Genomic DNA, 68,726 nt, shown 5'->3' with positions numbered 1-68,726 from the left:
GGCACCCGCAGGCCGGTCGGATGACGTCTCCTGCTAGAAGGGCAGAAAGAGAAGGGCAGCTTAGGCGGCCTCCGAAGCTTCACACCCCTGGGGGGCACAGCCAGCCAGCTGCCTCCCCCTTCCTGGAGAAACCTGGCCAAAGACCATTTCCCTGACCGGGCCGGGCCGCCCTGCTCACTGCTGGCTTCAAGCAGGCATGGGACATTTCTAACCCCTCCAGATCCTGGGATTGGAGCCGGGTTGACCATTGACTTCCCCTGAAAGCTCTCCCCACCGTGACCTTTCGGAGGAGGGCCGAGACCCAAAAACAAACAAGCTGGTGAAACTGAACAGGGACTTTGTGGTTTCCTCTTTATTCCCTCCCCCCCCTGCCCCCGTCAAACCTTGCATTGCAAAAAGAATCAGGAGAGCAGGCTCCTCTGCTAGACCAGGGAGTCCCACCCCACCCCGCAGGTCCTAGGAGGGGAGCTCGGCTGGGGCCACCAGTCCCGCAGAAAAAGAGAGTGGGGAGGCCAGAAATTGCGGGGTGGTGGTGGTGGTCTGGAAGCAGGAAGGAACCCTGAAGAAACTGGACAGACTGGGGGCCTGCTCCTCCCCCCCCCCGCCAATGCTGAACCCCTTCCCCTGGGGCTGCCCAGGACTGCTCCCCCCCCAACGCTGGCTGCAGGCATAATGCTGACCACCACTCCCCCCCCCCCGAGCTTCCTTGGCAGGCCGGCTGGGTTTGGCCGGTGCCAAAGGGTGGCTGAGGAGTGTCCTTTGGGCAGGTTCCATAGCTGCAGAGATTGGAATTTTGATAACAAGGAGCTTAATAAAGAGAGTGGAGGGGGGGGGAGGGCCCTGGAATTTGATCAGGGGCTTGATGAACAGAGCAGAGGAGGAGGAGGAGAAGAAGTCCTTCTTCTCTGAGCCCAGCCAAAGGCGCTCCCTCCTTTGGGCAAGCGAGTGAGCGGGTGGGGCAGGCAGGTGGCTGGGGTGGCCACACCAGGCTCTGGGATTTGGACTCCTGCTACGGAAAGGGATGGAGCCGGCCCACGAGGCTCCCCCCCCACCCTGGGTTCAGCGCTGAAACCTCTCTTCCGCAGAGAGGGCCTTTCGGACTCTCTAGACCAGACTGGGGGTTTTGGTTTAGGATGTGAGATGCACCCCCCCCCACTCGCTGAAGTGAAGCAGGTCTCAGTCAAGCCAATGCCCAATGGGAAACTTCTCAGGACACCAGGCCCCCCACCCCCCAACAGGGCACCTGGAGTCCCAAGATGGGACATCAGCAGGAAACATAAGAACATCAGAGAAGCCCTGTTGGATCAGGCCAATGGCCCCTCCAGTCCAACACTCTGCGTCACATAAGAGAAGCCCTGTTGGATCAGGCCAATGGCTCATCCAGTCCAACACTCTGCGTCACACAGGGGCCAAAAGCCCAGGTGCCATCAGGAGGTCCACCAGTGGGGCTAGAAGCCCTCCCACTGTTGCCACCCCCCAAGCACCCAGAATACAGAGCATCTCTGCCTCAGACATAAGAACATCAGAAAAGCCATGTTGGATCAGGCCAATGGCCCCTCCAGCCCAACACTCTGCGTCACACAGTGGCCAAAGGTCCAGGTGCCATCAGGAGGTCCACCAGTGGGGCCAGGACATTAGAAGCCCTCCCACTGTGCCCCCTCAAGCACCAAGAAACCAGAGTATCGCTGCCTCAGACATAAGAGAAGCCATGTTGGATCAGGCCAATGGTCCATCCAGTCCAACACTCTGTGTCACTCAGTGGTCCAGGTGCCATCAGGAGGTCCATCAGTGGGGCCAGGACACTAGAAGCCCTCCCACTGTGCCCCCCCCCCCAAAGCACTAAGAGCATCACTGCCCCAGACAGAGAATTCCATTAGTACACTGTGGCTAATAGCCTCTGATGCATCTCTGCTCCAGATGCTTATCCAATCCCCTCTTGAAGCTGTCTTGACCCCCATATCAGAGGGGGCGGGAAGCCTGCTGCAGCCCACATGGCCAGAGGAAGCAGCTCCAAGGGCCCTTCTGCACGAGATGTTTGCAGCCTCCCCATGACCAAGAGCAGCAGGTATTTGGGCAGCCCCTCTCCAGCTAATGGGGAGGGGAGGGGTCGGCAGCTGCAGTGGGGGGGGGGGGCGCTCACCAGCCCTCCTTCGGCCCTTCTCCCCCAGGGTGGGCTTCCGAGAGAGAGAGGTCCACGCCGGGCCCTCTGGCCCCAGGTCGCCCGGCCAGCTCCACAGCAGCAGAGCGCGGATTGGAGCCCGGCGCACCGGCAGCGCTTCCTCGCCCAGCTAACCTCACGCCAGTCCTCGGGAGCAGCAAAGCCCGAGGAGGGGAGCAGCCGAGGAAGGGGGGTCGCGCTGCAGCGGGGACCGTCTCAGTCTTCCGGGGCCCTGCCTGCCCTGCCCAGCCCCGCAGCCTCCTCTCCCCCCGCCCCTCCCGGCAGCCTCACCTGCGGGCGGCTCTCGGCGGCGCGGCGCGGCTCGGTCTCCGACGGGGCGGGCTGGCTGGCGGGGGCGCGGCGTCTGGGGCGCCTTGCCGAGGGGCGGGCCCGCTGCCACCTGCTTGCGGGGGAGGGAGAGGAGGCGCGGCGGCTGCTCCCCGGAGGAAGGCCCCTCCCCTCGGCGGCCGGTGGCAAGGAGTTCCGCAGGCTGCCGGGGAGCTCTCTGGCGCCGCCGCGCCGGGGACTGGGGCCCTGCTGCCAGCTGCTGGCCTCCTTCCTCCGCCGCCCTCGGAGGAGAGCTCCGGCCTGGGCCTCAGTTCCCCGACTGGAAAGAGCTGGCAAGACGTGCGCGCGGCCCCCTCCCCTCCCGCCTTGCCAACTCTCGGCTAGGACCTTCCTGAAGATTTTGTGGGTGTGGAGCCTGGGGAGGGCGGGGCTGGGGAGGGGAGGGGCCTCCGCCGCCGGGGACCAGGCCGGAGAGCCCGCCCTCCAAAGCTGCCATTTTCTCCCGGGCAACTGGTCTCCGTCGCCTGGAGAATAGCCGTAATTCCAGCCAGGAGATCTCCAGGCCCCCCCGGGAGGCTGGCAACTGCCGCGTGCTCGCCGTGGTCGGGGGCGCCTGACGGGGCCTCCTTCTGGAGGAGCTGGTGGCTCAGCTGGGGCGGGCTGGGTTGGGGGGCTGGAACCTCTGCTCCTCCTCCGGTCCCGGCAGCAGCGCTGTCCCGGGGGTTTGTTTCCCCCGCCGGAGGGGGAGGTAGAGAAGAGGCCCCGGGAGTGGGAAGGGCTTGGGCGGAGAGAGTCCGGGGGGAGCTGCGTTCGAGTCCGGGAGCAGCTGAGAGACGAGGAAGCTTGAGAGAGCCAGCGTTCCCTTGGCCAGTGGATGGAGAGGAAGGGACGAGGGGCAGGGTGGTCTCCCCAAAGGGCAGCGTGGGAGGGGGGAATCACCCCAAGTAGCACAAGCCCTTCCCCCCCCGGAGCTCTGGGCGGGGTCCTCACAACAGCGGCTGATTTGTGTTCAGTCCTTTCGCCTGGAGTTTGCTGTTTGTTGTAACCAGAGACTGCTTCAGCTGAGCCCTCCTTCCAGGCAGCCATGGGGTCCAGATGCCGCTTGGGTCATCACAGGCTCAGCTGGGCTCAACATTAGGAAGAACTTCCTGCCCCTTAGAGCGGTTCCTCAGTGGAACAGGCTTCCTCCTCGGGAGGTGGTGGGCTCTCCTTCCTTGGAGGTTTTTCAACAGAGGCTAGTTGGCCATCTGACAGCAATGAGGATCCTGTGAATTTAGGGGGAGGTGTTTGTGAGTTTAGAGCAGCTCCTCACGGGGACAGGCTTCCTCCTGGGGAGGTGGTGGGCTCTCCTTCCTTGGAGGTTTTTCAACAGAGGCTAGATGGCCATCTGACAGCAATGAGGATCCTGTGAATTTAGGGGGAGGGGTTTGTGAGTTTAGAGTGGTTCCTCAGTGGAACAGGCTTCCTCCTCGGGAGGTGGTGGGCTCTCCTTCCTTGGAGGTTTTTCAACAGAGGCTAGATGGCCATCTGACAGCAATGAGGATCCTGTGAATTTAGGGGGAGGGGGTTGTGAGTTTAGAGCGGTTCCTCAGTGGGACAGGCTTCCTCCTTGGGAGGTGGTGGGCTCTCCTTCCTTGGAGGTTTTTCAACAGAGGCTAGATGGCCATCTGACAGCAATGAGGATCCTGTGAATTTAGGGGGAGGTGTTTGTGAGTTTAGACCAGTTCCTCAGTGGAAGAGGCTTCCTCCTGGGGAGGTGGTGGGCTCTCCTTCCTTGGAGGTTTTTCAACAGAGGCTAGATGGCCATCTGACAGCAATGAGGATCCTGTGAATTTAGGGGGAGGTGTTTGTGAGTTTAGAGCGGTTCCTCAGTGGAAGAGGCTTCCTCCTCGGGAGGTGGTGGGCTCTCCTTCCTTGGAGGTTTTGAAACAGAGGCTAGATGGCCATCTGACAGCAATGAGGATCCTGTGAATTTAGAGGGAGGGGCTTGTGAATTTAGAGCGGTTCCTCAGTGGAAGAGGCTTCCTCCTCGGGAGGTGGTGGGCTCTCCTTCCTTGGAGGTTTTTCAACAGAGGCTAGATGGCCATCTGACAGCAATGAGGATCCTGTGAATTTAGGGGGAGGTGTTTGTGAGTTTAGAGCGGTTCCTCAGTGGAAGAGGCTTCCTCCTCGGGAGGTGGTGGGCTCTCCTTCCTTGGAGGTTTTGAAACAGAGGCTAGATGGCCATCTGACAGCAATGAGGATCCTGTGAATTTAGAGGGAGGGGTTTGTGAGTTTAGAGCGGTTCCTCAGTGGAAGAGGCTTCCTCCTCAGGAGGTGGTGGGCTCTCCTTCCTTGGAGGTTTTGAAACAGAGGCTAGATGGCCATCTGACAGCAATGAGGATCCTGTGAATTTAGGGGGAGGTGTTTGTGAGTTTAGAGCGGTTCCTCAGTGGGACAGGCTTCCTCCTTGGGAGGTGGTGGGCTCTCCTTCCTTGGAGGTTTTTCAACAGAGGCTAGATGGCCATCTGACAGCAATGAGGATCCTGTGAATTTAGGGGGAGATGTTTGTGAGTTTCCTGCATTGTGCAGGGGGTTGGACTAGATGACCCTAGAGGTCCCTTCCAACTCCAGGATTCTATGGCATGTCCACCCAGGGTCCACCCCACCACAGTCCCAAGAGCTCTTTCACCTGCAGTCAGTTCAGGCCCCATCAGTGTCGATTTAAAGTGAGGGGATTTTTGTTCCTTCTCCCCTTGCATTAAGCTTCCACTGGCTGGGGGAAGTGTCTCTCTCTTGCCCTCAGAGTGGCTTCTGCGCGGCTCCAGCAGCCCCCCTTCCAGACAGTGATGGGCTCCAGTTGCTGTCTGGGTCACCATGGCCGTCCCACAAGGACAGGGAATGTGGCAGCAGCTGTAAGAAAACAGGGGAGGGCGTGACCCGGCCGGCTGCACCCACACCTTGGCCTACTTCTTCAGCTCCTGCCCTGCCAGCCTCTGAGGTCACCCTGCTGTGTCACCCCAAAAAGCACCTTGGCCTCAATCCCTGTTTCCCTAAACGGCTCCTCACCCTCTCAGCCAGTGCTTCAGCCAGGTGTGGCCCAGGAAGGAGCGGCCGGTTGTGTTTGTGTTTTCCACAAGGACACCAGGAGAATCAGAGTCATAGAGTCAGAAGGGACCTCTAGGGTCATCTAGTCCAACCCCCTGCACAATGCAGGAAACTCACAAACACCCCCCCCCCTAAATTCACAGGATCCTCATTGCTGTTAGATGGCCACCTAGCCTCTGTTTAAAAACCTCCAAGGAGGGAGCCCACCACCTCCCGAGGAAGCCTGTTCCACTGAGGAATCACTCTAATGTTGAGCTGGAAACTCTTTTGATTTAATTTCAACCCATTGGTTCTGGTCCTACCTTCCAGGGCCACAGAAAACAATTCCAACCCATCCTCTATAGGACAGGCCTTCAAGGACTTGAAGATGGTGATCCTATCACCTCTCAGCCGCCTCCTCTCCAGGCTAAACAGGCCCAGCTCCTTCAACCTTTCCTCATAGGACTCGGTCTCCAGACCCCTCACCATCTTCGTTGCCCTCCTCTGAACCCGTTCCAGCTTGTCTAGATCCTTCTTAAAATGTGGTGCCCAAATTGAACACAATACTCCAGGTGAGGTCTTACCAGAGCAAAGTAAAGCAATACCATCACTTCACGTGATCTGGACACTATACTTCTGTTGATACAGCCCAAAATTGCATTTGCCTTTTTAGCCACCACATCACACTGTTGACTCATGTTCAGCGTATGGTCCACTAAGACCCCTAGATCCTTTTCGCACAGACTACTGCTAAGACAAGTCTCCCCTATCCTATAACCATACATGGGATTTTTCCTACCTAAATGCAGAACTTTACATTTATCCTGTTAGAATTCATTTTATTGATTTTAGCCCAGTTTTCCAGCCTGTCAAGGTCATCCTGTATCCTGTTTCTGTTGTCTTCTGTGTTTGCAGCCCCTCCCAATTTAGTATCATCTGCAAATTTAATAAGCCTTCCCTCTGTTCCTGCATCCAAATCATTGATAAAGATGTTGAACAAAACAGGTCCCAGGACAGATCCCTGAAGAAGAAGATATTGGATTTATATCCCGCCCTCCACTCCCAAGAGTCTCAGAGCGGCTCAAAATCTCCTTTATCTTCCTCCCCCACAACAGACACCCTGTGAGGTGGGTGGGGCTGGAGAGGGCTCTCACAGCAGCTGCCCTTTCAAGGACAACCTCTGCCAGAGCTCTGGCTGACCCAAGGCCATTCCAGCAGGTGCAAGTGGAGGAGTGGGGAATTGAACCCGGTTCTCCCAGATAAGAGTCCGCGCACTTAACCACTACACCAAACTGGCTCTCCAAACTGGCCCTGCTGGATGAGGTGGCCAGGGGTCTGCTAGCCCAGCATCCTGCCTCACACAGTTGGCCAAACTGCTGCCCTGGGCTGCCCTCAAACGGCTTTCCCAGGAGGCTGCCCCTAGCACTGGCTTTCAAGGGAGGCTTCCTTTGAATCATAAAGTTGAATAATAAAATAATAGATAAAAACAGGCCTCTTGACTCTCAGCTGCGGCTGGGCCTCTCCTCTTCCGCCTCCTCCTCCTTCATGAATCTGTCTGATCAAAGCAGCCACTTCTGATGGGATGTGCCCACTGCCCCCCTGCATTGAGTTCCTTTCCCCTGACCTTCCTTTTCAAGGGTCTTCTGTCTGACCTCCAGGGACAGTGGAGGGTGTAGCCCCAAGAAACCTTGAGACGGCTGTGGTTTTCCACACCGGATATCCTGAAGCTATGATCGGTGGTTTTTTGTTTGTTGTGTTTTTACAATAGCCGCAAAACAGGTTTGGAAAACCTGGGATGACGGCAGGAGAAACAATGGAATGCAACAGGCCTCAGATGACGTCAGAGTAATCTGGATTCTCCACACTGCATCTGCTTGCGAGTGGGAAGATGCTGGATGGCCTCGCTAGAGTCGGCCTGCAGAAGTGGTCCCCCGTGGGCCTCTCTCCCAGCTCAAGACGCTTCTGGCTTCAGATCTTGTTGGGTTTGGACTTCCTTTAGTTGTGGATGAGACCTGGCAGTTGCATCTTCTCTCGCACCCAAAGCCTGGGCAAGAACTTCATTAGGAGCATTGCCGCATCTTCTGTTTAATTCTCACAAGATGCGTTTGTGAGTCAGTTCTTGCGACTGGAAGTTTCATGTAAAGCACAGGATGAGTTGGTGACACTTTGAACCCCAACAGAAACAACCTTGAGGCAGCTGTGACGTCGGCTTCCTCCTCTTCCTCACCAGGCGCCACACGGGAAAGGCCCAGGTGAAGAAAAGCCTTCTTCTGGGGAAAGGCGGGTGCCCATCACTCAGTCAGGCCTCTTGCCAAATGGAGGACTTTGCGCAATCGGTGATAGCAATCACGGAGGCCTGTTTCCACAACACAACCTTAACACTTTGCAGTGAACACAATTGTTTGGGGACAAGCAGGCAGCCCTGCAGCTGTGTTTGCAGCTGACCCGCCAGCCCCCTCCGGGAAATGGATGCACTGCAGGCTGCCCCTGTGGGGATTCCACTTGTGATGGGGGAGGGGGCTGCTTGGTCCCCCTGGAATTTCCTCTCATCCTGGAAAGGAATACCCCTCCCCTCCCCTCCCGCCCCCTGGCCTTGATCACCTGCAGCACCTCAGGCCAAGCCCAGATTCATTCCGGGACGCTGGTGATGTCCCTGAAGGGCTAGCCCGGGCCAGCAGGGCTGTAGACTCTGCAAGGGGAGGGAGGGAGGTGGGAGGATCTGGCCCCTTCTCCCCCCCCCCACCCCCTTATGTGGCAGCTCTAGGAGCCAAAGGCCGACTGGGTGATGTTATGTATGTAGAATTCTGTCAAGGATCTGGGTATTCCTATTTCGCTCATTGGAGCTGGAAGAAGGGAGCTTGGGGAACTAGGAACAATGGAACTGCACCAATCATAGGGCCCCGGCCAGCTTAAATGGACCAATAACCTGCTAGCGTGGGAACCCAGAGATGTATAGTTATGGCCCCATTGGCCGGTTAGCCAGTCTTGTTTGTGCCGCCACCTACCATGCTGCATCTAGTAAGGAGCTGTTATCACTCTTACCTTGTCTGCTCCATGCTTGGAACCCACTGCATTACAGTGAGCCACAAGGCTGGACTCAGAGGAGAGTCCCTGGAAAGAAAGCCCCGGGGGGGGGGGGAGCAGGGGGAAGAAATGGCTGCCCCCATGGGCTTACAGATGGCTGGAGGAGGAGGAGGAGGTGGTAGTGGTGGATCTATTCCCTGAATCCAAAGGCATCCAGCCTCTTTGGCTGCTTGGCGTGGCTGGGTGGGGGGCGCGTCTTTCTTCAGTGGCTGAATAAACCAGACATGACCCCAAAGAGGAGGCTGGGGGGGACAGCGGGGGACGCAGAGCCCAGGAAGGAGGGAGAACATAAGAGAAGCCATGTTGGATCAGGCCAGTGGCCCCTCCAGTCCAACACTCTGTGTCACATAAGAACATAAGAGAAGCCCTGTTGGATCAGGCCAATGGCCCCTGCAGTCCAGCACTCTGTGTCACTTAAGAACAGAAGAGAAACCCTGTTGGATCAGGCCAGTGGCCCCTCCAGTCCAACACTCTGTGTCACATAAGAACATAAGAGAAGCCCTGTTGGATCAGGCCAATGGCCCCTGCAGTCCAGCACTCTGTGTCACTTAAGAACAGAAGAGAAACCCTGTTGGATCAGGCCAGTGGCCCCTCCAGTCCAACACTCTGTGTCACTTAAGAACATAAGAGAAGCCCTGTTGGATCAGGCCAATGGCCCATCCAGTCCAACACTCTGTGTCACATAAGAACATAAGTGAAGCCCTGTTGGATCAGGCCAGTGGCCCCTCCAGTCCAACACTCTGTGTCACATAAGAGAAGCCATGTTGGGTCAGGCCAATGGCCTATCCAGTCCAACACTCTGTGTCACATAAGAACATAAGAGAATCCTTGTTGGATCAGGCCAATGGCCCCTCCAGTCCAACATTCTGTGTCACATAAGAACATAAGAGAAGCCATGTTGGATCAGGCCAATGGCCCCTCCAGTCCAGCACTCTGTGTCATATAAGAACATAAGAGAAGCCCTGTTGGATCAGGCCAGTGGCCCCTCCAGTCCAGCACTTGGTGTCACGTAAGAGAAGCCCTGCTGGATCAGGCCAGTGGCCCCTCCAGTCCAACACTCGGTGTCACACAGGGGCCAAAAACAACAAGGCACTATCAGGTGGTGAGCAGAGCTTGGACTACAGTACTGCAGCTGACCACTCTGCACCATGGGGCTTAAAACCAAAAGGGGGGTATTTATATCCTGGCCTCCTGGGCCAATGAGTAGTTCTTTGTGCTCTGGGGGTCTCTTAGCATGGAGCATCCCCCCCCCCAGCCCGAAGGCCTCTTTCCCCCTGTGATGGCAGCAGAGGGCACCTCTGCCTGGCATTCCTCTGCCCAGAGGGCCTTGCCAACCTGTTGCAAGGGCATCCCACCCCTGGGTGCCTGGGTCTGCTTCCTAGGTGCCAGCAGGGGGGTTCAGAAGGACCCCTGGGGGCTGGCCGGCCTGAGGGCTGATCTTTCTGTTGGGGGGTGGGGCTCCTGTGAGGCCAGAGAAGCTAAACAGAAGCCAGGGAATCTGCAGGTGGGTGGGCAGCCTCTCCAGAGGTCCCAGGAGCCTGCAGGAGCGTTCCAGGCAAGCGGAGAGTGAGTGCTGTCTCGTGTTCTGTCCTGGGCGGGCTCTGGGCTCTCCTTGGGCGAGCCTCGCCTCTGGGCCAGCAGCCGGGCTTTGCAGAGAGCCAGATTCATTCCAGCAAGGCTTCCCAGCTGTGTTCAGCTGCCTGGTTTCCCCACTTGTTCACAAAAGGCCTCTGGGAGGCTCTCGCCCTGGTCTCTCTCGCAGGGCTGCTGTGATGGGAAAAGAGAGGAGGGGGGAACGAGGCCCGCTCTCCCTGTGGGGGGCAGGCTCCATCCCAGCACCTGCCACCCCTGGCCACTGGGTGGGGCAGCCCTTGAAGCAGGTGCCCTGGCACGAGGACTTCCTTTGGCATGGGCGGGCAGGCTGTGCCTTGCTGTGGGCAAGAGGGAGGCTCTCGTCCCTGCTGGGACCCACACAAGAGGGGCTACTCGCGTCAAAGGAGGCAAGACGCAGAGAGAGGCCCGATGAGCAGGGGGGCTGGGGAGGCACCTCAAGGGGAGTTGCTTTTCTTTGTGTATTTCTAACCCCGTTCTCTCCCACCCCATTTGGGGGCTCAAGTTTGGGCTGCAGCACAGAACTCTGCTGAGTCCCTCACAGCCCGGGGCATGGGGGGGCGTGCTTCAGAATGGCTCCTTGCCTCCCTCCCCCCTTCCCCCGCAGAGGCCTGGCTGCCTTATGGCACGAGGCTGCATTTCAGGCCCCCCTCCCACAGGCAGGTCAGCCAGCCAGCCAGCCTTTGCATGCCTCAGGTGCTGAGAGCCCCCCTGCCACTGGGGAGGGCCTGAAGGCTGGAGGAACAGCTCTGGACTGGTTCCAGGAGGCCTTGCCTTTCTCATCTCCCTGCCTGCCCGGGACACACATTCCTCAGGCCAAGCTCAGTGGCAGGGAGAGAGATGCTTCTCTGCAATCATTAGAGGAGCAGAACACCCACCTTTTGCCAAGGGGGCACACCCCACCCTCCAGACAATGTTTTGGCTGCACAGCCACCTCCCTCACCAGGCACCTGGCGGGTGGTGAGGGAGGTCTTCCCCCCTGGGAGCAGAATTCAGGCTCTGCTGCCCCCCCCAGGGCTGCCGCCACCCCCCCCCAAAGCAAGCTGCAGTCTCTGCGTGTTTAGGGGGGGCAGGTGGACTTCTCCATCACTCGGTGGGGGTGGGCCTGTTGGGGCAGGGGGAGAGGGGGCAGGGCCTCCTCCAGCATCCTGCAGGGTCTCTGCCCCCCTTCCTCCTCCACCCCCACACCCAGGCTGCTTCTGGTGTGATTCCTGAGCCACTGGCACTCCTTGCCACCTCTTCCTGAGCAGCCTGGAGGCCTGGGCTGTCCATCATCGCTTGACTGTCCCTGGGTTGGTTTCCCCAGGATGACGCCACACGACTGACCGTCAGACCAGTCCTGGCCTTCAGGATGAGCAGGAGGCGGCTGCCAGCCTCCCTCCCTCCCTCCCTCGGGCCTGCACAACCTGTTGCTCTCCCTCTCCTGCAGAGGTTCTCCCTCTAAGCTGGGAGAGCAGGGCTGGATTCCCCACTCCGCAACATGCAGCTACTGGGGTGACCCCAGTTCAGTCACAAGTTCTCACAGAGCTGTTGTGCTCAAAAGCAGTTCTTTCTCAGCCCCGCCTGCCTCACAGGCAGCGTTCCCTCTGAGCTGAGTGAGCGTGAGCCTGCTCACAGGTTTTTAGCCTCCAGCTCACACATTTTCGTCTTAGCTCAGGAAAACTGGTCCCAGAGCATAATAATTTGTGCGGCAGCTCCCCACTTCCATGCCAGGAGCTCACAAAGTAGTTTTTGCTCACAAGACTTAGAGGGAGCCTTGCTCACAGGTTGTCTGTTGTGGGGATAAAGGAGGGGGATTGTAAGCCGCTCTGAGGCTCCACAAGTGAAGGGTGGGGGATAAATCCAATCTCTCCTCCCCTCCCCCCTGCCCTGCTCTCTGATGGAATCTCTCTTTCCATTTGGCTTCTCCCCTCCGTTGACTGGGGCAGAACCCCCCAAGCAAACCAAGCTGAAGCACAAAGCATCCTCCTGGCTGTCCCTGGACCGGAAGGGTGCAGGTTCTGGGGTTTGGCTAGAGGGAGGGAGCTGCGAGTCAGCCCCAGAGAAGGATCCTGGGCTGGCAAAGGCGGCTACGGAAAAGAACCCTGGCACTGCCAGCCACTGGCGAGGCATCCTTGGCTCCAGGGAGCCCAGCGTCTGCAGAGGACTGGGAAGGGAAACGCCAGCCCAGCCCCTCTTGTCCTGCAGCTGGCAGCAAGATGGGCAGGGCTGCCCTGAAGTGCCAGGGGCTGTGCTCTTTGCCATCCAGAGGGAGCCTTCTTGGAACATTCCCGGGGGGGGGAGGGGAGTCCCGGCCAGGCTGACACCCCCCTCCCAGACAGCCATTGATCAATCTTGCCAGGAGGCACTTCTGGGAAACACCCCCCTGGCGAGAAGGGCCCACACCCTGGGCAAAGCCCGCAGAACAATGCCTGGCACACAGCCCTCCCTGCAGTGGGAAGCAGAGGCCTTGAGAGGTGCCAGGAAGCCTCGGGAAGGGGCCCTCCCGCTGGCCCTGCTCTCCCCCCACCTGGGAACCCCAAAGGGCTTCCTGCATCCTTGGGGAGTCCAGTTGAGCAGGTGGGGGGCAGACAGCGGGTGGTCCGGAGGAGGCCCCTCTCTAAAGGCTCCTTGTTCTTGGCTCTCCCACCCCCGCTTTCAGAAGAAGGACAGAACCTTTTATTTCTTTTTTTAAAAAAACCGAATGTTTATTGAAATAAAGCCCCCCCCCCCCTTCCTGGTACAGCTTCCCAGCGTCCCCTCTCAGCAGATGTTAAACCCTTCCACAGGCACAAGCAGCAAGAGGGTGTCCCCAATGCCTGGGTGAAAGAACACTCGCAAAGCCAACCCTGCACCCTCTCCAAGTCGCTCTTTGGGGCATGTGAAGCGGCCTCCCCGCCCGCCCCCCCCAGAGGCCCCACACAGCCCTTCTGTGGGGAAAGTCACACACCTGCCTCCCTCCCACTGGCACACCTGGGGGCATCCCATCCCACCGCATGCACTGCCAGAAGCTGCCTGCAGCCCCTGTGAAGGTTCAAGAGGCCGTCACTTCCTGCTCCCCGCTGCCCAGGCCTCTCCCCCGCAGGCCCCCTTGGAGCACAGCCTGGGCCTCACCCCCCTCTCCCCTTCCACCCAGCCCCAGGAACGCCCCCTGCAGGTGCCCGGAATGGCCCTCAGGGCCCCTTATCCCCTTCTTGTGTGTCGGGCATCTGCTCCCGAAAGGTGCTGCCGCCCGCGCCCAAATGCAAGGTGCTGTAGGTGGGCGGGGGGGTTCGGGGGGCCAGGCCCTGGGGGGACAAGGGCAGCTGGAGGGCAGTGTTGAAGGTGGGCAGGTCATCGTCCTCGGTGCAGGCGGGGTTGTGGTGGCCCTGGGCCCCGCCCTGCTGGGGGCCGCCCCCCTGCTCCAGGCCCGCCCCGCCCCTCCGGGCCTGCCACCACTTCTTCGCCTTCTGCCAGCGGCGGCGCAAGATGATGGAGAAGGTGTCGATGAAGAAGACCTCGATGATCTCGATGACGCAGACCATGGAGCAGCTCATCCACAGGCCCAGCTGGCCCCCAAAGTTGGACAGGAGAAGCACGATCTGCGGGGGGAGGAGGAGGACGGGATGGTGGGAGGCTCAGCCTCACAGGGAGGGGGGCACAAAGAGGAACTGGGGGGGGGGTGCATGTGAGCGGAAAGTGCCAGCTGATGGCCACCCCCCGTGGGGAGAGCCAGTTGGGTGTGGTGGTGGACGGGGTTGCATTCCCCACTCCTCCACTTGCAACTGCCGGAATGGCCTTGGGTCAGCCAGAGCTCTAATAGAGAGCCAGTTTTGTGTAGTGGTTAAGTGCATGGGAGAACCGGGTTTGATTCCCCACTCCTCCACTTGCAGCTGCTGGAATGGCCTTGAGTCAGCCAGAGCTCTGGCAGAGGTTGTCCTTGAAAGGGCAGCTGCTGTGAGAGCCCTCTCAGCCCCACCCACCTCACAGGGTATCTGTTGTGGGAGAGGAAGGGAAAGGAGATGGTGAGCCGCTCTGAGACTCTGTCCTTGAAAGGGCAGCTGCTGTGAGAGCCCTCTCAGCCCCACCCACCTCACAGGGTGTCTGTTGTGGGGGAGGAAGGGAAAGGAGATTGTGAGCCACTCTGAGACTCTTTGGAGTGGAGGGCGGGAGATAAATCCAATATCATCTTCTTCAAGGCGGGTTGGCTGTTTGCCTGCCTCTGCATAGCAGCCTCGAGATTCCTTGGGGGTCTTCCACCCAAAGGATGGCTGGGATTGGCCTTCCTTCACTTCTGAGATCTGATGAGATCAGGCTGGGCTGGGCCGTCCAGGACAGGGCAAGAGAAGCCCAGGGGTGGGGTGGGTTCTGCCATCACCTGGCCTTCCCTGGTAGCCTCCCCCCTTCCACGTGGTCCCCAGAGCTGCCCCTGCTCAGCTGTCCGGCTCTGACAAGCTGAGGCCACCCCCCAAGCAAAACTCACCGTGTTGGCTGGGTTCTCCAAGATGAGCCTCTCATTCAGGTCCTTGTAGAACACCATGAGGTTTGCCAGGTCAGTCCTGAAGAAAGAGAAGGGGCAGGGGGGATGTGGAGAGAGCCCCTCTCTGGGGCAGCCCCGATTCCCCCCACCCCCCGCCAGACGGGAGGGAGGGAGGGAGCACCTACTTGTTCAAGACAGCCTTGCTGTCCTTCCCTCGGTTCCAGGAGAGGGCCCTGAGCATCCATTCCTGGAGAGAGAATGCAGAGGGGAAATGCAGGGGACACGCCTCCTCCCTCCCTCCCTCAGGCTGCTGCTTTACTGTCCCTCCTTTGCTCCCCCTCCCACGTATTTTGCAGGCCTTTCATCTCTAGCCAAGAAGGAGGAGGGGCCACCCGCTGACAGAGGGAGGAAAGACCTCCAGCTAGCCAGGCTGCCCCCCCCCCTCTCTCGCCTGCCTGGTGCACTTTAGAGGAGAGCCACATAGCTGCCCTCTGTGCAACACAGCGCATGAAAGGTGAAGGCCACAGAGGATCTCTGTCTGGATCTTGTGCCCGGGGCAGGGCAGAGACTCACCTCGGACACCGTCGACGGCCACTGAGCCAGGCTGGTGGTGAGGGTCCACTCCTTCAAGCTGGGGAGGCAGGCAGGGAGTCAGTGCCCCAGCAGAGGCAGGTGAGACCCCCACCCCCTGAGCCACAGAGCCCTCCCCCCACTCCACTTGGGCCCCGTCATCCGGCAAGCTGCCTCTGCTCCTGCCCTGCTCCACTCCCCCTGGCCATGCCAGGAAGCCTTCTGGAGGGGCTGGGCCAGCTGGGGTTCCCGCTGCCCCAAGCAGTGGCAAAAGGGCTGCTGCCTGGTCCGGCATTTCGCAAGCTCAGCTCAGCACCGGGCCCCTCCTTCAGAGGCACAGCAGAGGGGGACCCAGGCGGGACTCACCTGCAGGCCTCCTTGCAGATCTGCTGGCAGCCCAGCTTCTCCTTCACAAAGTCGCTGTGGAGCTTGTAGTAGCAGTACACTGCAAGAGAGAGCCAGGCTCAGCACCATCCCTGAGGTCAGGCAGCTCTCTTGGGGCGGGGGCTCCCCTGGATGGAGTCAGGCACGTGAAGCGTGTCTTGCAGGGATACAGAGACGGCCACAGAGGGAAAGAAATCGCCATGAGCCGGTGGAAGGGCAGAGAAGGGCCGGGGAGCCCAGTGATGGTTCAGCACCACTCCGAGGCTGCCGGTCAATGGATGTGTCCCCCCCACCCCAGAAAGAAAGCTCTGGGTCTTTACAGGGCCTTCGGGGGGGGGGGCAACAGACCCCTCTAGCTGCTCCTCTGGGAGATACCATTTGCTGAAGCATCTGGGAGGGCACCCCCCCCCCAAGCAAATGGGGCTTGCTGCATGGTTTTTAAAAACTCTCTGATGCCCACAGCTGCACAAGGAGAGGGGATTGTCCCACCAAGAGCCCCCGGCGAGGGAAGCCCTCACAGAGAAGGGGTCGAGGGGTTCCTGGCTGAGGCAGGAAGAAGCGAAAGGTGCTGCCCGGGGGACTTACTCCAGTTTGGGAACTTCTTGTAGTTGCAGTAGGTGGCGTTCTCCGGCAAGGGCTGAGCGTAGTGGGCGCATTCGCACTGCTTCACCATGAGCTTCTGGAAACAGGAATGCAGGCAGATCTGGGCAGGAAGAGAAAAGACCAGGTGAGGACTGCGACTTCGATGCGATGAGGCTCCTGACTGCCCAGGGGTTGTGCCGGGGGCGAGATAAAGGCCTCCTTGCCCATGCTCAGAGGCCCAGTTCTGCAAGCAGGGATGGAGGGGGCCCGCCTGAGCCCCCAGGAATCCCAGGGCAGGGGGGAAAAGCCACCCCCCCGCCCCCGTTGCCTGCAGGAAGTGCAGAGAGGCAGGCGGATGGAAGTTTGAAGGGGCCAGGTCTCAAGACTCCAGCTCCTCCTTGAAGGCGCCCCGGCGACCCCTTTGGCTGGAGCCCCCCCCTCACACACGGGAAGGCTGGGCGACCTCCAGAGCTGTTTGAAGGCCCAGTGCTGGACCTGCCCCACCCACCCCGGGGCTGCCCGAGGAGACCCACCTGCAGGGAGTAGCTTTTCTTGTACAGGTTTTTGACAGGGATCTCTTCCCCGTCCTTTGTGCAGTTGCTGTAGGGCTTGCTCAGGCGGGTGGACCTGGTCTGCAAGAGGAAGAAAAAAGGGGCCCGTGGGTGAAGGGGCCGCAACGGGGGGGGGGGATGAGGGACACCCCCAGGCTTCACAGGGGCCAGGGTGCAAGGGCCAGACGCAGACCTTTCATGAACCCCCGACTTCGGGGCACGCCAGATTCAAAGAGGGTTGTGTCTTTCCGCCCTGCAAGACTTCCTTCAGTGATCCCTGACTCCTCCCATGTTTTCAGAGGGGCTTAGATCAGGACCCCTCTCCCCCCCCCCCCCGCACACAGCTGCACTGTGAATGGTGGGGGGGGGCAATTGGTATGCCTGACAGTCATGATCTTCTGTGGGGATCTCCTAGCAACCTGTTGCAGGGTGTGCTCTGATTTCCTCTTGAAAAGCTACAAGTCTAGTCCATCAACCCCAGTGGCCAAAAGGGCCCAGGGAAAGAGAGGGCCAAGCTGCAGGAGAAGTTCCATTGACTGCCCAATGCACTCCAACCGGGAGTGAAGCTAGTCTCCTCCAGGGCATGGTGGAAGCAGCAGGGAGCCCCGAAAGAAGCCAGAGAGGGGGAGACAGTCCTCTGAAGAACCCAAGAGGGAGGGAGGGAGACAGACAAACTGCCCTCCTAAAAGCCCCTTTAGAGTTGGGGGGGGGGAGAACAGGGGACCCCCCAAACGGTTGCAGCAGCCTCATGCATGTAGCATAGAATTCCTCTGGGAAAATTTAACAGAACAGGCCAGCCAGGGGCCTGGAAATAAGAATTCCTATGGGCAGCAACATTCCCCAATCCGTCATGCTCCCTATGAAACGGAAGCGACAAAAAAGAAGGCAGGCCTAAAAAGCAGTTTGTACCTTACACGTATTTCAGGTCTTGGCTCTGGAAAGGCAGGTCTGGAAAGGTTCAGGGCCTATCAAAGTGACCTCCATAGAACCAGCCTGAAAACCTTCCAAAGCCATCTGGGCCAATATATTCTCATTCATTCTCTCACTTCCCCCCCCCCCCGCCCCCGCTCTCTCATCAGTTCTCCTCACCAGGGCTTGAGAGGAGGGTCTGGTTCATACCGGAAGTTGCCCCGATGAACAGGCAAGCCTCCCCCCCCCTTTCTGCTGGGCCCAGACTGGGCAGGAGCTCCCCTCGCGGGGCATCCCCACACCTTTCTTTTCCAGGGCAGAGACAGAAATGTAGCCGGTGGGAACTCACAGCAAGGGCAGCAAAACTTTTTGTCTTTTTTTGCCTTTGAAGCAGCCTTTTGCCGCAGGGTCAGAAGGTGTAGATAGATCCAGGAGGGCAGCAGCCGTGTGGGTCTGAAGCGACAGGACAAAGTAGGATTCCAGGAGCTCCTTGAAGACCAACACACTCATTCCGGACGGAAGCTCCCGTGTGCACGCAGACTGCCTCAGACAAGGAATGAGCTACAGTGAGCAGAGCTGCACAGAGCTGGTGGGCAGTGGTTTAGAACGCAAAATGGCACAAAGTTAAGAACTATTTTGCCATTGGATTTTAACTTTGAACCATTTTGCATTCTAAACCACTGCCCACCAGCTCTATGCAGCTCTGCTCACCGTACCTCATTCCTTGTCTGCATGCACACGAAAGCTTCCATTCTGAATAAAACTCTGATGGTCTTAAAACTGCTACTAGACTTCTACTTTGCTCAGAAGGTGTGTGAGAGCACCCCCCCATCTCTTTGTCAAAAATAAGTGTAAAGGTTATCAACATTTGGCCTACAGCACCATGCAAAGAGAAAAGAGCCCCGCCCCCTCCCCTCTCCCCCCCCCCCCCCAGGCAAGCTTCCCTCACAGGGGGACACCGAGCTCCAGACCAGAAGCCCCCCTCCCCTTTCAGCGGCATTTTGAGCTGCAGCGTAGTTGGAGTTTTCCTTGATTGCTAAGCATCATTCGCCTCCTTGGGAATTGTTTTTTTGGCTGAGAAGAAAGCTCACCTCCCCAGCGGGCAGCACAAACTGTGGAGCCCGACCTCTGCCCTGTCCGGGGGGGGGGGGGGCAGAGGAAGGTCCCTTTGCAGGCCAAGGAAAGAAGCTTTTCAGCCCCTGGCAGTGGCAGGTGTGGGTGTGGGGAAAGCACAGACAGGACACACCCGCTCCCTGCTCTGTGAGAAACTGGGAGCACACCCCGCTTCTGTGGAAAGGCCTGCTGTGCCTTTTGAGGGAAACAAAGGAGGCAACTGGGCGATCCAGGTTCAGCCCAGTCATCATTCACAGGAAGGGAGAGGGACAGAGATAACTTGACTCCATCTTTCCATCAAGGCAGTACCTGAGCAGGCAGGTAGTCAGGGGTTCTCTGCCTAGGTCTGCTCTCCCTGGGGGCCAAGGGCTCTGATGCAGCAGAGGTCTTAACTCAGCACCTGCAGAATCTGCCTCCATTGCAAACCAGGAGCTGAGCAGGACCTGCAAGGCTCTACAGAACAAGACAGGCAGCTGTGCGTCTGTTTCTAACTCACAACATTTGTGGCCTCGGGGGAGGAGCTTTTGTGAATCCCTGCAGTCACTTTGTCAGATACTCCAGCGCACCACCAGCCCTCTCTCTAATCCTTGTGACTCCAGCTCCCTTCCCTATAGATGTGGTGCAGAATTTGGAGCAGTCCAGACCTGTTTGGATATGCTGCCTGGTCTCTGTGGGGCACGATACGGCCCCCCCACCCCCTGCCCACCTGAGCCCCGCCACTTACAAAGTGCATGCCAATGGAGGTGGCTGTGGCTGTCTCGATCTCGGTGCCGATGTCCTCGATGAAGGGGTATTCATCTTGGTCGTGGACCACGATCTTGGCCCCCGTGGACGTCACCAGGAAGGGGTTGTAGTCGGCTTCCTCTATGTACAGGATCACCTGCAGCCCTGGCCAGAGGGAGGAGCCGGAGTTTGGGGTCACCTTCCAGAACCACAAGAGCCACAAGGGGCAGAGGTGCTGGGCCACCTCAGCTGGCAACAGGGCTCCCTCCGAGGGAAATGTGGGGCTGCCCTCCCATTCCCGGCGTTTGCACAGCAAAAGGGCCTTTTCAACACAACCAGCAGAAGGAAGGAACTGATTTAAAACCCTGTGTGAACATATGAAGCTGCCTTATACTGAATCAGACCTTTGGTCCATCAAAGTCAGTCTTGTCTTCTCAGACTGGCAGCTGCTCTCCAGGGTCTGAAGCTGAGGGTTTTCACACCTATTTGCCTGGACCCTTTTTAGTTGGAGATGCCGGGGACTGAACCTGGGACCTTCTGCTTCCCAAGCAGATGCTCTACTCCTGAGCCACAGCCCCATTCATGGCTCTCCAGGGTCTCAAGCTGCGGTTTTTCACCCCTACTTGCCTGGACCCTTTTGAGTTGGAGATGCTGGGGACTGAACCTGGGACCTTCTGCTTCCCAAGCAGATGCTCTACCACTGAGCCACCTTCCCTCCCCTAAACCATTAACATAGATTCTATTGAAATTTGCTCCAAACCTTCCTCTCCTTCCGCAGCCATATTTAGCTCTGGCAAACCAACTTCCCCTTCCTCCATAACTTTTACAGAAAATGACTGCACCTTTTTTGTATCATCCAGGGTATAAGGCTCTCCCTTATTTTCTACTGGATGTAACTTAAACAAGTTTTCAACCAAAACTGGGTGTGTGAGGAACACCCCAACCCCCGTCGCCAAACTTACTTTGTTCCCCCCACCTGCAAGGATGTGGGCAGTCCCGAATGGGAAATAATTTTAAAATTTGCCATCTCACTTTTTAGACTTGTATTAGTTCTATTTATACATTCTGCTTTATGATTTTGATGCTTTTATCATGTGTCATAACATCTCCCAGAGCCTACAACAACAGGGATCGGGCCATTCACACAGCTGAACAACAACAAGAAGAAGCCACAGGGCCAATTCCAGCAGCCCCCCTGGTAAAGCCTGGATCTCCCCAGTGGCAAGGGGTGCTGCTTGTGGTTGAGTCACATGGGCCGCTGGCTCACCTGACACCATCACCTGACACCTGACGCATGGCTAGAGGCTTCTCGTCCCCGTGGAAATCCACAGGGCCACACGCTAAGTGGCTGTCCACCTCACAAATGCTGTGTGGGTGGCTGGAAGACCCTCCCCCGCTTTCCTCTCCTCCTTGCAGCCTCCACTCCCTCCTTATCCCTCCTCACTGCCTGATCATGGCAAGGAATGGGGTGGACCCCCAGAGTGGGGCCCGGTAGCCTGGATACTCGCTTCCTGAGCTGCCTCGGCTGGCTGATTCTAGGAAGCCCCACGGCCCAGGCAGTCTCAAAGACCAAACCTTTATGGGGAAGAAAGGCTCAAGGATAAACCCAGAAAATCAGGGCTGCCAACTTCCGGGTAGGGCCTGGAGATCTCCTGGAATTACAGCTAGACTACATAAACCAGTTCCCTTGGAGAAAAAGACTGTTTGGGAGGGTGAAATTTTTGGCAGCATCCCATGCTGAAGCCCCTCCCCAAACTGCATCCCCCAGGAATTTCTCCGCCTGGAATCACTAGACGGATTTGTGCAGGTGACCCCCACAGAGACAACAGGGCTTTAGCAAAGATTACAAAACATTTCTGTACATAAAAACACTGCAAGGCCCCGCCCCTTCCTGCTCTTCAGCCCACATTCTGGGAAAGGCCGGTGGCGCTCAGCTCCCCGGGTCAGAGTTCACCCCTCTGGGGAAGAGGCCGCAGCCTTCTTACCGTACTCGCTGCCTCCGGTGGAGGTGTTCAGGATATTGCTGCCATTCTGGCTGTTGAAGGTGTAGCAGTTCCCGTGCAGCGGGTGGTGGAAGGAAGTGAAGTTCCTGATGGAGAGAGAGAGGACCAAGCGGGCTTCCGTCACTGCCGGTCTCTGAAGTCAGCCCTGCTCACATCCTTGGTCCCTCGTGCAGGACTCCAGCCCCAAAGGCTCCGGGTGAAATGGGCCCCAGCAGGCAAAGGATCAGGGTCATGTTCAAGGAGCACAGGATTCAGTGGGGCTGGTTCTGAAGGGACTCGCCGGCCTCGCAAGCATGGACCTTGGGGGCTGAATTGTAGGACTGTTATGGACCCTGCTCAGGGGCTCCCCAAAGTATGGACATGAGAGATCCAGGGTTACTTAAAAGGAGGTCTTTAATAGCACCTCAGTGTTATCCAAGAAGACACAGGCTACGTTTCAATCAGCTGCCTTCGAGAACACATATGCACAGCGAAACTCAGCCAAACCTCCAGACCAAGAGCGGAACTAAAAGGGGGCATCGGATACCCGAAATGCTTGGGTGCGAGTCACAGGTGGTTTAAGCTATCCCAAGCCCTTGCACCCGGCTTCTGGGGACGGAGAGGAAAAACAACCCAGGCCTTCAAGAGAAGCCCTGCCAACTAGCGTGAGAATCAGGACGCTCCCCTGAGAGCAGCAAGCCCGGCCTCCTCCCAAGGCTCAGGGCAGCCAAGCACCAGCATGGAGCGAAGGTGGAGCCCCCATGCCCTCGAACCACCAAACCCTTGTGAATTCTGGGCCAGTACCCCGTGGCCAAAGGCAGGCACCAGCTCCATCTCCCGGGAGGAGGAGAGCGCCTGTTCCCAAGGTGGGACTCTATCACCCCCTGCCTTCCCAGCCCCCACTCTCGGCAGGACCGACCTGGCATCGCAGGACATGCCGTCGAAGGAGCAGCTGAGGATCAGCTCTTCGGCCGAGTAGCTCATTCGCTTCTTGTCCTGGTCGTCGATCTGGGCCATGATATTCATGTAGTGCAGCTTGTACCACTCTTGGATGGCGTTCACCCCGGAGCTGAAGGTGTACAACATGCAGCTGCGGTTGTTGCTGGAGTCGCACTGGGGAGGACAGAAAGGAAATCTGGACTCCGGCGGGGGGGGGGAGCTTGTGGGTGGGAAGAGGGGGCCCACGGCGAGACGTCCCCCACCCTTCCACCGCTGCCACTTAAATTAAAGCAGCTGGGGGCAGTTTTCAGGGGGCCCAGCATCCACCATCCACGTCACGATAGCTGCAACCGGGGAGGCTGAATCGTTCTGCAAGGGCGCCAGACCTCCCACCCCCTCCGTTGCCCTGACACGGGCAGACTCACCAGCTGAAAGCCCACGACGTCTTTGGGGTTCTTCACCATGGTGGAGCCCTCGGGGCTCACCACTGGGCCAGCAATGCGCCGCCGGTGACCGGTGGTCAGGTCCACGGCCATCTTGCGCTGGAGATCCTCCACTCTCATCAGAGGAACAGTGCTGAGGAAGGGGTTCTTCTGGGGGGGCTCGGAGCCTGCTTCGCGCCGGGCCCTGAGGTTGAGGCTGCCCGAGAAGTCGTAGAGGGACTCCAAAGCCAGCAGGGTCTGCTTGTCCAGCTCCGCCAGGTGCTCCTTGATGGCGCTGTACCTGTGAGAGGGAGGGAGGGAGGGCAGCGGGGGCTCTGGGTGGGCATGCTCTGGCCTCCAGCTCTGCGCTAGACCTGGCACAAGCCCTCAAGGGCTGCGAGGGGGGGGGGTCTGTAAAAGATCAAAATGCAAACTGGAAGATTCTGAATTTAACCCATAAACGTGGGTGTGATGGTGCTCTGAGGACTGGGAATGCCCACAGGAATGGGGTGGGAGGAGGGTGTCGGCTGAAGCCATTCAAGATGGCCAAGACAGCCAGTCGGGAGGGACGGGGGAGGGGGGGACACAAAAGACGCAGCTGCTCCAGCCAAAGCAGGCAGCCTGCTTCCTTCTCCCCGCAGGCTTCCGCCTCCTGCTTCTTCCTCCATTGACAGTGGACGTCCCTTTCAGCCCCCCCCTTGCTGGGAGAAGAGACTGGGCAGCCCTAAGGTTCTCATGGCCCAACAGCCGGTGGGGTGGGGTGGGGTGGCCCAGGTGCAAATCTCACCTTTCCCAAGCATTTGCGGAGAAGCCTCACCTTGGCTTTATTTTAAGATCTGCACATCCTGTACCAAACACAGTTCACAGGGAGCCTCCAAGCCTAACCTCAGCCCAAAGAGGAAACATCCTTCCATTCCCTTTTCATTCAGGTCTTTGGGCTGCTTTGCTCTTCAGCGGGGACTGAAAGCGGCGCCTGCTCTCCTGCTCTCGATAGACGCAGAGGCAGAATTCAACCCCGGGCCTCCCTCCCTCCCTCCCAGCCGGGGGGGGGGGGTCTCACTTGTAGGGGTTGATGTTGCAGAGAGTGACGGCGGGGAAGGGCAGCTTGTGGAACTGCACGGTGACGGAGACGGAGGCGTTGTAGTAGTTGAGCACGAGCTGCGCGCAGTACCAGAGGATGAGGCCGACGGCGGCGAGCGTGAGCAGGATCCAGAGGGCGCGGCGGAGGCGGCCCCCGCGACACCACGATGCGCCGGCACCCGTGCGTGTTCGTGTTCAGGCAGTACCAGCGCATCAGCTCGCGCAGCGTCGGCGCCTGCGGGCCCCGCACCGGCAGCGTCGCCTTCAGCTTCGCCTTCAGCTTCTCCGCCGCCGCCAGGCCCGCCGCCCCCTCCGCCGCCCCTGCCAGCGAAGGAAGGAGGGAGGTCAGCTCAGCCATGGAGGGAAGAGAGGGGCCAACCCGGGCAGGCAGTGCGGGCCGCCCCCCGCCCGGAGCCCCCTCCTCCTCCCGCCCGGGAGCCCCCCTCCTCCTCCCGCCCGGGAGCCCCGCAGCCTCCCCGAGCAGCCTGCCCGCCGGGGAAGTCTCACCTGCGGGCCCGGCGCCGAGAGCCGGCTGGAGCTGCATGCCGTCGAGGGGAGCGATGCGCGCTGCTGCTCCCGCAACCTCTGCTGCTTCTCGGCTCCAGCGCTCGCGCCCCGCCCCCTCGCCGGGCCCCGCCCCCCGCCCCGCCCCCCGCCCCGCCCCCTCGCCTGCCGCCTGCCCTGCAGCGCCCCCTGCCGGCCGCCCGAGGGGCAGCCCCCCTCCCCACGCCTAGCGAGGCGCGCAAGGCGGCGGCGGGAGCACCTGGGGGGCATGACAGAGAAGGGGGAGAGGACACGCCAAGAATGGTCATGGCCGGAAGGGCCTGGGGCTTGCAAGGTTGGTTTGAACCCTAAGAAAGGGGGGGGGGGGATGGGACAAAAAGAAAGGAAGCGGAAACCTGTGTTAATAAAATGCCTTATCCAGATTTCGAATACAACATTTCTCAGATCTCCCTTTGTGAGTTAATATGTTGGAGCAGGCTAGTGGCCCTTCCAGTGCAACACTCTGTGTCACACAGGGGCCAAAACCCAGGTGCTGTCAGGAGGTCCACCAGTGGGGTCAGAACTCCAGAAGGCCTCCCACTGTGCCCCCCACCAAGAAGACAGAGCATCACTTGCCCCAGGCATTAGAACATAAGAGAAGCCGTGCCGCATCAGGCCAGTGTGTGATCCAGAGTGTTGGACTGGGTGGGCTGTTGGCCTGATCCAACATGGAAGAAGAAGAAGATATTGGATTTATATCCCGCCCTCCACTCCGAAGAGTCTCAGAGCAGCTCACAATCTCCTTTCCCTTCCTCCCCCACAACAGACACTCTGTGAGGTGGGTGGGGCTGAGAGGGCTCTCACAGCAGCTGCCCTTTCAAGGAGAACCTCTGCCAGAGCTCTGGCTGACCCAAGGCCATTCAGCAGCTGCAAGTGGAGGAGGGGGGAATCCAACCCGGCTCTCCAGATAAGAGAGCTCTGGCTGACCCAAGGCCATTCCAGCAGGTGCAAGTGGAGGATTGGGGAATCAAACCCGGTTCTCCCAGATAAGAGAGCTCTAGCTGACCCAAGGCCATTCCAACAGCTGCAAGTGGAGGAGTGGGGAATCAAACCCGGTTCTCCCAGATAAGAGAGCTCTGGCTGACCCAAGGCCATTCCAGCAGCTGCAAGTGGAGGAGTGGGGAATCAAACCCGATTCTCCCAGATAAGAGAGCCATGGCTGACCCAAAGCCATTCCAGCAGCTGCAAGTGGAGGAGTGGGGAATCAAACCCGGTTCTCCCAGATAAGAGTCCGCACATTTAACCACTACACCAAACTGGCTCTCTTATGTTCTTATGTTCAGTGATCCATCCAATCCAACACTTTGTCACACAGTGGCTCAAAACCAGGGACCACCAGGAGGTCCACCAGCAGGGCCCAGAACTCCAGAAATCCTCCCACTCTTGCCTCCCCAAACACCAAAAAGACAGAGCATCACTGCCTCAGACAGCGTCTTCCATCTATACCTTGTGGCTAATAGCCACTGATGGGCTTCTGCTCATGTTTACCCAGTCCTTTCATAAGAACATAAGAGAAGACATGCTGGATCAGGCCAATGGCCCACCCAGTCCGACACTCTGTGTCCCACAATGGCCAAAACCAAGGTGCCATCAGGAGGTCCACCAGAGAGGCCAGGACACTAGAGGCCCTCCCACTGTGCCCCCCTCCCAAGTACAAAGAAGACAGAGCATCGCTGCCCCAGACAGAAGAACATAAGGGAAGCCATGTTGGATCAGGCCAGTGGCCCATCCAGTCCAACACTCTGTGTCACATAGTGGCCAAAAAACCAGGCGCCATCAGGAGGTTCACCAGTGGTGGCTAGGACTCCAGAAGCCCTCCCACTGTGCCCCCCCCAAGCACCCAGAAGACAGAGCATCCCTACTCCAGACATAAGAGAAGACATGTTGGATCAGGCAAAGGGCCTATCCAGTCCAACACTCTGTGTCACACAGTAGCCCCAAAAGCCCAGGTGCCCTCAGGAAGTTCAACAGTGGGGCTAGGACTCCAGAAGCCCTCCCACAGGGTCCCCCCCCCACCCCAAGCACCAAGAAGTCAGAGCATCCCTGCCCCAGACCTAAGAGAGACCATGTTGGATCAGGCCAGTGGCCCATCCAGTCCATCACTGTGTGTCACAGAAGAACAACAGAGAAGCCATGTTGGATGAGGCTGGTGGCCCCTCCAGCCAACACTCTGTGTCACATAAGAACATAAGAGAACCCCTGTTGGATCAGGTCAATGGCCCATTCAGTCCAACACTCTGTGTCACATAAGAACATAAGAGAAGCCATGTTGGATCAGGCCAATGGGCCATCCAGTCCAACACTCTGTTTTACATAAGAACATAAGAGAAGCCCTGTTGGATCAGGCCATTGGCCCCTCCAGCCCAACACTCTGTGTCACATAAGAACATAAGAGAAGCCATGTTGGATCAGGCCATTGGCCTCTCCCAGCCCATCACTCCGTGTCACAGAAGAACATAAGAGAAGCCATGTTGGATGAGGCCGGTGGCCCCTCCAGTCCATCACTCCGTGTCACAGAAGAACATAAGAGAAGCCATGTTGGATGAGGCTGGCGGCCCCTCCAGCCCAACACTCTATGTCACATAAGAGAATCCTTGTTGGATCAGGCCAGTGGCCCCTCCAGCCCAACACTCTATGTCACATAAAAGAATCCTTGTTGGATCAGGCCAGTGGCCCCTCCAGCCCAACACTCTATGTCACATAAGAGAATCCTTGTTGGATCTGGCCAGTGGCCCCTCCAGCCCAACACTCTGTCACATAAGAGAATCCTTGTTGGATCAGGCAGTGGCCGCTCCAGCCCAACACTCTATGTCACTTAAGAGAATCCTTGTTGGATCAGGCCAGTGGCCCCTCCAGCCAACACTCTGTCACATAAGAGAATCCTTGTTGGATCAGGCCAGTGGCCCCTCCAGCCCAACACTCTATGTCACATAAGAGAATCCTTGTTGGATCAGGCCAGTGGCCCCTCCAGCCCAACCACTCTATGTCACATAAGAGAATCCTTGTTGGATCAGGCCAGTGGCCCCTCCAGCCCAACACTCTGTGTCACATAAGAGAATCCTTGCTGGATCAGGCCAGTGGCCCCTCCAGCCCAACACTCTGTGTCACATAAGAGAATCCTTGTTGGATCAGGCCAGTGGCCCCTCCAGCCCAACACTCTATGTCACATAAGAGAATCCTTGCTGGATCAGGCCAGTGGCCCCTCCAGCCCAACACTCTGTGTCACATAAGAGAATCCTTGTTGGATCAGGCCAGTGGCCCCTCCAGCCCAACACTCTGTGTCACATAAGAGAATCCTTGTTGGATCAGGCCAGTGGCCCCTCCAGCCCAACACTCTGTCACATAAGAGAATCCTTGCTGATCAGGCCAGTGGCCCCTCCAGCCCAACACTCTATGTCACATAAAAGAATCCTTGTTGGATCAGGCCAGTGGCCCCTCCAGCCCAACACTCTGTGTCACATAAGAGAATCCTTGTTGGATCAGGCCAGTGGCCCCTCCAGCCCAACACTCTGTGTCACATAAGAGAATCCTTGTTGGATCAGGCCAGTGGCCCTCCAGCCCAACACTCTGTGTCACATAAGAGAATCCTTGTTGGATCAGGCCAGTGGCCCCTCCAGCCCAACACTCTATGTCACATAAGAGAATCCTTGTTGGATTCAGGCCAGTGGCCCCTCCAGCCCAACACTCTATGTCACATAAGAGAATCCTTGTTGGATTCAGGCCAGTGGCCCCTCCAGCCCAACACTCTGTGTCACATAAGAGAATCCTTGTTGGATCAGGCCAGTGGCCCCTCCAGCCCAACACTCTGTGTTCACATAAGAGAATCCTTGTTGGATCAGGCCAGTGGCCCCTGCAGCCCAACACTCTATGTCACATAAGAGAATCCTTGTTGGATCAGGCCAGTGGCCCCTCCAGCCCAACACTCTATGTCACATAAGAGAATCCTTGTTGGACCAGGCCCCGTGGCCCCTCCAGCCCAACACTCTGTCACATAAGAGAATCCTTGCTGGATCAGGCCAGTGGCCCCTCCAGCCCAACACTCTATGTCACATAAGAGAATCCTTGTTGGATCTGGCCAGTGGCCCCTCCAGCCCAACACTCTGTGTCACATAAGAGAATCCTTGTTGGATCAGGCCAGTGGCCCCTCCAGCCCAACACTCTGTCACATAAGAGAATCCTTGTTGGACCAGGCCAGTGGCCCCTCCAGCCCATCACTCTGTGTCACATAAGAGAATCCTTGTTGGATCAGGCCAGTGGCCCCTCCAGCCCAACACTCTGTGTCACATAAGAGAATCCTTGTTGGATCAGGCCAGTGGCCCCTCCAGCCCAACACTCTGTCACATAAGAGAATCCTTGTTGGATCAGGCCAGTGGCCCCTCCAGCCCAACACTCTGTCACATAAGAGAATCCTTGCTGGATCAGGCCAATGGCCCCTCCAGCCCAACACTCTATGTCACATAAGAGAATCCTTGTTGGATCAGGCCAGTGGCCCCTGCAGCCCAACACTCTATGTCACATAAGAGAATCTTTGTTGGATCAGGCCAGTGGCCCCTCCAGCCCAACACTCTGTCACATAAGAGAATCCTTGCTGGATCAGGCCAGTGGCTCCTCCAGCCAACACTCTATGTCACATAAGAGAATCTTTGTTGGATCAGGCCAGTGGCTCCTCCAGCCCAACACTCTGTCACATAAGAGAATCCTTGTTGGATCTGGCCAGTGGCCCCTCCAGCCCAACACTCTATGTCACATAAGAGAATCTTTGTTGGATCAGGCCAGTGGCTCCTCCAGCCCAACACTCTGTCACATAAGAGAATCCTTGTTGGACCAGGCCAGTGGCCCCTCCAGCCCATCACTCTGTGTCACACAGTGGCCAAAAAGCCCAGATGTCTCCAGGAGGTCTCTGAGTGGGGGCTGGACTGCAGAAGCCCTCCCACAGGGTCCTGCAAGCCCCAAGAAGACAGAGCATCCCTGCCCCAGTCAGAGAGCCGCTGTGGGGCTCAGAGGCACCCAGGGCCTGGGAGAAGCACTGCTGGGAGGGTCTGGCTACCGTCCCCCGCCTGGTGCCGTCAGAGGGTGGGTGGGGGTCTCCGGATTGACGCCCCCTCCTCCCTCTCGGCCCTCCTCCTCAGCCTTTGCCAGCAGCCAAGATGGCGGCCGTGCGGCGGCGGAGGCGGGGGTTGCCCTTCCTTGCCATGGCGCCGCCGGCTTCCGGCCCGCCCTGCCCGCCTGCGCGGGCTCCTCCTCGCCCGCCCGGCGCCTCCTGCTGCTGCTGCCGCTGCTGCTGCCTGTGCTCAGCTGGCCGCCGGGCGGGCGGGCGGAGGGGAGCGCAGGGCGGGTAGGCCGCGGCGGGCCGGGCCGGGCGGGGGCCCCGGTGGTCTCCTGTGCCATGTCGTCGTCGGGGCGGGTGGGCGGCGGGGCGGCGGCCCTCCTCGTCCTCGGCGTCGTGCAAGGAGAAGCGCTCCTTCAGCAAGCGGCTGCTGTTCCGGGGCCGCGGGCCGGGCGGGGGGTCGCGCTCGCTGGGGGGCTTCATGAGCCGCGTGCTGCGGACCCTCTCGACCCTCTCGCCCCTGGGCTCCGAGCACGCCCCGCCCCCGGCCCCGCCCCCGCCCCCCGCCCCGCCCCCGGCGCCCCCCACCCCCGCGCCCCCCGCGCCCACCCCCGGCGTGGCCGGCCTGCGCAACCACGGCAAACACCTGCTTCATGAACGCCGTCCTGCAGTGCCTCAGCAACACAGAGCTCTTCGCCGAGTTCCTCGCCCTCGAGCACTACCGCCACGCCGCCCCCCGCCCCGCCGCCCCCCCGCAGCCGCGCCCGGGAGGAGCAGGAGGGAGACGACGAGGAGGAGGAGGAGGAGGAAGAGGCGCCCTCGCTCGCCGCCCACGGGGAGGTCACCCAGCAGCTGGCCCAGCTCGTCCGCGCCCTCTGGACCCTCGAGTACACCCCGCAGCACAGCAGGCACTTCAAGGTGAGTCCCCAACAACAACACCCCTGCCAGGGAGCTCACCCGCCGCCTGCCCTGGCACTCCCAGCTACTGGCCAGGCTAGCCCCCACCGCATTGGCCCCCATTCTGCTGCTAGCCCCACAAGCAGACCCCACTTCCCTCCCTCTCACTTCCAACCCTACAACAACAGCCCTGCCAGAGAGGGCCTCCCAGCCCAAGGTCACCCAGCCGCCTTCCCTGGCCGGAGTCAGGATTTGAACCTGGCACTCCCAGATACTGGCCAGGATAGCACCACCGCATCACCCTGGCTGGTGGCTTGGCCCCCCATTCTGCTGCTGCACCTGCAGACCACAGCAAAAAAACCTGGTTTTCCAGGCCCTCTGCACTTCCCTGCCAGTATGGCAGCTGGGTAGGGCCACTTTCCTTGCTGGCTCCAGCTGTCCTCCAAGGCAGGGAAACGGCGGCAGTTCTGTTCCTTGCAGGCGTCCCCAAATGCCTGGCAGGGGGCTGCACTGTGACCTGGAGTCTCAGCTTGCCCAACAGGGTGCCAGACAGGTTTCTTTACACAGCTCCAGCTTGGGGAAGTTGTGCGCTCTGTGGGATGTGGCTCTCCCCCCTCCCCCTGCCATGCAAGTACTCCTAAGATCAGCTTCAGGGGAGGGAGGGGGGTGCAGCAAAATCATCCCTCTCTTGCATCTGCTGAATTCTTCTGCTGGATCCAGCCCTTTGTGAGGAATCACGACTTCTGGGGTCATTAATTGTAAATAGGCAAAGAGGTGCTGAATTTCTGCTTCACACCACCAGTGCAGGTGTTGAGATCAGGCCCTGAGAAACAGGATAGCTTAAGCCAAGCCCTGGCTCCAGTAAGTGCTCGCACGCAACTTAAGCCTCTCGTTATCAATCAGGATTTAGCCAAAGCGGGTTTTCTCTCAGTTGGTGGCCACTTGTCTGAACAGCTGACAAGACCACACAGTTCTCCCAATTTTCTAGGGCCAAATCCTGGCATTAAAGGCTCATTCTGGGCCTGGTTCTTGGAGCCTAGATGACAATAAGTCTTGCATGTAGAGAGTCATAGAGCATCTGGAGGTCTGTGAATGGATCTCCCACTTAGGGTACCATTAGTTGATGATTTATTGTTTGGGATGATGATGAGAAATTGTCTCATTTTTAAATGCCAGGTAAGGAGACCGTGGCACACTTTCAGCCAAACCCTGTTTCCTTTCCTGTCCTGCCAAAACAGGTGCCTCCGGCTACAGTAGGATGTTCACTGTTTACAGCATCCAAGATCCAGAGGTTTTGCCCTCATCAGCTTGGTGGAAACCAGTGGTGTTTGCAAAATGGTGACATTTCAGAATTCCCATTTGAGTGCCTCTGTTGAAGTAAGGGCAAGTTAAGAGCACGTGGTGGTTGAGGAAAGTCAGCCGTCTCTGCGGGTTGTCTTTCCCAGGTGCAAAAGAGCCACTGCCTGCCCAAAGGAGACCAGCCCTTGTTGTTTTCCGATGTAGGTCACTGTTTAAGCAGATTTCCCTCCTGTTTCTGCAGAAGCTGGCTGGGCCACTGGCTGCCCACTAGCGAAGGGTTTTTCAGAGTGGTGCTTTGCCTTGCAGAGAAGCAGTTACGTCCCCGCAGGGAGGATTTGCCACATAAGCCCATCTTTCCAGGCAACCCTAAATCGCACACTTTTGTCATGGTCTTAAAGGAACAAGCGCTTACTAGGCGTTTGGGGAGCGCTGCACCCCTGGAGCGCTGCAAGCTGTCCGTGAGAGTTTTCTCAACCCATGTGCTGCTTTTGTGCCTTGTTTTCCTTCCTCTCCATGCTTCTGCATGGGAAGGACCCCCCCCCCCCCCCAAGATACTGTGTGGCGGCCTGGTTCCCGTGCGGAGAAGCTCTCGTGCCTGTTACATGCAAATGCATCCTGAACAGTGTAGGAACTGTCAGTTCACAGATCTTTGGGGAAGAAATGTACAGCTCTTGACAAACTCGAAATATTCTCTGAGGGCAGCTGTGTTGGTTTTCAGTAGAACAGTTAGATTCCAGCCCATTCACGCTTTGGAGACCAACGAGAGAATCTAAGCTCGCAGCCGCAAACTCTTGTACAAGGAAGCTCCCAGCACAGATCTGTGGCAGCCCCATTGCAGAGGAAAGTTGCTCTTTGCTCCAAGGTGCTAAATGAAATATCTTGTAGTTTCCTTTTTCTAAAATTTGTTTGGAGAGAGCGTAGTTGAGGATTCTGACTTGTGGCAGCAGGTACAGCTGGCAACCCTGAGCGTGACCTGCCAGCCTCTAGGTCCCTGGGCCTCATCCAGGCTGTGTCTTTGCCTTCTGAGCCTGGTCTCCTGGGGGTTCGCAGTTTACTGACCCTATGTGGATAGATGCAGGTGGGTAGCTGTGTTTGAGCCCGGTGGCACCTTTAAGACCAACAAAGTTTGATTCTGGGTAGAAGCTTTCAGCTTCATTGGTCTTAAAGGTACCACTGAATTCTGTGTGCTTATTCCAGCCTTGGATGTAATCCTCAGCTGGGCTGGTTCTGGACCTCTGTTGGGGGTGGGGATAGAGTTTGCTTTTCCTTGAAAGCCATTGGTCTGTGTGGCAGAGCAACACCATCTGGCATGATTTCTTCCTTGGGGAGTTTGCAGTTATGCACTTTGTGGACCTCTTTGAGGGAGAGCTGAAGAGTTGTTAGCACAGCCAGCAAAGAGGCCAGCAAAGAACAGCTTAAATCCAAAATGGGGCTGCTGTAGATCTGCGCTTTAAGTTTCTGTGTATTGCAGCGTTTAATTCTCAGAGACTTTTGTGGAGCTTGAATGGAAATGTTCTTTGAGGTCAGAGTCTCAACCCGGTGTTCTTTCTGGCACGTGCCAGCTTGTGTTCTTGGGACCGGTGACTTCACCTGGGCTGGACTCTGGTGCGCCGTTCCTGCTGTACTCCTTCGCACAGAAAGAGGTCTTAAAAGGGAGGAGGAAGCTGTAGAACTGGAAGGGACCGTAGAGGCTGTCTAGTCCAACCCCCTGCTCAATGCAGGATCATTTCTGCCTTGTATTCCAGCTGCTGCCTGAAGACTGCCAGCATTGTTAGGGGTCTGGGAACTGCCCTGGAGGAGGAGGGGCCTACTTGCTCTCTCCCAGAATAGAGGAGCTGGTGACTTGCCCTGTGGAGAACAAGGATCTGGATTATCTTTCATGGGCATCTTGAATATAACTCTTTTGCAGTGTCCGAGCTCCTCGTGTGCCCCACACAGAACCAGGCAATGCCCTCTTGGGCAGCCCATGGCGAGCTCTCCAGTGCTCTTCGCGGGGTATTATGTTGCTTGTGGCCTACTCTGAGGGGCCTTGATGCCATTGATGGTGCCTAGAGGGGTGGGTTGGCGACCTGGGTCAGCCTGTGAGTTTTTACCTCTTGTGGCTTGCTTATGAGAGAGTCAGTGGAACGGATTCTCTACGCTGCTGTTATGTGCCGGATGAGATGGTTTTAATCTCCGTGGTCGTCAGCTGTTTCCGTCAGCTGCGTTCTGCCTGCCTCAACACTTTCCAGAGGTGCCGCTTCCTGCCCTGGATTTGTCAATAGCTGTAGGCTGTATAAATATCTGTGCCTTTTTGCTCGGTCTAGAATGGGGGTCTGGGGTGAAAGATGCCTCTCTCTGCTGGTACCCTTGTGGATTAAAGGTACTGTAGGAAATAATAATTTGTATCTTGGTATCTCACCCTCATCGTTAGGGCACCCCCACCCCGGCTGCCTCTTATTGTGAACATTCCTTCTGTGATCTCCCCCCTTTCATCCCATCTTTTAAAATCCAGTTTTTATGTGTACTCTTTAGACTGAGACAGCCCTCTACTTTGCTCTACTTTGTGCTTTCTTTCTCTTGTTTTTTATTTTTTAGTTTGTTGTATGCATCCTTTTTTCTGATATTTCTGACTGCCTTTGGCATGGGGTGTGCTGGGGTGGGGAACAGGCTCCCACGAGTGGGCGGGGGGTGCAGAAAATAAAAGCTTTGTGGGAGATGGATGAAGGAACAATCCATTAAAAGGAGCCCCACAGTGGAATTTTTTTAGATGTTTCCATTCCCCCCCCCCCCCCGATCTTCAGGATGTTAGGAGAGTTTTTGCAGATGGGAAAGGATATGAATGATTCCGCCTTGGGCCAGATTTCATGCTAGAGATACCCCTGATTGTTTTAATAGGGTTAAAAGTATAAATCGTTTGACTGGGCGCATTAGCCATCGCAAATTGCTACAGAGACCTTTGAGTTAATGAGATTATTAGTTTATTGACAGATTAGCAGAACACCATTTGAAGCATGTAAACTGACTGATGTCCGGTTCACGTGGAGATCAGACCGTGCATGCAAGGGGAGTGATTTAACCGTGAATGATTCCTTTACCAATGGAGCGAGATCCCCAAATCATTTTCTTTCCTGCATGGCCTGAGAACTGCTTTCTTGGTGGGAAGAAAGTTTTCCTGCGGGTTCATCCACCTGCCCGGGATTTCCCAGAGAACTCCTGGAATCCTTCTGGAGGAAAAGGGAGAGAGGCTGGGGGGTGGGGGGGCAACAGTGGGAGGGCTTCTAGTGCCCTGGCCTTACTGGTGGACCTCCTGATGGCACCTGGTTTTTTTGGCTACTGTGAGACGCAGAGTGCTGGACTGGATGGGCCACTGGCCTGATCCAACATGCCTTCTCTTATGTCTAGGGCTGTGATGCTCGTATTCTTGGTGCTTGGGGTTGGTGCTTGGGGGGGGGCAACAGTGGAAGGGCCTCTAGTGTCCTGGCCCCACTGATGGATCTCCTGATGGCACCTGGGCTTTTTTGGCCACTGTATGACACAGTGTTGGAGTGGATGTGCCATTGGCCTGATCCAACTTGGCTTCTCTTCTGTTCTTAGGCTGCGGCTCATGGGCAGAACCTCTGCTTGGCTTGCAGAAGGGCCCAGGGGCCATCCCCACTGGTGGCATCTCCTGTTAAAAGGATCGGGCAGGAGGTGATGTGGAAGACCCTCTTCTGCCAGAACCTTCTGGAGAACCGCTGCCGATCTGAGTAGAGAAGACTGAGCAGAGAGAGCCAGTTTGGTGTGGTGGTTAAATGTGTGGACTCTTTCTGGAAGAGCCGGGTTTGATTCCCCACTCCTCCACTTGCAACTGCTGGAATGGCCTTGGGTCAGCCATAGCTCTCTTATCTGGGAGAACCGGGTTTGATTCCCCACTCCTCCACTTGCACCTGCTGGAATGGCCTTGGGTCAGCCAGAGCGCTCTTATCTGGGAGCACTGGGTTTGATTCCCCACTCCTCCACTTGCAGCTGCTGGAATGGCCTTGGGTCAGCCATAGCTCTTGTAGGAGTTGTCCTTGAAAGGGTAGCTTCTAGGAGAGCTTTCTCAGCCCCACCTGCCTCACAGGGTGTCTGTTGTGGGGGAGGAAGGTAAAAGAGATTGTAAGTCCCTCTGAGTCTCTGATTCAGAGAGAAGAGTGGGGTATAAATCTGCAGTCTTCTTCTTGATGGGTCTGATTCAGCAGAAGGCAAATCTAGCTTGGCTGCTGTGACAGGAAGCAAGAGCGGCCTGCTGGGTTTGCTTTGGGGAGGAGGGTCAGGCACAGGTTCCTTGGCAGCTCTTGTGTTGGGGGAGGGGCAGCAAAATCCTCCCAGGTGGGTGTGTTTGAAGGGCCACCGAGTCGCTTCAGATTTAGGCCGTCCTATGGGTGAATGGTCTGCACAGCGTCCTCTCCTTGATGGTCTCCAGCTGGTCTTGCAAACTGAGGGTCCTTCCTTGATGGAGTCCGTCCTCCTCGTGCTGCGTCTTCCACCTTCCACTTTGCTTGGCATGGCTGCCTTTTCCGGTGAGCCTTAATGGGACTGAGGGACTACAGCCTCAGTGCAGTCCGTTTAGTTTCTGGGAGAGTTCAGGCTTAAGTTGGTCTAGGAGCCACTGATTTGGCTTTTTGGGTGTTCATGGCATCCATCAACTCCCCGGCAGTGTGTGACTGGTTAAGAGCAGTTGACTCCCCACTCCTCCTCCACCTGACACCTGCTGGGTGACCTCGGGCCAGTTGCAGTGCTTCTCTCAGACCTCTCTCAGCCCCACCTGCTTCCCAAGGTGCCTGTTGGGCGGGGGGGAGGAAGGGAAAGTGATTGGAAGTTGCCTTGAGACCCCTTAAGGCAGGGAAAAGCCAGCTCTTCGTCTCCAACACCACGTTGCAAAAGAATCAACTTGCTTCCTATCAACTTCCTGCATCGTCCAACTTTCATACCTCTCTGTAGTAATGGGGGATACTCCAGCAATGCTTCACTCCCCTTAAGGATCTTTTCTAGCTCCTTGGCGGCTGCCCTCCCTAGCCTGCCTCTTGCTGGTGGCCTCATTTCAGGGAGGCATCAGTGAGTGTCGTGCTCTTCTAACACTGGATAAACAGCAGTCAAAAAGATTTTGTTTGAGGATCTTGATATTATCTTCAGTCGCATACTAAGATTAGATGTTACACCTTTTTTGAAAGAAAACCTGCTTAAATCCATATATTTAGTAGATATGGGACACAAGATAAACTCTGCAACGATAATTTGAGCTGGGGGTGGGGATTCTAGGTGGCTGATTAGCCAAGTTCCCAAAGCTGTGTTCCAGTTGGAATTTAGACGTTGACCCTTGTGGTTCCAGATCTCAAACGTGCCAACAGCATGCTTTTAGTGGCTTTGTAGTCCTTTGGAAGTAGCTGCATTGCTTGCTTCCCAGCCCCCCCCCCAGTTGCCCCTCCCCCATTCAGGCAGCACAAAGCAGCCTCTTTGGGTAAACGGGGAGGGACTGTGGTGCCATGCAGAAGGCCCCAGCCTCAGTCCCCAGCAGTATCTCCATTGCAGTGGGTGACAGGAAAGCCCCTTCTCTGCCGGATGGAGCCCTTGGAGAGCCACTGCCAGCCCGAGTAGATGAGCCCAGGGTGTAATTCAGCTTCCTGGGTGTTTGCCTCGGTCTCTGCTGGGCTTTGGGTGCGGCAAGCACGACCATCTTCCTTTCTGGGCAGGCACATTTTGCCAGGCCTGTGGTGAAGGAGCCCTCCTCCTGGCTGCGTCTCTCTTGGCTGGCAGCCTTCCCTGCCTGTCAGGCCACCTCCGAGAGAGCAAGGCAGGGCGGGAGATGTGTGTGGCTGTCTTCCTCTCCTGCATCTCTCTGCCCCGCCAGCAGCACGCCAGTCCTTCTGTGGCTGGCTGCCATGAGAGCTCTCGCGTCCCGCAATTGCTGGGGATGCACCGATCGTCTAAGCGGTGTGTGTGTTTGCCTCTGACCCCGGTGCTCTTTTCCCTTCCAGGTGGCGTTGCTGGTAGGGCAGTGCGTGCCACAGTCGGGCAGACAGAGGATTTGCATTTTCCAGTAGAATAACCAAAGGGAAAACGAGGGCAGCCTGGCGGCTTTGCAAATCCTCCTGCAGCCTCCTCTGCCTGACCTACATTAGGGCTCGTTGTTCTGCCGTCTCGGGTTGGGGCCCCTCGGGCTGGCTCATAAAGGAGCGGAGAGGCCTGGCGTCATTCTGCAGAGGCCCCCAGAGCACTTGGAAGAGGGTGGCCCAGACTGCGGTTCAGAATGGGTGGCTGCTTGGGAGGGCCCGGGCTTGTGAGTGGGCAGCATGTGCTGTGTGGAGGTGGATGTTCCAATGGCACCTTTCCCCTCCTGCTCTACCTGAGGAGTCCCTTGTTTCATGAGGGGTGCAGGTGGCCTTCCCTGTTCGTGTGGAAGACTTTTGTCCAGACCCCGGTTTGAGAAAGGCAGCTGGGGAGATGCAGGCCTCCCCTTCCCCCCCATCAGCAGCGACCATGAAAGCTCTGTGGGGTTTTTAAACAGAGGCTGGAGGGCCGTCAGACAGCTATGCTGATTCTGTGACCTGAGGCAGATCATGAGTGGGAGGGCAGGAAGGGCTGCATCAGGGCCTAGTTCTCGTGGCCCCTTCTTGCACACCCAGGGAAAGGCTGGTGGCCACTTTGGGTTCAGGGAGCAGTTCTTCTCCAGGCCAGTTAGGCCCGAGGGATCCTGGAGGGTTTTTCTCTTTGCCGCCTTCTGGGTGTGGAGCAGGAGTCACTGGGGAAGGTATTTGTGAGGCTTGTGCAGGGGGGGGTGGTGGATTAGATGACCCTGGAGGTCCCTTCCAACTGTTTGTGTGTGGATCTGAGCCCACCCCTTGGGGTGAAGCTCACGAGTGATCTGGCACCCTTCTGCTGCTTGCTTTCTTTTTCAATGTGCAGATTCATCTTCTTTATTGGTAGACAGAGTGCTCCTCAGCTGGATCACTACAGTACAATGGAAAGGCGGGGACTGGAGGGGGGGAGGTGAAGGTGAGCATCCCCCCCCCAGAGGGCAGCAGGCCCTCCCCCCAGCACGCCTCTCTCTGGGCTTTAAAAACGGCCCCAGGAAAGGAGAGAGGGTGGAGCGGGGCCCAGAACTCTCTCTCTGCCTCCACTCTGGTTTGGGGTGCTGGAGGGCCTGGTCTGGACGGGAGATCTGCTGTGTGTGTTCCCAGCAATACCGAGCAGGAAGGACTGAGCTCTCAAAGTGGCTCTCCCTCGACAGGTCTCTGCCCAAGATGCTGCAGCAAGCGTGGCCATTCCATGCTCCCTTGGTGGCCTTCCTTTTGGCTGGGCAATGCAGCCTTCCCTCTTGGAGGTGGGAGGGGGCCTGGGTCAGCCGAAGGGATCCTGTGCATCCGTGAGCAGAACCCCTTGCTCAGAACAGGCGGCTGCAATGAAGGGTTTTTGCTCTCAGTCTGCATGTGCAGAAGGACCAGCAGCGCCTCCCTGTCCCCACGTGATCCCCGAAGGTGAGCCCATCGCGCTTGCGGGGGGGGGGGAAGGGCTCTTGGCCTGACTCAGCCCCAAGTGGGACGTCTCCTGCCTCCTCAGAAGCAGGTCTGCTGTGGTTGCCTTCCCACGGAGGCTGAGTGGGGCCCTTCCCTCTTCCTCCACTCTGGAGGGTGTGGCTCAGACCTCCGGCTCTAGAGCAGGGCTGTCCACACTTGCTGAATGGAAGAGCCCCATAGAATGAGCATCAGGGTTTTGAGTGCCACAAGACAGGAATGTCAAATAGATCCAGGTGGGCGGCCGCGTTGGTCTGAAGCTATACAACAAAGTAGGAGTCCCGTAGCATCTTTAAGACCAACCAAGTTGGTCTTAAACATCAGATGTTTGAGAGCAGGGAGGGAGGGAGGCAAATAGATGGGGGGGAGGAAGGAGGGAGAGGTGAAAAGAAAATAACTTTAAATGCCTTCTCCAAGCTGGTGGCTGGCTTGTCTTGTAAAAGCCATCAAAAGAGAGAAATGCCTTCTCCAAGCCGGTTGATGGGGAGGTGGGGGCTTTGGGAGCCGCACAGTTTGTGTGAAAGAGCCATATGTGGCTCCCAAGCTGCAGTTTGCCCCCCCCACCCACCCTAGAGGAGCTGGGCCTCCTTCCACCCCCAGTAGATGGTGCGGGGGGGGGGGGGTCCTGACCCTTTGGGAAGCCCTGGCTGGTGCCGCTGGAGCTCCTCCTTCGCGGAGGGTGGGTGGGTGGGAGGGGCCGTGTGTTCTCCCAGGAACAAATGGAAGAGGAGGGAGAGGCTCTTGCCAGGGAAATGAAGGCGAATCAATGTGCTCTCGGCTGCTGCTGGCCCGGAGAGGCCTAAAAGCTTCTGCTAATGAGCTCTGCCGTCTGGGGGGGGGGGGGCGGGGGCACAGGCATCTGAGCCAGTGCTGAAGCTGCCTGTTCCAACAGCCGAGGCAGGGCCTCTGTGGTCTCTTCGGATGCACAGCCCGCACTTAGGGAAACCAGGCCTGCTTTGGGGGTTGGGCGCAACCCGTGTCCTTTGGTGTCCTTTAGGAAAACCCTGTTTCAGCACCTTGTGAACCGGCTTCGCCTGCAGCTTCCCTGGGCCTGTCTGACATCCAGCTTTTAAAGGGCCGCTCTCTCCCTTGGACGGGCCTTCCCTTGCCTGCCCCAGCTGGGAGCTGTTTGTTCCTTCCTCAAGGCAAAGGTTAAGCCCGGCTTCCCCGAATCAGCTGGGAGGTGGGGGGTGGCCCCCTGTGACATCTGGTGATGACATTCTCTTCCTCTCTCTGGCCCCACTTTTTTTCCTCTGGGTCAGCAGGAACTCTGCTGGCAGCCTCACTCACGCGCGAGATCTGGGGTGTCAGCGTTCTCATCCCATTAGATGCACCAATACTGAGAGAGCAGAGCAGAGGAGGGGAAAAGGCTTGTGTGCACACCTGGGTATCAGCTTCCTTTCTGGGGAGGCGGTCTCTTTCTGGTGGCAGAAGTGAGAACTTCACAAATACAGCCGGCCTCTCGGAAGTCAGAAGGCGTACATGTGCTTGGATTAAAATCCTGCCTTTGGGGTTGTTGTGGGAACTGCCCAGTCGGCGCCAGCAGAAGGCATTGGGCACCACATTTTAAAAAGGATATAGACAAGCTGGAATGGGTCTAGAGGAAGGCGATGAAGATGGTAAGGGGTCTGGAGACTGAGTCCTATGAGGAAAGGTTGAAGGAGCTGGGGATGTTTAGTCTGGAGAGGAGGTGGCTGAGAGGTGATAGGATCACCATCTTCAAGTACTTGAAGGGCTGTCATATAGAGGATGAGGTGGAAGTGTTTTCTGTGGCCCCGGAAGGTAGGACCAGAACCAATGGGTTGAAATTAAATCAAAAGAGTTTCCGGCTCAACATTAGGAAGAACTTCCTGACCATTAGAGCGGTTCCTCAGTGGAACAGGCTTCCTCCTCGGGAGGTGGTGGGCTCTCCTTCCTTGGAGGTTTTTCCAACAGAGGCTAGATGCCCATCTGACAGCAATGAAGATCCTGTGAATTTAGGGGGGAGGTGTTTGTGAGTTTCCTGCATTGTGCAGGGGGTTGGGCTAGATGACTCTAGAGGTCCCTTCCAACTCTTCTATGATTCTCAGCAAAGACGATCGTGGCTCTGATGTGGAGATGGGTGTGAAGGGCTGGGCTTCTTTCGAGTTCTTCTGATGGGGAAATGGGGGCTCTGGTACCATTCCCGTGAAATCTTTTCTCTTTTGGAATGAGGGAAATGTTTTTAGACAGAATTGGACTCCCTCAGAACCCGAAGCTGCAGGTCTCATCTCACCAGTGAGGTGTGAATCCCGATGGAATTCCAGCTGCCATCAGGGCAAAAGGCATTTAAAAAAATGTGTTCGGTTGCCTTGTCTGATGGCCTGTTCCGAGAGTCTTGGCAGGTGGCAGCGTTGCCCCTCTGCGATGGTGGGGAGCAGAAGAGAGGGCCTTTTTCCAAATGGGGCCAGGCTGCGGGTGGGTGTGGGCTCCCTCCTGAGACCCAGTGTGGTGTTGTGGTTAAGACTGTCTGGCTAGTGCAGGGGTAGGGAATGTTGGCTCTCCAGATATTTTTTTGCCTACAACTCCCATCAGCCCCAGCCATTGGCCAAGCTGTCTGGGGCTGATGGGAGTTGTAGGCAAAAAACATCTGGAGAGCCAACGTTCCCTACCCCTGGGCTAGTGTCTAGGAGACGCAGGTTCAAATCCCCGCTCATGCCAGGGAAACTTCCAGGCTGCCCTAGGGCCAGTTGCACGTTCTCAGCCTACCCTACCTCACAGGGTGGTTGTGAGGGCAGAACGGAGGAGAGGAGAATGGCAACAGCTCCTTTGTGTCTCCTTGGGATGAAAAGCAAACGAATTCAGTAAACGCCCTCTGCCTGATGGTGGGTCTGGCAACTCTTCAGGGTACTTCTGCTTCCGAAGGCACCGGAACCACCTCGACCTCTCCAGTGCCTTTCCCTTCCCTCAGCTAGGCTTCTGGATTTCAGGACTGTGTGTGTGTGTGTGGGGGGGGGGTCAGTACCTGACCCAAGGACATGGCCATTTTCACTGTGTGTGTGTGTGCTTAGGCTCAGTTGCTGGTGGCTGGCAATGGAGGATGGGGGGTGGGGAGGGGCGGAGGAGGAGGAATCTGGTCTCTGTCTCCTGAGCCGCTTGCTGCCATTCCTCCTCCCCGCTGTGGGCTGAGCTCAGAGACCGCGTGGTGTCTGCAGCTTCTCTGACATTTGATGCTCCCTCGGCTGCTGCCCGCAAAGGAATGGGCGGTGGCTCTCCAGGCCTCCTGGAAGTTCTTGCTTTTCAGTTCAGACCAGTAGCAAAAAAGTTGTCAGCAACTGCCTTGCTCACGCAAAATCCCTCCAAACAGAATCCCGGTCATTCTCGTTTCTATAAAAAGGTGCAAGTCAGGTTTGAATCTGGCCCCGGGAACTGAGGTTGCCAGGTGGGGAAGCCGGTCCTCCCCAGACAAGTTCAGCAGCGCCCTCTAGTGGCTGATGTGGTCCCTTCTGCCCTCTGGAGGCCCCCCTCCCCTCCCCTCCCCCCCATCCGTAGGTGCAGAGCCGGCTGGCTTGCAAAACACCAGTCACGTTCACCTCAAAGGGATCCTGTCTTTGGTTTTCGCTGGGGACATTTTGCAGTTATTAGCAGAAGCCACCTTGAACCACAAGGAAAGGGGGGGGGGTAAATATTTTTATAAGTAAATTAGAAACCGACTTTACTCACTGCAGCTAAAGCGGTTATTGCTTGTAAATGGAAAGATGAGCGATCCCCTACTCCAGGGGTGGCCAAGGGTAGCTCTCCAGATGTTTTTGCCTACAACTCCCATCAGCCCCAGCCATTGGCCATGCAGGCTGGGGCTGATGGGAGTTGTAGGCAAAAAAACGTCTGGAGAGCTACCCTTGGCCACTCGTGCCCTCTTCTGTGGGCTTGGTGTCTCAGAGTTTGGGATGGCTTTACGCTAGATAAGATGACTGGTGAGATGCAGTCACATGCTAATATACCTCAACATAAATCTGCAATGGAAAAATGGCCTCCTTTTTTAAGAATCCATTTTGCTAATTATTTAACTTGTTCTTAATTTGTGTAACATTACTGGTGAGTTTATGTTGTTTCATATTTTGGAGCTTTTATGTTTTTCTGTAAGCTGCTTGAGTTTATAATAAAGAAAAAAATATTTAAAACAAGAAAGTGATTTAACGATTGCAGTAATTGGCACCCCTGGGGCAGCAGCCCTCCATTTCAGCAGCTCCCCCTCCCCATACACATGCAAGGGTCTGCCCTGCCCTCCTCCTCCTCCTTGCCTGGAGAGGGTGGGATCCTCCGTGTTGCCTCCATTTGAGGGGGGAGCCCCTGGGGACTGCTGTGGAGCCACCTGCCACAGGTAGAAGTCGCTCTGCTCCTGGTGTGTGCAGTGTTGTCTTTGTGTGGGCTTTTATAGCAGAGCAGAGCCTTTTTTGAGTCGGCAGGGAAACCCTTCAGCTGCTGCGTTGGCACAGTCCTTCTGGTGTGTTGAAATTGGAGGGGTGCTTTGTGTGTGTGTTTTGGGGGGGGGCGCTGAGTGTATTTGTGAGGCAGTGGGGAAATGCGTGGGGGTTTGGAGAGTTGCACCTACTCTCAGAAAAACGCCGGCCTCTTGCTGCATCTTCCTGGAGCACAGCAGCCAGTTCCTGAGTCTCTGGTTTCTGAGGTGCCGGACTGGAGGCTGCTCAGAGCTCCCTGGCGTTAAGCAATCAGAAGCTGTGGCTGGCCCTTCTGAGTGCTGAGGGGAGGGGCCGTTGTGGCTGAGTGGCAGAGCCTCTGCTTGGCATGCAGAAGGTCTCAGGTTCATTCCATTTCTAAGGGCCAGGCAGGAGGGGAGGGAAGACCTCGCTCTGCCTGAGACCCCTGGGGAGCTGCTGCCAGCCTGTGTGGACAAGACTGACCAGGATGGGCTGGGGGGGGGGGAGGATCTGATTCTGCATCAGTCAGCTTCGTCTGTTTGTGTAGGTCAGAAGCCAAGCCTTTGCCTTTGGGGCACCTTGCCTTTGATGCCCATGTGCTGGCAGCAGGCAGAGGTGGGCCATGCCACTCGGCTCTTGGGAGAAGCCCGGGCCTCGTGGGCAGCCAAGGGGGTTGGGGGGGCACGTGTGCTTCAGGGGCTCAGTGGTGGTGCTGCTTCTCCCCAGAGCATCGTTTCCAAGAACGCCATGCAGTACCGCGGCAGCTCCCAGCACGATGCCCAAGAATTCCTTCTCTGGCTGCTGGACAGGGTGCATGAGGACCTCAACAACCTGGTGAAGAACAACGGCAGCCCCCCGCTGAAGGTAAGAGTGGCCCCCGCCCAGGCCACAGCTGCCGCTGACGAGGAAGGAGATGCGGGGCTGGAACGGGCCCCTCCCTGGCACGTGTCTTCCCACGGCCACCTCCTGCACCCCTGGGTGTTCACGCAGGCCAGAGAACACCTTTGCGGGGGGGGGGGTTCCCTAGAAAGCGATGGGTGCTAGAAGGACGGCCTCTCCAGTCGCCTGGCAGGTGCGGAGCCTCCGGGGCTGCGTCTGCCCCCCTGACCGAAATGCCCTTTTCTCCCCAGCCCCCTTTGGAAGAGCCCGTGTTGATGGAGGGACCAGCGTTTCCGATAAACAGCTCTTTTGTCCAGGAGCTCTTCCAGGCCCAGTACAGGTACAGGCGGGGCTGGATTTGGGGCCCAGCAGGTGACAAGGAGAAAACCTCTCTTGGTGCTTTCAAAATGGCCTTCTGGGTTTGCACTGAAGATCTAGTTTGCCCCTTGATCGGGGATGGGATCGAAGGGAAAGGCGGCCTTGGGGGGTGGGTGGGACTCAGGCTCACAAGCCGCAGAAGGGGTAGTCTGGCTGTTTCTGGGCTGGGCCCCTTTGCAAGGCGGGTGTGGAGCCACCTTAAGGAACTGTGCTCTACTCAGAAAACGAGCGTGTGAAGGAGAAAGCTAGAACGCTTCTTCCGGCACACACGCAGAGACATATTTTCTCTTTTTTGCATTGGGAAAATGTTTCTTAATTTTGTGTGTCCCGGATTGTCAGCCCTGCCTGTCTTGGGAGGGGAGCTTGGGGAGGGAGGGGCTGCTCCTCTCCTCAGGGCCTCCCCCCACTCGCTTGTGTGTTTGCTCCGCTGCTGCCAGGTCCTCTTTGACATGTCCTCATTGCCAGAAGCAAAGCAACACCTTTGACCCGTTCCTGTGCATCTCTCTGCCCATCCCGTTGCCTCACACGCGGTACGTGTCCAAGCGGGGGGGAGGCTGATGGGCATGGGCGGCAGCTGTGGCTGAAGAGCTGGAGGCAGGCTGCTCTCCTCCCGGTCTGGTTTTGGGGACCTGCTGGAGGCCGTGTGGGCATCCCATACCTGCCCAGGTGAAGAGTTGCCAGACCGTCTCCTGTGTGAAACTCCCGGAAGGAGCCAGGCTTGCTGGCTGCACCCCCGATGGGATGGCTCCCCTGTAGGGGGCAGCAGGGAGCCCCTTGAGGGCCAGAGGTGGACTCAGAACAGTGACGTCTTTCTGCGTGGCCCCTTTGTGCCGTCCAGGCAGACCAAAGCAGGAGAGGGCAGCTGATGTCTGGCTGCAGCCAGAGGCAATTTGGAGCACCTGCATCCTTTTGTGGAATACTCTTGAGCTCAAACTTTAAACAGCTTAAAACCCCCCACGAGGTTTGCCATTCAAAGCCACGGCCAGGGCCCTGATGCTCAGCCACATGGTCTGAACTGGGTCCTTGGCGCTGAAGCCGTTCTCTCCTGCTGGCCCATGGGGAGGGGCTGGGCCTGACTGGGCCTTCTACCAATCAGCTCTGCGCTGCCGTGCGGGGCCTCAACTGTGTGGCCCCCGCCTCCCACTTCTGCCTTTCCCAACTGATTCTTGTGCCCCCTGCAGGCCGCTGTATATCACTGCGGTGTACCGAGGGAAGTGCTCTCACTGCATGCGCATCGGGGTGGCGGTGCCCCTGTCTGGCACAGTGGCCAAGCTGAGAGAAGCCGTCTCCAGAGAAACCAAAATCCCCACCAAGCAGGTAAGTGAGGGCTCTGAGGCTGGCGGGGCTCACAACTTGTCCAGACGGGCTTTCTGCTCAGCCGCCCTGCTCTGCCCCCTCTGCTGCTTTGCTGTGTGCACGCCTCTCCCCACCCCCTTGTGGCCTCTTCACGGACCTGGTGCTTGCCTCCACTTCGAGGGCAGCTGCTTGGGGAACCGACAGGGCTCCTGCTGTCCTCTCCCAGTCCTGGGCCCCTGTTGGGACAGTCCTGGGAAGATGCTGCGGCTCCTTGGCTCACTGGGCCTCCAGGGAGTTCCCTTGGGTGGCGTTTTGAAGCCTCAGCTGAGCAGCCCTCCTTGTGTCCTGGCCTCCCCCGCCCCATCCCCTTGCAGATTGTGCTGACCGAGATGTATTACGACGGCTTCCATCGCTCCTTTTCGGACACGGACGACCTGGACACGGTGCAGGAGAGCGACTGCATCTTTGCCTTCGAGACCCCAGAGATCTACCGGCCGGAGGGGATCCTGAGCCAGAGGGGTTGGTCTGTCTCTGGAGCTTGGGAGTCGGGGGCGGGGCCCTGCAAGTCGAGGCCCGGATGGCGAGGGCTAGCCGCATTCTCTGGCCCTGCCCTTTCTGCCTCCAGGCTCCTGCTGGGGCTGCCGGCCTTGCTGCTTCTGACGACTGACGTCTCCTCCTTGCTCTTCCAGGGATCCACGTGAACAGTAACCTGAACCACTTGAAATACGGTGCTGACCATCTCAGAACCTCTGCGTATGCTCAGGGGAGGCTGGAGAACTCCAACACGCGGGGGGCCCCGGCCAGCGACAAGGTCGTGCTGTTGGTGTGCAACCGCGCCTGCACGGGGCAGCAAGGGAAGAGGTACCAGCCGCCTCCCCCTCCACCCCCCACCCTGTGCTCCTCCAGACGCCTCCAGGGCTCCCAACGCGGAGGAAGCCCAGTGGGTGTGCAGTTCTGGGGGCCCAGCGGCCGGATGCCTTGGCTCATCTCCTGGCAGTTCCCTCGAGGAGCACTTCCTTATCCCGGGGGGGGGGGCAATTTTGAGCAGCGGCTGGTGCGCCAGGGGAGGAGGGGCGTGTGCGTCTCTTTCTGCAACGTGACAAAGGAGAGGGGGGCTGCCAGATCCGCAGACGTGTGCCGGGTGCTGCAGGGGCGAAGGTGCTCCCTGCCACGGATTGGAGCCCAGATCTCTTTTTCCCTGAGGTGGGTGGCACTGTGCAGTAACTGCTGGAGTTGTGGGAAACACCCACCGGTGCTCCAGCATCCCTGCTTCTCCACGCAGGTTCGGCCACCCCTTTGTGCTGCATCTGGAGAAGACGGTCCCCTGGGACATCCTGCAGAAGGAGATCCTGGAGAAGATGCAGTATTACCTCCGGCCCTCGGCCTGCGTTCAGGTGAAATGGCCGAGCTCACCTGGCCTGCGTCTGGGCCTCCCTGCAGATTGCAGGGGAGCGGGGGGGGGAACAGGCCTTCGCATACTGTGGCTGTACCTTCTGCATCATTTGGACTAGGAGGGGGGCATTCTGAGGGGAGGGAAAGGTTTACAGCTGGGAAAAGGCGTACCGAGTCCTGGGTCGGACTGGGGAGAGCTGCCTCTCCGTGGGGACTGGAATCCCTTCTGGTGTGTCAGGACAGCCCCGGGGGAGGTGTGCCCTTGCACCAGAATGCACCGCTTTGGGACAGTGTGATCCCAGGAAGAGTCTTCCCCCTCCTGCATGACTCTGTGTCTGGGGGGGGGGCTTCCCCCCTTCTGTGCCTGCAGCCCTCTAAGCTGCCCTGTCTTCTTCCACCCGCACAGGTGTGCCCCTTCAGCTTGCGAGTGGTCAGTGCCGTGGGCATCACGTACCTGTTACCTCAGGAGGAGCGCCCCCTCTGCCACTTGATGGTGGAACGGTGAGGAAGACGTCCAGGCTGGGGGGGGGAGTGTGTGTGTGTGGGGGGCTGACGGATGCGGAGAGGATGCCTGCCGTCCGTGGGGCAGGGTCTGTGGGAAGTGTGGGTGTGGGCAGACGGATGCGGAGGTGGGCGGAGAGGATGTCCGTGGGGCAGGGTGCCGCTCCTTGCCACTGGGGGCCATAGAGGCCTGGCCACACATTCTGGGCCTCTTCACAGGACTGGTTGCATCTTTTCATTTTCGGTGCTGCTTGTAGAACTCACCTCCTCTGGGACAGCCACTCCTATAACTTTGGGAAGAGGCAGTCTGGTGCAGTGGTTAAGAGCAGCTGGGCTCTAATCTGGGAGGAACTGGCTTTGATTTCCCACTCCTCCTCCTCCACGTGCAGCCAGCTGGGTGTTCTTGGGTCAGTCACAAGTTCTTGCAGAGCTGTTCTCTCAGGAGCAGTTATTGAAAGAGCTCTCTCAGCCCTACCTGCCTCACAGGGTTTCTGTTGTGGGAAAAGGAAGGGAAAGGAGATTGTCAGCTCCTCTGAGTGAAGGGTGGGGCATAAATCCATTATTGTTTCTAGCTCCAGGTCAGTACATGGCTCTGATAGGTCAGATCAGAGTAAACAAAGAGAGCCTGGCAAGTAGGGAGAGGTGCGACCAGCGGGGTCTTGTGAGCAGAAATTCTGCTTTGTGAGCTTCTGGCCTTCATGTTGTGAGCGAGTGTCTCTACATGCAGATTCGGCTGCTGCCCTGGGGCTGTCCTTCCTGAGCGAAGACAAAAACACAACTGTGAGCCAGCTCACCCGGACTCTGCTTAGAGGGAGTCTGGCCTCTGCCACAGTCAGCCTGCAGGCGTCTGTCTGTTCTGCGTGGATGGGATGGCATCGCCTCCCTCACAGGCACGTCAGGGGGACCAGTTGTGCCAGGGGGACCCCATCTCTGGCCCGGCCCAGGCAAGCCTGCTGGGAGTTAGGCAGGGCCGGCCTGGTTAGTGCTTGGAGGCTGCAGCGCAGGCAGGTGAGGGCAACGAAGCATCTCTGAGTGCCTCTTTCTTGACCCGGAAGGCCCAGGCTGGCTGGAGCCCATCAGATCTCAGAAGCTGAGCGAGGTCAGGTCTGGTCAGTGCTTGGAAGTCCCGGGTTAGAGGCAGCCAATGGCAAACCCCCTCTGAACACCTCTTGCCTTGAAAACCCTGAGACGGGTGACTTGGCGGGACTTCCCACCATTACCATGTCTGTGCAGGACTTCCAAGACTACGTAATGTTGTTTCTCCTGCACCTGTTGACTGAAGCGGCCTGATACTCAATCAGACACCCCGCCTCCCCCGGCTCCATCGAAGTCAGCCTTGCCCACTCTGACTGGCAGCAGCTCTCCAGGCTTTCAGACAATGTTCCTTCTAAGCTGCAGAGTCTTGTGAGCAAAAATTCTCCTTTGTGAGCTGCTGGCACTCAAGTTGGCAGCTGCTGCATCCATGCATCCAGGCAGGTTAAAGCGGATAGAAGGAAGTCCTTCTTCGCCCAAAGGGTGATTAACATGTGGAATTCACTGCCACAGGAAGTGGTGGCGGCTACAAGCATGGCCACCTTCAAGAGGGGGTTAGATAAAAATATGGAGCAGAGGTCAATCAGTGACTATTAGCCACAGTGTGTGTGTGTGTGTGTGTATGTGTGTGTGTATATATATATATATAATATTTTTTTTTGGCCACTGTGTGACACAGAGTGTTGGACTGGATGGGCCATTGGCCTGATCCAACATGGCTTCTCTTATGTTCTCATGTGACACAGAGTGTTGGACTGGAGGGGCCAGTGGCCTGATCCAACATGGCTTCTCTTATGTTCTTATGTGACACAGAGTGTTGGACTGGATGGGCCACTGGCCTGATCCAACAGGGCTTCTCTTATGTGACAGAGTGTTGAACTGGAGGGGCCACTGGCCTGACCCAACATGGCTTCTCTTATGTTCTTATGTGACACAGAGTGTTGGACTGGAGGGGCCAGTGGCCTGATCCAACATGGCTTCTATTATGTTCTCATGTGACACAGAGTGTTGGACTGGAGGGGCCATTGGCCTGATCCAACATGGCTTCTCTTATGTTCTTATGTGACACAGAGTGTTGGACTGGAGGGGCCAATGGCCTGATCCAACAGGGCTTCTCTTATGTTCTTATGTGACACAGAGTGTTGGACTGGAGGGGCCATTGGCCTGATCCAACATGGCTTCTATTATGTTCTTATGTGACACAGAGTGCTGGACTGGATGGACCATTGGCCTGATCCAACATGGCTACTCTTATGTTCTTATGTTACACAGAGTGTTGGACTGGAGGGGCCATTGGCCTGATCCAACATGGCTTCTCTTATGTTCTTATGTGACACAGAGTGTTGGACTGGAGGGGCCACTGGCCTGATCCAACATGGCTTCTCTTATGTTCTTATGTGACACAGAGTGTTGGACTGGAGGGGCCATTGGCCTCATCCAACATGGCTTCTTTTATGTGACATAGAGTGTTGCACCGGATGGGCCATTGGCCTGATCCAACATGGCTTCTCTTATGTTCTTATGTGACACAGAGTGTTGCACTGGAGGGGCCATTGGCCTCATCCAACATGGCTTCTCTTACGTTCTTATGTGACACAGAGTGTTGGACTGGATGGGCCACTGGCCTGATCCAACATGGCTTCTCTTACGTTCTTATGTGACACAGAGTGTTGGACGGGAGGGGCCAGTGGCCTGATCCAACATGGCTTCTCTCATGTTCTTATGTGACACAGAGTGTCGCACTGGATGGGCCACTGGCCTGATCCAACATGGCTCCTCTCATGTTCTTATGAATGTGCTCTGGGGTCCTCCTTCCTGAGCTGGCTCACGCTCACTCAGCTGAGAGGGAATGCTGGTATGAGGCAGCGCAAGGTCTTCTCCTCACCTACCACCTGATCTTCTAAGTGGCGATGAGGCGGGGTTGAACCGGGGCCCTTCTGCATGCCCAGCAGTTGCTCTGTCTTCCTCTGAGCTGAGGCCTGGCAGGCTGGCCTCTGGCTCCTCTTGGGCGAACTGTGAAAGGATTGCAGGGGATCTGAGCAGGCGCGCATCGGGGCCTAGATTGGCTGGCGATGCTTTTCAGCTGTTGTGGTCTTCTCTCTGCAGGGCTCTGAAGTCATGTGGCCAAGGCGGGACCCCCCACGTGAAGCTCGTGGTGGAGTGGGACAAAGAGACGAAGGATTAGTAAGCGCCATTCCTGGGGTGTCGCCTGTGTGGGGCTGGGGAAATGTCCTCCTGATCCCACTCCGGCAGGGGGCAGCTGCAGAGATCCTGCTCCCCACGCTTCTTTGGTTGGCTCCGGACCCTCAGCCCAGCCTGCTCCTGAAGGAGTCCCTGCTCTATTTTGGCCACGCTGCCTCCGCACGGGGCTGCGGCCTCCCCCGTGTCGTAGAGGGCCGTGGTGCAGCGAGGCCACTGCTGTTCCCAGGTTGAGCTTCCTTGTGTGGTTTGGTGAGCGGTGAGGCTTTCCAGCAGGGGGTCCCAGAGGCTCAGGGCGGCTGTTTCCCTCGCTGCAGTTTGTTCGGCAACACGGAGGATGAGTACATCCCTGACGCCGAGAGCGTCCAGCAGCAGAGGGAGCTGCACCACCAGCCACAGTGCTGCACCCTGTCTCAGTGTTTCCAGCTGTACACCAAAGAGGAGCGGGTGAGAGGAGAGCCGAGAGCGGCCTTCTTGGCTGTTCCCGGGATGTGCGGGAGGGTGCCGGCAGGCAGCTGGCACATGACGGGGCTGTTTCGCCTGCTGTCTCCATCCCAGTGCAAACCCCCATAGTAGCTACAACCCAACAGCCCCTCTCTGTCGTTTAACAACATGCAGTTCCTCAGCTTCGTCCTGCCGTTTGAGGGGTGGTCTTCTGGCAGGTGCCTTCTCCCTGCCCCTTGCTGGTGCCCTCAGCTGTGCCTGACAGCAGCCTCTCTCCTTGCAGCTGGCACCAGATGATGCCTGGCGCTGCCCACACTGCAAACAGCTGCAGCAGGGGAGCATCACCCTCAGCCTCTGGACCCTGCCCGACGTCCTCATCATTCACCTCAAGCGCTTTCGACAGGTAAGGGGAAGAGCTGCCTTGTGGACCATGTGAGCCGAGGCTCCCCCTGTGTGGCAGCGGCCTGGCGTGCCTCTTTGCCCACAGGGGTGTTGTGCACTCAGTCTGCAGGGCCTGTATCTGAACGGCCCCCTGTCTGCGGCTCAGGGCCTCCCACCCCCGCACTGCTAGAATCAGAGTTGGAAGGGGCCTTCAGGGTCATCTAGTCCAACCCCCTGCACAGTGCAGGAACTTTACAAATACCTGCCCCCCCTCCCCACATATATCCCCAGTGACCCCTGCAGGCTCCATGTCTGGAAGACGGCAGAAACCTCTAGGACCCTGGGCTGGAGAAAAATGACTGGCTGACCCCATTGCTGTCAGGTGACCATCCAACTTCCGCTTAAAAACCTCCAAAGGAGGAGATGGCTGTAGAATCATAGAGTTGGAAGGAACCTCCGGGGTCATCTAGTCCACCCCCATGCACAATGCAGGAAACCCACAAACACCTCCCCCTAAATTCACAGGATCCTCATTGATGTTCAATGGCCATCTAGTCTCTGTTGAAAAACCTCCAAGGAAGGAGAGCCCACCACCTCCCGAGGAGGAAGCCTGTTCCACTGAGGAACCGCTCTAAACTCACAAACACCTCCCCCTAAATTCACAGGATCCTTATTGCTGTCAGATGGCCATCTAGCCTCTGTTGAAAAACCTCCAAGGAAGGAGAGCCCACCACCTCCCAAGGAGGAAGCCTGTTCCACTGAGGAACCACTCTAAACTCACAAACACCTCCCCCTAAATTCAAAGGATCCTCATTGCTGTCAGATGGCCATCTAGCTTCTGTTTCAAAACCTCCAAGGAAGGAGAGCCCACCACCTCCCAAGGAAGCCTTTTCCACTGAGGAACCGCTCTAACGGTCAGGAAGTTCTTCCTGATGTTGAGCTGGAAACTCTTCTGATTTAATTTCAACCCATTGGTTCTGGTCCTACCTTCTGGGGCCACAGAAAACAATTCCACACCATCCTCTCTATGACTGCCCTTCAAGATCTTGGAGATGGTGATCATATCACCTCTCAGCTGCCTCCTCTCCAGGCTAAACATCCCCAGCTCCTTCAACCTTTCCTTCTCATAGGACCTGGTCTCCAGACCCCTCACCATCTTCACTGCCATCCTCTGGACATTTTCCAGCTTGTCTATATCCTTCTTAAACTGTGGTGCCCAAAACAGAACACAATACTCTAGGTGATGTCGAACTAGAGCAGAGTAAAGCAATGCCATGACTTTGTGTGATCTGGATGCTGTCCTTCTGCTTATAAAGCCCAAAATTAAGTTTGCCTTTTTAGCCACCGCATCGCATTGCTGACTCGTGTTTAGCGTATGGTCCACTAAGACCCCTAGATCCTTTTCACACACGCTACGGCCAAGACAAGTCTTCCCCCATCCTATAACGCTGCATTGGATTTTTCCTACCTAAATGCTGGACTTTACATTTACCCCTATTGAAATTCATTTTGTTTTAGTCCCGTTTTCCTGTCAAGCTCACCCTGTCTCCTGTTCCTGTCTTCTGCTGCATCTGCCACCCCTCCCAATTTAGTATTGTCTGCAATTGTGAAGAGAATTGTGGTGCTCTCTCTTCTGGCGCACATTCGGTTGTCTGCCCACACAGCCTCTCCTGGGCACCACCGGGGCACGTGACAGGGCTGTTTCTCCAGCTTCCGTGCCTTCTGTCCCCCCTGCCCCATTGCTGCCCTACGTGGTTCCCTGCCCGCACTCCCTCACCTTCTGGTCACCTGACTTGCACTTCCTCCCCCAACAGGAAGGAGACCGAAGGATGAAGCTGCAGAATATGGTCCGGTTCCCGCTGACGGGCCTAGACATGACCCCCCACGTGGTCAAGCGGAGCCAGAGCAGCTGGAGCCTGCCGTCCCACTGGTCCCCCTGGAGGCGCCCCTACGGCCTGGGGAGGGACCCCGAGGACTTCATCTACGACTTGTATGCTGTGTGTAACCACCATGGCACCATGCAGGGGGGGCACTATACAGGTGACTGGGCCTGCCTTTCCCTCGCTTGCCTTCTGCCCCCGGCTTCTGCTTCCTCTCCTTTGGGGGGTGGGGAGGCTAACAGAGAGCCACTGGCGGTGGGGGGGGGCATCTGGATTTCCTCTGCCCTGCCTTCCTGAGCACACTTTGTTGGGGTGGCTTCTTGGGGAACCGTTTCTTTGGCCTTGCTGTGGCTTGGTCAGCAACACTCGGCTATGTCTGTCTCCCCCACCTTCTGGGGGGAGTGTTGTCGATGTGGCAAGAGGTGGTTCCAGCGGGGTGGTCTGGGGGGGGGGGGCGCTGGCAGCTGCCCCTGCACTGTGGGCCTTCTCCTCCTCCGCCACCGCAGACTGGGTGACCGGGGCCTTCTCTTGCAGCCTACTGCAAGAACTCCATCGACGGCCTGTGGTACTGCTTTGACGACAGCGAGGTGCAGCAGCTGGCGGAGAACGAGGTGTGCAGGAACACGGCCTACATCTTGTTCTACCAGCGGCGGACGGCCATTCCTTCCTGGTCAGCCAACAGCTCGGTGGCAGGTGCGGCTCGGGGTGGGGGGGGAGCGGCTCCTGGTCTGGCTCTCTCTCGGGGCAGGGACGCCCATCCAGGAAAGCAGGCGAAATTAAGGGGTCAGACCAACATTCGATGTTGCTCTCCTGCTGAATTCGCTGCTCAGTTCCTGCTCTCTCCAGCTTCCATGCCTTCTGTCCCCCCTGCCCCATTGCTGCCCTACGTGGTTCCCTGCCCTCACTCCCTCTCCTCCAGTGGGGCAGGCTGGAGCTCTGTTCTCCTTCCCGCTTGGGAGGCTCTCAGCCCTTGTTGTCCTGCGGCTTGGAGCCTGAGGGGCCCCCTTCTCTCGGCCTGCCCAGCACCTGTTCTGCTGGCTCTGCTGGGGGCCTCTCTTACTGGCATTCTCCCCCCCGGCAGGCTCCACCAGCTCCTCCTTGTGCGAACACTGGGTGAGTCGTCTCCCAGGAAGCAAGCAGCCCAGCATCGCCTCTGCCGCCTCCTCCCGGCGCACCTCTCTGGCTTCCCTCTCCGAGTCTGTGGAGCTCATGGGGGAGAGGAGCGAAGATGACGGTAGGCTGATGGGGGCGGGCCTCGGCTTCCTCTGGCAGCTCCTGCCACAGCCCGTATGGGCTCCCTGTGGGGGCTGAGGAGAGAGCAGCCCCCCCTCCCCTGCCACTGCACAAGCGAGAATTCTCCCTCGTGCCCGCTGGGTCAGGCACCCTTCCCCCCCGCAGTCCCTCGTCTTTGGAGCTGGGCATTAAGATGCTCAGAGCCCAAGGCAGCAGGCAGGGAGAGCTAGCAACATTCAGAGATTGCTTTGAGTGCAGCCAGAAGAAGGCAGCCCCCTCCCCCCTGCCTCCCTGGGCTTGTGTTCATATCTCTGAGGTCACCAGGAAGGGGCTCTCTCTCTCTGGCCTCAGTGAAAGGTGTTTTTCATGGCTCCCCTACCTGCCCCCCCAGTGCTCAGGCTCCCCTCGAAACCTGCTCTGGAGGGATCTTTGCTTTCCAAGAGAACTGCTTGGAAATGCAGCTGCTGGAGTCAGGAGGCTTCCCCCCCCCCGTCAGGTTGCCTTGCTGAGGGCCACGGGGTGGGTGGGCAGGCCCAGGGTGGCTTCCCCCTGCCCTCAAGGGCCCGCCTTCTCCTCTTGCAGGTGGCTTCTCGACCCGGCCCTTTGTGCGGAGTGTCCAGCGGCAGAGCTTGTCTTCGCGCTCCTCGGTGACCAGCCCCCTGGCGGTGAGTGAGAACGGGATCCGGCCCTCGTGGTCCCTGTCAGCCCGGCTGCAGATGCGCTCCAGCTCCCCCTCCCGCTTCTCGGGGGACTCCCCTGTGCACAGCTCGGCCTCCACCCTGGAGCGGATCGGGGAGTCCTCTGACGACAAGGTGGCCACCTCCTGCTTCGGCAGCCTGCGGAGCCTCTCTGGCAGCGAGAGCGGCCGGACTACGGGCAGGGCCCCCCTGGCGGTCATGGAGGGGGTCTTCCGCGACGAGGGCCCCGGGCAGAAGCCGAGCTCCCTCTGCTCCGCCCCCGTGGACCCCTTTGACAACAACAACCAGATCGCTTTTGTGGATCAGAGCGACTCGGTGGAGAGCTCCCCCGTCAAGGAAGACAAGGACTTCAGTGGGCTGGGCCTGGCTCTGGCCAAAGCGGAGGCCCCCCCGCGGAAGGCAGCGGCTTCCAAAGAAGCCACGGAGGCTGAGAGGAACGCGAGGAAAGGAAGGACCCTTCTGTCCAGCACAGACTCCCTGACGTCTCCCCAGGCTGCTGCTGCCGCCGCCTCACCCCCTCCCTCCAAGAACTTGCCAAAGGTTTCCCGTTCGCGGAGCAAGCTGGATTCTTGCCGGGCCAGCGGGAGGCACGGCTCTCCTGCCCCCCGGCACAGGCCGAAGGAAGCCGGTTCCAGGGCCCACGATGCAGCCACCGCCTCTGCCCAGCAGAAGCAGAAGCCGCTCCCCTCCTCGGCTGCGGCTCACCGCAACTCCTCCTCCGTGCGAGGGCCCAACCCGGCGGGGGGGAAGAGCAGGACTTCGGACCGCAGCCTCAGCAGGGAGGGCTCCAAGCTGAGCCTGGGCTCCGAGAAGGCCGGTGTCCCCCCGGGCTCGCGCACGAACTCCCCCCGGATCAGCCAGTCGAGGAGCGAGGGGCAGACGGCGGAGAGCAGGCACGTGCGCAGCTCCTCCATGGCCAGCCTGCGCTCGCCCTCGGCCGGCCCCCGCTCTGCCTTGAAGAGGGACAGCAAGTCGGAAGACAAAGGCCTCTCCTTCTTCAAATCCGCCTTGCGCCAGAAGGAGACGCGCAGGTCAGCTGACCTGGGGAAGACCACCATGCTTTCGAAGAAGGCGGCCTCCATCTCTGCCAAGGTGGCGGCTGGCAAAGGATTGGCGGAAGAGAAGCTGAAGCCGGAGAAGAGCAGCCCCCAGCTGGCCCGGGCACCCTCCAGCACCAGCCCTGCCGCCAAGGAGGCCTCTCCAGCCAGGCACTCCCTGCTGCTCACCCGCAAATCCAAGTCTTCCCAGGCGGAGGCCACCCCCCCGCCCCCAGGCAAGGCCGCCTCCTCCTCGCGCAAGCCCCTCCCCTCCAGCATGCCCGCCTCTGCACGGCCCGCCTCCAAATCTCCGTGAAGATATGCTGCAGCCCCCCCCCCCCCGCGGGTTTTGGTTTTCTCCTGTCGAGAAGCACATTTATCGGAGCCCCTCTGGTTTTGCTTTTCTGCTCATGTGCCTGACACGTGCGAGGAAACTGGACTTCCTTCCTTCCGCCCGTCTGTCCGTCCAAGCGCCTTCTGATTCCGCCATCATACCAAATAACTGCAGGCAGCCGCTGGCCACCAAAGGATACTTCTTCCCCCGGCCACAGGACCAGGGCTCTGTACGGAAGCCTTTTTTGGCCCCCTCTCCCCCCTACAGAGAGCTGCTTTGGCGCTTGTAAAATGGCTAGCTGTGCAGGCGGGCCGGGGTCCGTGGCTGCCACGAGGGCGTGGCCGCTGGGCTCTGTGAGCTATGAAAGAGCTGCTGAGGGAGACTGTGCAAGGCCGGAGGGTGGCTTCATTTCATGGCCCCCCTCTCCTCCCCCCACCCTGCCACACTCCCATCTCCCAGGCTTCTTCAAGGGCAATATCTCAACGCTAATGTTGTGGTTTCTCAGGTAAATGTTCAGCCAGTACTGGGGGAGGAAGCGGAGGACTTGAAGGTGCATTCTCTCTCTCTCTCGTAGAGGGGGGTGTGCGGGTGTCTGTCGGGGGTGGGGGAGGCTGTGTCTGTTGTTTGCATTTTTGTTCCTTCCTTGTTCTTGGAGTCTGTCCTCCCGGGCTCCTGGTGGCCATCTCCCTTGGGCCATCTCCTCTCTCTCACCTTGAGTGTCCACCATGACCAGCAGTGCGAGGGACCAGCTGGTGTCTCTGAAGGCAGTGGGAATTCTCCGATGGGGAGCCAGATGTTTTCTCCAGCAAGGCAGGGGCTGAGTAAAATCTGCCCCCCCCCCCAGCCACGTGCTCTGCTGTGGTGTTGTGGGGAAGCAGCATGGGGGGGGGAGGGAGAGGAGGAGGGAGGAATATCTGAGCCCTGGGTCCTCCTGGAACTTGTGTTCTCGCTGCCCTTTCCTGACTGTTGCTTTTCTCCTGTCCTCCCTCTTCTTCGGGAGACTGGATTTTGTGTGGGCTTGGCAATGAATGGCCACTCCAAAAGGTGCTCTTTTTTTGTCCACGTTCCTAGCAGAGCCCCCAGCGCTGTGGTTGGCCTTTTTGTGGGGGGGGCTCCCTCCTGCCTCTCGAGTTTTGTGCAGAAGGGATTTTTGGAATGCTGGCGGGCAGGCGGGCTCCTTCCCCTAAGCTGTGCCACCCTTCTGGCCTGTCCCCTGCCTGCTGTGGCACCCCAGGCCTCCAGGTTTTTGACCTAGGCATGAACTGGCCGATAGACCAAAGTTCATCATGAATTTTGGCTGGTTCATGGTTCGCAAAGGAATGTTCGCAAGGTGGAGAACTGCCACGAACTTCCATGAATTCTGATGGGGTGGTTCGTGAAGGGGTTTTGAACGCCTGCTTCTTGCTCTTTACACAAAACAGCTGAGCGGTGGGACCTCTGGCCGCTCAGCTGTTTGGTTTAAATGCCCCCCTGCTTTCTACAAAAGAGCAGCCAGGAGCAGAAAGTGGGTTTAAACTTGAAATGGCTCACACACCGATATGAACCGGTTTGGTTCATGAGCCAGTCTCCCGGTTGGGTTCGAGCTCAACAGAGCAGCTTCCAGCTTCCCCTGCACCGCTCTGGGTCTGATGTCGGACTGCTGCCCCTCCCTCGAGCTGTGGGTTCTCCTGCCTCCCCCCCACCCGTGTGTATGCTGGACGGATGGGGGATCTTCACTGCTTGCTCTCGACTTTGGCTGCTCTGGGTGTGTTTCTGGTGGTTGAGCTCCAGAAGAGCAGAGTCTCTTCATTTCTCCCCCCCCCCCGCCCCCCGCCCCATCCTGGGAATGAAACCAGAGCTTCAGCTCGGCACCCTTTGGTGTGTACACGGCTGTGGCCCTAAACCCAGCAGCTGGAGGGGCCTTGGGGGCTGTCAGGGGATCCCAGGGGGCTGGGCTAGAACGCCCCCTCCCCCCTCGAGGTCTCTGGGGCTGCCAGGGAGGCAGCTCTCCTCCTCTCTTGGGTGAGGCTCAGATGGTGGTGCCCCTCGTCCCTCTGCCTGCCTGCCTGTCTGAAAGAGTGCCAAAGGCCAGGAGAGGTGAAGCCCCAGGATCAGGGTGACTGAGCTGCTGTTGCCTTTGCCCCCGGAGGGGGAAGCTGCTAAGATTTGGTGCCTGCTGGGAGGGGCCCCGTGGCCTTCCTTCTCTTCCTCCCTTGCCCAACAGCTCTCCTCTCATCCAGGGAAGGAAGGGAGGGAGGGGGTCTGGAGCAGATGCCTGACTCCGTGCTGGGGTTGCCTGGGCTCTCGAGGTGGGTGCCCTTTACTCTCCCACCTGCAGGGGAGGGATTGGGACCCCCACCAGCAGCACCTTCCTGTCCTCTCCGAGTTGAACCCCCCCTCCCCACCACCACCAGGCACTCTGTTTGGCTAGCAGGACCTTGGAGGCAAATGCCAGAGGCTCGCCTGATGGCTGCCCCCTTCCCAGGGACCTGGACTCTGGACTGGGTGTTCCTTTCACTGAGTGTCCTTCCTTGAGCACCTGCCTGTCTTCCAGATCCCTTGGCGCTGAGGCAGAGCAGCCCTCCACCTCCCGTAAGCCTTCTGACATTGGCTCTTCCTTGCGGGGCCAGTCACAGCTGGAATTCTGAAGGGGGCCAGCCATTCTCCCCCTGACAATAGCTTGCATGGCCTTGATCTCTCACTGTCTTTCCCCCTCCCCCCCCCCCCCCCCGCATCCTCTTAACTATGCAAACTGCTCTCGGGGTAGCTGAGGTCTGGGCTGAAGGCCTCCGTCCTCTAGTCTTGGTTATTTCTTTTGCACTCTTTCCTTGTTTGTGGGCTTCTGGGTGGAGGGAGGGGTGATGGTGGTGCGCTCAAAGACCTTGAGTGTTGGAGAGGGCTGGCCCTTTTGTGGAACTCTGTTGTGTCTGAACAGGACAAAGAGCTTGAGGAAAGGGAGAGTTCCCAGCCAGCCCTTGGGGGACTCCTGTGAACCTCTGGCTGGGCTGGGGCTGGCCCCGTGTCCCCCTCAAGACCTCTCCGGCTGGGGGCCTGGGCCTCGCTGGAGGGCCTGGGGTCTGGGTCCTCCCTCTGCGGAGCTGGCCTAGCAGAGGGCTCGGCCTCCACCTCACGCCCTGCAGCTTCTGCCCAAGAGAGGGTGGCATGCAGCCCCTTCCTCTGTGTCCTCGCCCCCCCACCCCCGCACAGTGGTTGGTGTTTTCTGTCTTACTCGACATTCCCTCCCCCCCCCCCCCGCTGACTGCAGCCCTCCTCCCTCCCTCCCTCTTTGGGAGAGATTTGCTGTGATTCGCTTGCTAATCTGCAGAAGCGAGAGGACGACGGGCCAACGTGAGCGGAAAGTTGGGTTTTAATCAGTGGTGAGATGAAAGCACTACGTGTTGTCCCCCCCCCCTTAATTAAAAAATATCCATTAGCACTGGGAGCTGGATTTGACAGAATTAAGGGCAAAACGGGAGCGCAGCCTACACTGTCAGCGCTGCAGCTGCGTGGCAAGCATCACCCAAGCCGGCTTCGAATGTGGAGGGTTCGAATTCCTCTTTGTGCCCCACACTGATTCCCAGCGATTGCCGGAGCTGCCCCCAAAGGGCGGTTTGGAGTTGTGACTGCCCCTCATGGCCCTTTCTGCCCCAGCAACCCCCAGGTCTTCTTTGGAGGCAGCCAACAGAGCGGGCCTCGCCTGGCCTGGAAGGGGGGGAGGTCCCAGTCCTTTTCCTGAAACACTGGAAAGGCTCCCCTGGGTGAGGAGCTGATCATTACTGGATGCTTTGTGTGCTCTTCTCCTGGCACCATTTGAGCCTGCTGTGGGGGGGGGGGAGGAAGTAACTCCACACTACTCTGGGCAGGGAGGGAGGGGCCGTCTCTCTCTCTTGGGGCTGGACTGTTGTACCATAAAGGATTTTAACTTATTTGAGGGCAAGTGCATGAGACTGTCTGTCAAGGCCTTTTATTTATTTGTATGCACTTTTAATAATGCAGAATTTATATTTTTATGTTTCAAAAAAAGAATCATTTCCTTGCCGAAAGAGTTTGGATACAAAGGGGTGTATTGGATGATTAAAAATGGGGGAAAAAATGTAATGAAGTTCAGAACGTTTATTCCGGGGCACCGGATCTGGGAGGGGGCTGGTGGTGCCGGGGTTCCCCCCAAACACGTGCCCTCCCGGATCCCCTCCCCTCCCTCCTTCCTACCTGCACTCCCTGTGTGAGCTGCCCCCCTCTCAGATTCTCAAGGACATGAACCCCTCCATGCTCTTGGCAGGAGGATGAGGAGGGAGGGAGGGGGGGAGTGCTTCTGCCAGGGGTCCTGCACATCTGTGTGGCTTGCTTGACTCAGCACTCGGGTGAAGATCTGTAATTCAATTGTGGGCATTTAGTGTTCCTTCTCCTTGGTGTGCACTGACAGCATTTGCTGCAAGAAAAGCACCCCCCCACTTGCTAAGCCAATTACAGAGGAGAGCCTGGGGGAGGAGGGGAGGGTGAAGGCAAGGCCTGTTCTCCCCCCCCCCCAGTAGCCTCAGCTGTATTCAGCGCACCATTTTCTTTTCCTGGCCACTAGGTGGCACTGTCCCCTTGGCCTGGCCACATCCAGGACCCATTTCTCTTTGCGGAGCTTGTCTTTCCTCCCCTTCCTCCTCTTGGGACAGAGACACCTTTGCCTTTGGCTGCTGAATGGAGGAGCGGCCGGCGGCCGAATCGGTTCTCCATGTGCAGGAAGTCCCTCGGCCTCTCCCAGCACAGCCTTGCTTTCCTGTGGCCGGGCCAAGCGCCAGCCCTCCTCCCCCTCGCGGGGGTCTGCTTGTGCCCCCCGTTGAGCACCTTCAAGACCCAGGAGGTCCCCCAGCTTCTGAGAGGCAGGTCTGTCTGCCTGGGCTTCTTGAGTCTTCCTGTCCCACGGCAGAGCAGCCGGAAGCGATCCAGACGGGCCGGGGGGTGTACAGTGACCCGCAAGCTGGCCTGCCTTCTTACCCACGGTGGGTTCTGCTGGAGGCCCTTCCTGTTTCCTGGCTGGTTGCCGCAGGGGTGCTCCGGAAGCAGCCCCAACCCTCCCGGCTGGCAGTTAGGCCAGGAGTGGCAGCAGGTAACACACCGGCAGATTCTGGGCATCCTGAAGGGTGGAGCTGGCAGAGAGGGCCATGTGACACAGCCCAGTGGCAAGGCCTGGGGCTTGCCTCCCTCTTGCCAACTCCAGGTCTGATGGACAAGGGGGGGCATAGGGGTCCGTTCTGATTTCCCATCTTGCCCCTGCCTGGGCTTGGAGAAGCCTGGCCCTGCAGCCGCTGCCCCTCTTCCCCGCATGGCAGTGGAGGCTGAGCTGGAGGCAGCCCAGGAAGGCTGGCCCCCTTCCTTTGGGGAATGCTCCCTCCCCACAGCAGCTCCAGCCTTTCTTTGCATGGGGGTGTTGCCCTGGGAGGGGGCAGCAGCCGACTCTCCTCAGGCTCTCTTTCCAAGCCCATGATAATTTTATGCCTTGTGTGGGGAAACGGCCATGACAGATGTCATATTAAGGTGTGAGGCCCCCGTTTATTTATAGGCGATTGGATTACAGATCTCTTAATCTGGCTGTGGAGTGCGCCAAATTAGAGTTAATATGTTTTTATGGCTTGTGAGGTTGGCCGATGTTGTTCTGAGTGGGGCCCTCTGCCTCCTGGTGGTCCGGGGGGGGGCGGGGTCTGGCTGCCCAATCTGGGTCACTGGGCAGGCTGGGGGGCCCAGCTGTCGTGTGTGCCTGCAATTACAGCAGAGCTCAGCGGGATTAGGGGATTGTCAAGTGGGGCCAGACGGGACAGGATGGGTGGACGGACCAGGGAAGCACCCAGGGCTGGGGCTGTGGAGCAGCCCCACCTCAGTGGGGAGAGCATGAGCTTAGTCCTCCGTGGGAAAGGCTGGGTGGCCCATGGCTGCTCCACAGAGGCTGGACTGGGGTGGCTGCATAGCCATCCAGATTGCTCTCTAGCGCAGCCCTTTTGGAGCAGGGTTCTGTTCAGAGAGGGCAGCAGCAGCATCCATCCCTGGAGGCCAACCAGCCAGCCAGCCTCACAATTTACACTCTGGAGAGTTGAGGGGCTTGTGGGGGGTCTTGAGGGGAAAGCGTTGTGGAGGGGGAAGGCCCCCTCTTCTGCAGGGAGCCTGGCTCTTTAGGCCTGGGACTCTCCTCTCCCAGAGCAGCACCTGGGAGGGGGCCAGCTTCCCTTTCCCCCATGGCTGTACCCCCCCCCCTCCCCGAACAAGAGAGGGAAGCAAGTGGTGCCTCCTTGCAGTGCAGCCCCGTGGTCTGGTCTGGCGGAGATGCTGGTTGGGCTGCCTGCATCCCTGGCACACTGTGCCCCCTCCCCCGTCTGTCTGCAGCCTTCTGTGAAGCACCACACAGCCGGATTGGCAGGGACTGCTCATAAGTTCTCCTGCGTTGTTAAGGGCTGTTGCGGCCACCCTCAGCCTCCTCCGTTCTGGCCTAATGAGCATCTCTCTTTCCCCGCCTCAGCGTTTTCCCCTTCTGCTGGCTCTTGATCCCCTCCCCCTCCTCCTCCCCCTCCCACACGGGGAAAGACCAACTGTTGACAACGTCTCTCTTAGCAGCACCAGGGGCACCACCGTTGACCACAAGAGAACCTTCCTCCTCCCACCAAAGGCCTCCCTGCCGCAGAGGATCTCTCTGGGCCTCATGGGTGGAGATGGAGGGCCCAACGTCCACTGAGGAGTGACATGATAGAGGTTTACAAGATGATGCACGGGATAGAGAAGGTGGCGGAAGAACTGCTTTTCTCCCTTTCTCACAATACAAGAACTCGTGGGTATTCGATGAAATTGCTGGGCAGTCGGGTTAGAACTGATAAAAGGAAGTCCTTCTTCACCCAAAGGGTGATTAACAGGAGGAACTCACTGCCGCAGGAGGTGGTGGCGGCTACAAGCATTGACAGCTTCAAGAGAGGATTGGATTAACACCTGGAGCAGAGGTCCATCTCAGTGGCCATGAGCCACAATGTATTGTTGGAACTCTGTCTGGGGCAGGGATGCTCTGTATTCTTGTGCTTGGGGGGGTGGGGCGCAAAGTGGAAGGGCTTCTAGACCCACTTGTGAACCTCCTGATGGCACCTGGGGGGTTTTTTGGCCACTGTGTGACCCAGAGTGTTGGACTGGAGGGGCCCCTGGCCTGACTCAACATGGCTTCTCTTATGCCCTGGCTTGGCTGCTGGCAGAGGAGGGCCCTTGGAGCATGTTCTGTCTGAGCGGAGGACTGCAGGGCTTTGCCCGCCCTCGCCAGGGAAGCACTCCTTTGCCTGTAGGAGCCCCTGGCTGCCACGTTTCGGTGTTTGGGAGTGGGCAGCGGCTGTTCCTGATTCAGATTTGGAGTGGGGAGCCCCTTTGGTTTGCAGGAGGGATTCATTCCAGCACTGCGCCCCTTGAGCAGGGAGCTCTCGGATTGTGGCCAGGGTGGGGGGTGGCCCCTGTATGACCCATCCCCCCCCCCTCCGGTGCCAGAGGCCTAGCAGTGTTTCCTTCCTTCCTCCCTTCCGTGGAGGGGGGCTACAGCTTGGGAGGCCTGGCTGTCTTGGCCCTTCGTTGCTCACAGATGGCTCAGCCTTCGCTTTGGGGAGGTGGCCCTTTGGAAACCTTTGCACACCAGAGGAGCTGCTGTCTCCCCCCCCCCCCCGCCTGAGCCTGTGGGTGTGGAGGGGGCTCCACAGCTGACTGGAAACCGTCATAGTGGTTTGCCTCCTCTGGTGACTTCCTGGCTCTGTGCTGGGGGGGGAGAGTCCTGCGGGGGAGGACGGGCCTTGAGTGGAGGCGTCGCTGTGGCCCAGGAGAACCTGAAGTGACTCCCATGGGGGAGCTGTAAAGTGGGTGGCTAGATGATGGTTCCGCTGGTTTCATCCCCACAACCAGTCTGTGGGGCAGGCTGGGCACAGGGAGTGCTAGCCTAACAACGCCTGGAGTGTGGCTGCAGGTTGCCTCATGGGGGCCCTTTTTCAGTGTGAGAATGGCCGGGGGGGGGGTGGTGCTCAGTGAAAAGAAGCTGCCTGACTTCTGGCTACTGGTGGCAGAATGGGCCTACACTGCCTTGCCACGCAGGCTTCCCTCAATACCTGGAATGGCACTTCTTCTACTCACACGTAGCCCACCACCACTTGGGCTGTGTACGAAATTGCTCGCTGGGGGGATCAGGATCCCCTGCTGTGTGTCTCGTCTCGTCTCCCAAGGCCTGGTCTCCCTGGGGACAGCTGACTCACTCCCTGCCCGCCCACCCGTCCCCCGGGAAGCCTTTTCAAAGAGCCGGTCTGAGAGGAGGTGGTGCCACTGCCAGCCTCCAAAGTTATGAAGCATTCATTAAAAAGCACATGTGGACAAGCCTCCTTTTCGGCCAGCACCAGACTGAGCAGGGGCTTCCAAGATAACCGGGTAAGACACACCCCCCCCCCCGCTCCTTTCTCTTGAGGTGCCCCATCAAGTGCTGGGAAACAGGGCTGGCCCCTTGAGCAGAGGGTGTTGCAAATGATTCCAGCAGCAGCAGCGCCCTCCTCCAGCTCTTCAGGGGCACACGGGGTCACTCACGGGCCGCCCTCCTCCCCCCAGCGGAGAGGCCTGCATGGGGTCATGGTTGCAGCACCCCACTCAATGCACAGCAGCCAAGAAGGTCAGAGCGCCTGCTCCGGCTGCAACGCCACTGAGGATGTTCTCTGCAGCTGAGAACGAAACGTCTGGAAGGAAAACTTTCTCCAGTAGAACACGGCACTTGATCCCAAAAGATTCTACAAACCCTAATGATGTTACCAGCCGTGAAAACCTGAAATCTTTGATAAAGCTCCTTCCCCTTGCAAGGAGCAGTTATCAGATGTTTCTCCACCCACTTACTGACCCGAGTCCAAGAAGCGTTTCCTGAAAACCTGCAACATTTCCTTCCTGGTGTCTCTCTAGCCCAGCGGTCCCCAACCCCCCGGGCCGTGGACCGGATCTGGTCTTTGGCCTGTTAGCAACCAGGCTGTGAGTTGTATAATTATTTCATTATATATTACAGTATAGCAATAATAAGACGATGATGACATTGGATTTATATCCTGCCCTCCACTCCAAATCTCAGAGTGGCTCACAATCTCTTCTATCGTCCTCCTCCACAGCAGACACCCTGCGAGGTGGTGGGGCTGAGAGAGCTCTCACAGCAGCTGCCCTTTCAAGAACGACTCTGCAAGAGCTCTGGCTGACCCAAGACCATTCCAGCAGCTGCAGGTGGAGGAGTCAGGAATCAGACCCGGCGCTCCCAGATAAGAGTCCACGCACTTCACCACTACACCAAAATAAAGTGCACAATTGTGTCATCCTGAAACCACCGCCCCCACCGTCTCCCACAAAACCAGTCCCTGGTGCCAAAATGGTTGGGGACCACTGCTCTAGCCTTTCCTCTGTCCCCGCCCCCCCCCCCCTTGAAGCTTGTCTCTGACCAGCCGGATTTGCATTTTGGAAGAGGCCCACTGAGGTGAGCCTGGGAAGCTCTTGCAGTGACTTCCTGCTTCCCAGCCCAGTGGGGGGGGGGGGAAGACCCTCATGGAGGTTTCTCTCCTTTCAGACCTCCCAGGGGGAGAAATGCATTTATCTGCACTTTTCACCAGATGGGGGTGGGGTGGGGGTGTCTGTCATAGCCTTTGGTGGGCCTGTGTGAGCTCCAGAGCTGTTGAGATGGGGGGCTTTTGTGAAAGGGGTTTCCCCCATAGCTGGCCAGACTGTGGCGCGGGGACTCCCTCTGCCTCCATGTTTCCTTCCGTGGCATGTCCGCGGTGGCAGTTCGTGATGGAATTAACGCTGCTAAACATACTGAATATTTCTCAAAGCGATTTATCAGCTCCACGACAAATACAACTGTCAGACGCTGCCAACACTCGATTTTAAATACCTCTTCCCCTGTGCCCGGAGAGCGAGAGGCGTGGGCTGGCTTCGGCACGGAGGCCTCATCATTTTTTAATGTGCTGCAGTCCTTTGGCTGATAGAATATTGATGGCGCCTTCTTTTATTTATCAAGAAAGCGGAGGCCCTTGCGAGGCGGGACAGCAGGGCCCGGCCTACCCACCAGCCCTTCCGCGCTTCCTTTCTGACTCCATCCCCCCACCCCCCTTCTGCCTGGTCTCCCGCCCCATCTGAAGGTGGGGGTGGCCCAATCTCTCTCTCTGGTCTCAGGCTGCTGGCTGGAGGAGCTCCTGGAGCCTCTGGAATGGACTTGGGTTTGCATTTGTTCTTCCCAATATCACTGCTTGGTCTGAGGCTTCAGCCTGGAGGTGGTGAGGGGGGGGGGGGTTGCCTTTGTTTCCACAGCAGGTTCTGCAGGGCTGCCCCTTTGCCCTGACTTGCCCCAGCCCAGAAGAATGGGGGCAGGGCTCTTGGAGCTCAAAATTGCCAGGGCAAGTCAGCCCCCTCCCTCTGGGACAACAGGACAATGGGGCCCTGAAGGCTGTGCCAGCCCCACAGAGAGAGATGGGGGGGAGGGGAGATCAGGTGGCACTTTCAGCCCGGGCTGCTAAGTGACCCTCAACTGGGAACCAGCATAGTGTTGAGGTTTGAATCCGCTAGGATCTCTTGAGATCCACTCCCCGTTGGGTGACCTGGGCCAGTCTCTCTCTCAGCTGAGCCTACCTTACAGGGCCGTTGTGAGGCTAAGCTAAGGGTCCGAGAACCACGTACGCTGGTTTGAGCACTGTGGAAGGGCGGGATAAAAAGCTGTCAGGCAGAGGGGCATTGAGAGGCCTCCTGTCGCCGTCCCCTCCTGGCTTGCTCTCTGCTCCATTCGGCTCCAAGCAGCAGTCAGTTAACGTCACCCCAAGAATCATGAAGCAGGTGGTGCCAACTGGACCTAGAGATCATGGGTGGGAATCTGGCTGCGTGGCTCTTGGCTGGTGATGCTGCCCCCCAAGGTGGAGGTCTCTGTTGAAGAGCAGAGGGGAGCACCAAAGTCTGGCTCAGATGTCGGTTGAGTCTCTGCGGTTCATGGAACTGAAAAACAGAAATATGAAAAATTCCACATGGGTGGGCAGGGAATGCCTGCTGGATCTCTCCCGGCCCTTTGAGGGGAGATGGCAGGAAGGAGAACTGGGGCCCTGCGGGGGGGGGGGGGAGGTGGAGGAAAAGGAGGTGATGGGTGGGGGGGTCCAGGGGCTTTCTCTCCTGCATGTGAGGGGGTGGCTCAGTTGGCAGCCGCCAGTTGCAAGGAATTCTCCCCCCCCCCTCCATGCCACTCCAGAGGGATGGTGGCTGTTCTCTGGGGAGGGGGGGAGTGCAGCCTTTTCAGGGCAAAGGCAGCAGCGGGGCCTTCTCAGTCCAGCTGGGCTCGAAGGGAAGAAGAAGAAGAAGAGTCCAGCCAGGGCCTCTCTGCTCTGCTGCCCCCCCCCCCACGCGCCCCGCCCCGTGGCGATCTTTGAGGAGTTTGAGATTTCCTCCATGATTTATCTCTGGCAATGAGCGGCTGAC

The 68,726-nt window shown here is 58.0% G+C and overlaps 2 protein-coding genes across 2 annotated transcripts; one reads left to right on the top strand and one right to left on the bottom strand.

The window, feature by feature from the left end:
• Nucleotides 1-13,359: 13,359 nt before the first annotated feature.
• Nucleotides 13,360-24,444, bottom strand: SCNN1G (sodium channel epithelial 1 subunit gamma). Its single transcript, XM_060261004.1, is given in 14 exon segments — nucleotides 13,360-13,767; nucleotides 14,649-14,724; nucleotides 14,831-14,892; nucleotides 15,219-15,276; nucleotides 15,582-15,660; nucleotides 16,185-16,302; nucleotides 16,715-16,813; nucleotides 19,479-19,642; nucleotides 21,463-21,566; nucleotides 22,379-22,572; nucleotides 22,824-23,121; nucleotides 23,881-24,053; nucleotides 24,055-24,221; nucleotides 24,408-24,444. Coding segments are annotated over 14 exon segments (2,037 nt in total).
• A 5,425-nt stretch (nucleotides 24,445-29,869) lies between these two features.
• Nucleotides 29,870-57,316, top strand: USP31 (ubiquitin specific peptidase 31; the record flags this gene model as incomplete). Its single annotated transcript, XM_060261003.1, is given in 18 exon segments — nucleotides 29,870-30,130; nucleotides 30,132-30,227; nucleotides 30,229-30,408; nucleotides 44,324-44,461; nucleotides 44,728-44,816; nucleotides 45,292-45,384; nucleotides 46,036-46,171; nucleotides 46,525-46,669; nucleotides 46,840-47,011; nucleotides 47,433-47,544; nucleotides 47,949-48,043; nucleotides 51,182-51,259; nucleotides 51,592-51,721; nucleotides 52,002-52,121; nucleotides 53,914-54,139; nucleotides 54,514-54,672; nucleotides 55,061-55,213; nucleotides 55,795-57,316. Coding segments are annotated over 18 exon segments (3,852 nt in total), but the record flags the coding sequence as incomplete, so codon positions are not given.
• Between the last annotated feature and the right edge of the window lie 11,410 nt (nucleotides 57,317-68,726).

The sequence above is a fragment of the Heteronotia binoei genome, chromosome 20 (genome assembly GCF_032191835.1).
Source record: "Heteronotia binoei isolate CCM8104 ecotype False Entrance Well chromosome 20, APGP_CSIRO_Hbin_v1, whole genome shotgun sequence".
Taxonomy (NCBI): domain Eukaryota; kingdom Metazoa; phylum Chordata; class Lepidosauria; order Squamata; family Gekkonidae; genus Heteronotia; species Heteronotia binoei.
The sequence above is the reverse complement of the archived record's forward strand: the minus strand, read 5'-3'. Positions and strand labels throughout refer to the sequence as shown.